At 50.8% G+C, this 69,972-nt stretch overlaps 3 protein-coding genes and 1 pseudogene across 10 annotated transcripts in view; all 4 read right to left on the bottom strand.

Annotated features, from left to right (window-relative positions):
• KATNB1 (katanin regulatory subunit B1) overlaps window positions 1–16,227 on the bottom strand; it is a 22,238-nt gene extending 6,011 nt beyond the window's left edge. The window contains exons 1-5 of one of the 3 annotated variants that reach the window (XM_032284040.1): window positions 16,124–16,227; window positions 14,644–14,950; window positions 9,553–9,683; window positions 6,909–7,026; window positions 246–346 (exon numbers count right to left, since the gene is read on the bottom strand). In XM_032284040.1, the coding sequence (XP_032139931.1) occupies window positions 246–346; window positions 6,909–7,026; window positions 9,553–9,683; window positions 14,644–14,683 (390 nt within the window). In that variant the 5' untranslated portion in view covers window positions 14,684–14,950; window positions 16,124–16,227. Of the gene's footprint in view, window positions 1–245; window positions 347–6,908; window positions 7,027–9,552; window positions 9,684–14,643; window positions 14,951–15,807; window positions 16,027–16,068 lie in introns of those variants that run through there. The other 2 variants (XM_032284038.1, XM_032284041.1) reach the window with 2 other exon arrangements.
• A 5,577-nt stretch (window positions 16,228–21,804) lies between these two features.
• DRC7 (dynein regulatory complex subunit 7) lies at window positions 21,805–58,302 on the bottom strand. Its single transcript, XM_032284015.1, has 19 exons — window positions 57,939–58,302; window positions 57,448–57,578; window positions 55,895–56,134; window positions 55,035–55,209; window positions 52,437–52,562; window positions 50,601–50,795; window positions 47,670–47,828; window positions 46,019–46,237; window positions 34,139–34,264; window positions 30,644–30,716; window positions 29,416–29,544; window positions 29,113–29,241; window positions 27,257–27,477; window positions 25,809–26,024; window positions 25,134–25,244; window positions 24,680–24,790; window positions 23,516–23,710; window positions 22,202–22,341; window positions 21,805–22,107 (listed from the first exon to the last, which is right to left on the bottom strand). Exons 3-19 carry the CDS (start codon window positions 56,095–56,097, stop codon window positions 22,014–22,016), a joined length of 2,622 nt encoding a protein of 873 aa, XP_032139906.1. The 5' UTR covers window positions 56,098–56,134; window positions 57,448–57,578; window positions 57,939–58,302; the 3' UTR covers window positions 21,805–22,013.
• On the bottom strand, window positions 39,527–40,772 carry LOC116555457 (annotated as a pseudogene).
• Window positions 58,303–64,758: 6,456 nt separating the features above from the next.
• The window catches only part of ADGRG3 (adhesion G protein-coupled receptor G3), a 23,933-nt gene continuing 18,719 nt past the window's right edge, over window positions 64,759–69,972 (bottom strand). For 5 of the 6 annotated variants that reach the window (XM_032284012.1, XM_032284008.1, XM_032284009.1 and 2 more), the window contains 4 exons: window positions 69,835–69,972; window positions 69,562–69,655; window positions 68,108–68,391; window positions 64,759–65,797 (listed from right to left, as the gene is read on the bottom strand). The exon at window positions 69,835–69,972 is cut by the window's right edge and continues 143 nt beyond it. In XM_032284012.1, coding sequence (XP_032139903.1) covers window positions 65,688–65,797; window positions 68,108–68,391; window positions 69,562–69,655; window positions 69,835–69,972 — 626 coding nt within the window. In that variant the 3' untranslated portion in view covers window positions 64,759–65,687. The remainder of the gene's footprint in view (window positions 65,798–68,107; window positions 68,392–69,561; window positions 69,656–69,834) is intronic. The other variant, XM_032284011.1, reaches the window with a different exon arrangement.

The following is a 69,972-nucleotide window of genomic DNA, read 5'->3' as shown; positions in this document are numbered from 1 at the left end:
AGAGGGCAGGGCCCAAGCTCCTCTAGGTCATTACTCTTCACGGTGACAAGGACAGAAACTGTTCACTAAAGCTGGCATTCTGAGCAGAAGCATCTGGCAGGTGCCTGCTGCCCACCTTACCTAGGACAGTGTGGATGGGGCTGCAGAGAGGGAAGAGGTCCCCTCAGTGGGCACCCAGCACTGAGGGCCGAACCCGTCCTGCCGCAGTCCCAGCAGGAGACGCAGGGCGTGGAGCGGCTTCTCACCTTGATGTTCGTGTCCTGGGAACCAGAGGCTACAAATTCGCCGTATGGGTGGAAATCCAGGCTGCAGATGTTGGCTTTGTGTCCCATGAGCGTGCGAAGAACTAAAAAGGAGGAAAGCAGAGACAGCGGCTGGGAGGCACGTGGGAAGGCTGACGGAGGGAGGGCTGCGGCGGGCGTGTGTGTGTGCTTTCACATTGAGGGCACAGAAAAGAGAACAATGACACATATTTTAAAAATGGGGAAACCATCAAGGGTCCCACCCCTTAACAACTAATTTTTTTTTCTTTTGAGATGGAGCCTTGCTCTGTCTCCAGGCTGGAGTGCAGTGGCACGATCTAAACTCGCTGCAATCTCTGCCCCCTGGGTTCAAGCAATTCTCCTGCCTCAGCCTCCCAAGTAGCTGGGATTACAAGCATGTGCCATTACACCTGGCTAATTTTTAAATATTTTTGGTAGAGATGGGATTTCACCATGTTGGCGGGGCTGGTATCCTGACCTCAAGTGATACACTTGCTTCGGCCTCTCAAAGTGCTGGGATTATAGGCATGAGCCACCACGCCCAGCTGACAACTAATTTTTCTACATTTCTCTTAATGGATGACACCCCGGGTCACCTCAAGTCTGCAGAAATCCTACCGCACTGCCCACAGGCTGTGCCCCAGTGGCAGCAGAGCCAGGGAACCACTGCACTCAGTTCAGGCCCCATAGATGTGGAGCTGATGGTGTGCGGGGTGCCCAACCCCACCCAAGACAGTGCAAGGAGAGAGACCAGGAGGGGTTCAGGCTGGGAAAGAAACTGCTTGGTTGGAAAGAGAAATCTAGGAAGGCTTCATGGAGGAGGTGGTATTTGAGTAGGTGTCAGTGGGTGGAGGATGAGGGATGCTCCATTAGGTAGATGGAGGTGATGGGTAAAGGCCCTAAGGAGGGCAATAGAGGGCATGGCTGGGGTGACCCCATCCAAGGGATTTTGAGGGTGGCTGTGAGGACACACTGAGGAGCTGTGAAAACTGAGAGGACACCAGGAGGACACGCGAGGACCAGAGTGGGGCCTGATCGCCTCCCGCTGCCCCAGGAACCGCATCTCCCATCCTTTCCTTGAAGGTTTAGCAGGCAGCTCCACGGCCAGGCGCGGCCCAGCCTGGAGGGAAACCTTGTGTGTTTCAGGGTGTCCTCCAGCACCACTCAAATTTGTCTCATGTGTCCTGCTTTTGGAAAAATGTATAATTCACTGTCTGAATGAAACCCATCATCCCATGAGTGCTGGGGCCAGGAAACGTGGGCGTCCGGCCATTCTTAGGTTTGAGCCAAGGTACAATAAATAGGGTGCCTTGTGAGCTGTCGGAGGTGGTGTTCAAGCTTCCATATACAGCACTTTGCTGCAGAGCTGAGATCCACGCACGGGTGAATGAAATGAACTCGACTGTATGATCTTCTCTACCCCAATGTCAGGATGTGGGCTCCGGCATCAGACTGGGATCAGCCGTGGCTCCTCCCTCACTGGCGGTGTGACCCTGGCAATCACTTACCCTCTCTGAGCCTCACGTGGGGTCACAGAATGGAGAAAACAAATGGACATAAAGCGCTTAGCACGGGCTCAGCATATGGTAAGTGCTCAATAAATGGCAGCCGTAATCAGTCCCATTCACACTTCTCTCCCTTCAGGAGGCCTGCCTTCTGCTCCTGGCTGTTCCACAAGCTGGGCCTTCTCTCCTCCTTCCCAGGCCTCAGTGCCCCTGTGCGGCTGGCCCTGTCTGGCACTGGAGCTGGGTCTGGGCACTTCCACATCCCTCTGGAGTCTGTGGAATGCATATCCAGTTTACCTGCATCAGAATCTCTGCAGCTGTCCCTCCTTGCTGTGTGTAGCTATCAGGTGCTGCTGGGGGCTAGGCATTGCCTCCTGGCCAAGGAGGCCACACTGGCTCCTGCTCCCAGCCGACTCAGCTTGGATCCCATGGCAAGGCTTCCAAAATCCTGCCCCACCCAGAGAGGATGTGGTGGGGTCCCGCCCTGTGTGGGCTGGCTGCATGGAGCGCCGGCCGCCCTCCTGTGGGATCCTGTGGGATGCCCTGGGCTGAGCCACCCTTGCCCTCTGGCTGCGCTGTGGAAAGCAGGCAGGACCACATTTTTCTGGCCTGACTCCTGCCCTTGCTCTTCTGTCCCACAAAGGCCTCTGATGCCCAGGTTCAGTCACAGGATCCAGGAACTGCAGAGTGGAGGGGCCTCCGGGGTCTGCCTGCCCGCTGCAGGAACCCCCAAGCCCTCCCAGCTGAGCAGCTGCTCAGCCCACATCTGAGTCCTCCAGTGATGGGTGGCCTTCCAAGGCCACCAATAAGATAGGCAGCACTCTTTCTTTCTTTTTAAATAGAGACAGGGGTCTCATTTTGTTGCCCAGGTTAGTCAAACTCCTGGCCTCAAGTGATCCTCCTGCCTCGGCCTCCCCAAGTACGGAGATTACAGGTGTGAACCACCATGTCGGTGGGACAGCTCTCTTTAGAACCTTTCTACACCTGTGGCCTCAGTTTGTCTGTCTGTCACTGTCGCCTACACTCTGGTGGGTGGGGGTGGAGGTGGGGGCCGGAGGTCTTAGCTTTATCTGCTGAAAGGCAAGTTTCTCCTCCATCCAACGGCAGAACAGAGAGCGCTGGGATGGGAGTCCCAGGCTCTGCTACCTGCAGCCACCACACTTTCCTAAGCTCGCTGCTCTCCCTGGGCCCCCATTTGCCCATCTGTCAACTTGGCTCCGTCAGAATCACCTGGAAGCTTATTAAAATCCAGATTCTGGGCCCACCCGAGTACTGAATCGGGTTTTCTGGAGGCTAGGTCTGGGCCGTGCGTGTGTAGTGAGCTCCCTGCGAAGCAGCCAGGCCGGGCCGTCCAGGGCTCAGAAATGTAGCAGTCTTCAGTTTTCATTTCTCAGCCACCTCCAGAAATTCCTCACATTTCCCTTATGAGCAAAACCTCTGTGGCTGAGAAAGCCTGGACGGCGGGCAGGGCGCCCTTGGCTTCTCTCTTCTGTCTCTTGCTCTTCAGTGACTACTGAATGGCTGGTGGCCACGTGCTGGGATTCAGGTCCAGGGAGCTGTCCGCCTCCTGCCCGAGCTTCCCACCTTCTCCATTAGAGCCTAGCCATGCTGGCCTCGCTCCTCCCTGGTCCTCTTGCATTCAGTGACGCCCAAGCACAGATGCCCCGGTGTGGCCAGGCAGCGCGATCACGCGTCGAGATGCCAAGCCTGCAGGCCTGTGTGTTATCAAGGAGGTCCCTGGGCTCTTTCTTAAACTGACCAGCACTGCGCAGGCAAGCATCACTGAAGAGGCCTGGGGCGCGTCTTTATTGAGTGCCACCCACACAGAAAGCCCCGTTCTTGAGCAAAGGGAACACACCGCTGTGCAGGCGAGGCCCATGGCTGCTGCCTGGCCGCCAACATAGAGCAGGAACCAAGGAGAGGCCCAGAAGAATCCTGAAGTCTCAGCCAGGCCAGAGGGGCTCTCTTCTGGAAAAAAACAGCCAAGGCAAAATCCATGTTGCCGCTTCCTCTCCAGGGCTTCAGGCCAGGCTCGTGCCTGGCACACAGGAAGATCCAACCAGGGCTATCAAAAAGCATCAGGCAGGCCGGGTTCGGTGGCTCACACCTGTAATCCCAGCACTTTGGGAGGCTGAGGCAGGCAGATCACCTGAGGTCAGGAGTTCACGACCAGCCTGGTCAACATGGTGAAACCCTGTCTCTATTGAGAATACAAAAATTAGCCGGGTGTGGTGGTGGGTGCCTGTAATCCCATCTACTCAGGAGGCTGAGGCAGGAGAATCGCTTGAACCTAGGAGATGGAGGTTGCAGTAAGCTGAGATCGTATCACTGCACTCCAGCCTGGGCGACAGAGTGAGACTCCATCTCAAAAAAGAAGAAAAAAAGCATCAGTTAAACAGGTCTTATCTGGACCTCAGTGCTGGCCTGTATGGTGTTATGAAAAAATGCTGAACGAGCTGTCAACATTTTAAAATTGGCTTACATTAATTTCCAGCCTCTCTTGAAAAATCGGTAGAGCTGGCACCACGTGCTAAGGCACAGGGGCAGTGGCGAGACTCTCGGCTCGGCCCAGACCTGAGGGCATGAGTTTCCAGACCACAGCTGCAAGAAACCAGCAAGGACCCAGCACAGGGTGGAAACAGACTCACCCCAAGGCTCATCACACCAGAACACTGGGACAAAGACCCCAAAAGCCTGCAGAGAGAGAGGAGAGGAAAGGAGAGAGAGAGAGGAAAGAAGAGAGAGAGAGAGAGGAAAGAAGAGAGAGAGAGAGGAAAGGAGAGAGAGAACGTGGAAAGACGCCAGTCCCCTGCGAAGGATCTGGGATCAGAACAGAACTGGCCCCTCTTAATAGCTACCCTGGAATCTAAAAGGCGGTAGAGCTGCACCTTCCAAATGCTGAGGGGGCTATTTTATTGCCAACATCAAACTCTATACTCCAACTCATAAAACAAACACAAAAGCAAACGCTGGGGGTAGCATAAAGTCACTTTCAGCCATAGAAGGTCTCTAAAACTATGCCTGCCCCACACCCTTTCTCAGTAAGCTTCGAAGGAATGTGCTCCATCAAAAAGAGGGGGAAAACCAAGAAAGGTGGCGGTGTAGGATCGGGAGCAGCAGACAAGAGAATTCCCCAGAGAGGAGACACGGATGACAGCTAGGCTGCAGGCCACTAGAACTGGAGGAGAGGCTCTGAAAAAAGGCGCCTGGATTATGGGATGGGTTTCAAAGAAACAGGAGGAGATTTACTCTTCTGGCAGAGAATTTGGGGATGAATGAGTAATATGGACATAGAAAACACATGGATAAAAAAAAAATTAACTCCAGAAAAACCAAGTTATTAAAAAATAGTGGTAAATGACCCTTATGCAGTCCTTATTTTTTTTTTTTTTTTTTTTTTTTTTTTGAGACGGAGTTTCGCTCTTGTTACCCAGGCTGGAGTGCAATGGCGCGATCTCGGCTCACCGCAACCTCCGCCTCCTGTGCTCAGGCAATTCTCCTCCCTCAACCTCCTGAGTAGCTAGGATTACAGGCACGTGCCACCATGCCCAGCTAATTTTTTGTAGTTTTAGTAGAGACGGGGTTTCACCATGTTGACCAGGATGGTCTCGATCTCTTGACCTCGTGATCCACCCGCCTCGGCCTCCCAAAGTGCTGGGATTACAGGCTTGAGCCACCGCGCCCGGCCGGAGTCCTTATGTTTTAAACACTGCCTATTGAAATGGTGTCTATTGAAATAGGGGGGTGGGAGGAAAAACACGAGCGATGGGGCCGGGGGTGGTGGCCATGAGAGAGCGTAGGAAGGGAATAACTAATGTGTTAACACTTTTTTTGTTTTGTTTTTTAGATAGGAGTTTCGCTCCTGTTGCCCAGGCTGGAGTGCAATGGCACGATCTTGGCTCCCTGCAACCTTCACCTCCCAGGTTTAAGCAATTCTCCTGCCTCAGCCTCTCCAGTAGCTGGGATTACAGGCATGCGCCACCACACCCGGTTAATTTTGTATTTACGGTATAGACAGGTTTCACCATCTTGGTCAGGCTGGTCTTGAATTCCTGATCTCAGGTAATCCACCCGCTTCGAACTCCCAAAGTGCTGGGATTACAGGCATGAGACACCGTGCCCAGCCCCAACATTTTTAAAAAAGAAAAACTGCAGTACGACCATGTGGTCTAGGAAGGCAGAGGCGATCGGCAGAGCACAGATGAATGCACAGAAAGCTGCGGCTCGGCCGGGCGCGGTGGCTCACGCCTGTAATCCCAGCACTTTGGGAGGCCGAGGCGGGTGGATCACGAGGTCAAGAGATCGAGACCATCCTGGTCAACATGGTGAAACCCCGTCTCTACTAAAAATACAAAAAATTAGCTGGGCATAGTGGCGCGTGCCTGCAATCCCAGCTACTCAGGAGGCTGAGGCAGGAGAATTGCCTGAACCCAGGAGGCGGAGGTTGCGGTGAGCCGAGATCGCGCCATTGCACTGCAGCCTGGGTAACAAGAAGAAAACCCCTCCCTCCAAAAAAAAAAAAAAAAAAAAAAAAAAAGAAAGCTGCGGCTCTTGGAGAACGGGAAGGAGTGGGGCAGAAGTCTCCTCTTTCCATTGTGATTCACTGCAGAACCACTGGTATTGGAGGTTTCACATTTTAGGCTATGCACAGCTTCCATACAGATGAAAACTAAATTAAAACAGGGCTCAAGCAAACAGATCTGGCCATCCCAAGCTGCCTCTGGTGGCATGATGGAGCCGAGGCAGAGTGGGGACCACCTTGAGTCAGGGTACAAGCTCCCTGGTTCGTCACAGCTGTCCCACACAGCCACCTCACTCAGTCAGGTGACCTGCAGGGCTCCTGGTGGCATCTGACATCCCTCGAGGTTCTAAATACGCACACATCCAGACACACACCCACCCACCCACCCACACGGTGGTTCATGCAGACATTTCTGGCAGGCCCTCAGCTGCTCCAGGCAGCAGTGCATGTCAATGCCAAACGAGTGGGGGTGGAGTGGTTTCCACACTGCCCGGTTAGTGCTCCAGGAGCAAAGCAGCCAACCTGGTCCAGGCAGGTTTCCTGGAGGCGGCGGCATGACCGCAGAGCCTGAAGACTAAGGGAGGCGCGCGTGCGCAGGAGGCAAGCTCGGGGGCCTACTTTTGGCAGCTTCCAGGTCCCAGACGCGGATGGAGCCCGACTGGGAGCCGGCCACGATGAGCTCCTCCGGGGTGTTGAGGCGGACGCTCTCCACTGGGGACGTGTGGCCCGTCAGGCTCTGTGGAGAGAGGGCAGCGGCTTCAGTGCACTGCTGACAGGCCCCCTGGAAGTGCCGCCCTGAATTCCAGGTCCACGGGAAAGGCTAAGGCGGGAGTTGGCGCCCCCTGGGGGCCACAGCCCAGCCCTCCTGCAGGCCCTGTCTAAGCAGCTGCTCCTCTCGGCCTGGGTTCCCAGGGCTAAAGGTGGCCAAACCGTCATCCCCCCACTACCTGCCTCTTCCCGATATGCTTCCGACATGGGTGTCACCTGCAGAAATGGCCCTGGGCCCCTTGGAGGGAAGCAACTGGCCAAGATAAACGGATGCTGTCCCTTCAGCCTTAAGTCAAGCAACCCCGCCCAGGCGCCGTTCCCATCTTCACTGCTGCCCTATGCAAGCCCCTCAGCAGACGAAGCCATGGCAGAACTGAGGGCTGGCTGGTCCCGGGCACCCATCTTGCCCCTCTGGAACCCCTGGCTCTCCCCGACTGCCCATCCCCGTGAAAAGGGGAGGGGTCAGGGGAAGGTGGAAGACTTTTCACAGTGGACCCTCTATCTTCTGGATGTTGAACAGAATTAAGTGTATCCCATACTCAAGAACAAACAAAAATAAATCCAAGAGGTCGGCCTGCAGGGGGAGAGCGTGCACAGAACACCCAAGGGGAGAGAAACTCCGGCAGGCTGGAGGCACTGCCAGGCCTGGGAGGCTGGTGTGTGAGAGTGAGGGCAGTGGCCAGGGCAAGATTGGCTGGGGCCTGACAGCTGCATCTGGTGTTCGAGGACACGCCTGCAGGCCAGGCCCCAGACGCTTGGCCCCGCTCCTTGGGGGGTGGCAGCATGTCCTATTTTGGTCAGTCATTGGTGATGCTTTTCCAGCCGGTGTATACTACTACTTTGGCATTTCTGGGGGCCAGGGCAGGGTAGGGGGAACACTTTTGAACCCTAAAAACAAAGTAAAACAAAACACTTCGAGTCATCTTTACTGACCCCTGGCACCCTTGCTGAGGCTGGGGTGGATCTCAGTTCTCCCCCTGGATCTCACAAAAACACTAAGGTGATTAAGTTTCTACTAAAAAATTCATCCCTTGCCTTTTTTTTTTTTTTGAGACGGAGTCTCACCCTGTTGCCCAGGCGAGAGCAGTGGCACAATCTCAGCTCACTGCTACCTCCACCTCCCGGGTTCTCCTGCCTCAGCCTCCTGAGTAGCTGGGATTACAGGCGCCCGCCACCACGCCTGGCTAATTTTTGTGTTTTTGAGACAGGGTTTCACCATGTTAGCCAGGCTGGTCTCAAACTCCTGACCTCAGGTGATCCGCCACCTCAGCCTCCCAAAATGCTGGGACTACAGGCGTGAACCACGGTGCCCAGCCTAGTTTTCTTTATCTTTATTTCATCAAGAGTCAAAACAATGATACTTCCCTGGTTGGAAAGGGATGGGCTGGTGGGACAGGGAGGAAAGGGCAGGTTCCGTTGCTGGTGAGAATGTAAAATGATTTCTGGAGGGCAATTTGGCAATCCGTTTTGAAAGCTTCAAAATAAACACACACCCTTGAATTTAATGCAATGATCACAGATCTGCTCAAAGATCTAGGTGGCTGAGGCTGTTCACCAGAGTGGTTCAGCAGAGCTCAGAACAAGCCGGAAACAACCTCCCTGTGATAACAGGGTGTGGCTAAGCTAATTACAGCTCATCCCTACAAAGGAACACCATGAAGCCACTCAAAATTATGTTGTAAAAGAATATTTGTTGACACAGGCAAATCCTTGCAGCATTGTTATTTTTAAAAACCAGGCTGCGAGAGAGTGGCAGTGCATTTTTACTCATGTGTGCTTGTATGTGTATTTGCATGTATACATGTGTACATCATGTACAAGTGTGCACACACGTGCGTGGACACGTATACGTATCTGTCTCAGCATCAAGAAGGACTCAAGCCAAAGCACCCACTGCGGTGGCCTTTGAGTAATAGAACTATATGTAATGAATGTTTGTTTTCTCCTGTATGCGCTCCTGTTTGGAAAATGGTTTCCAGCATTGAACAGAGCTGCGTAAATAGTGGGGGAGATGATATTTAAGAACTAGCTCCCTAACCAGATGAGCCAGGTCCCCTCAAATCCTCACTGGGGAATGAAGGCTGGGAAGGAATTAAAATAAACGCCCACATGTTGCTGCCAGGCAGGCAGATGGGCAGGTGGGGGGGCAGGGTTACAAGTCTTTTGGCTCAGCCACAGGCCCAGGGCTTATCTTAACCTTCTCACGAAGCCTGCCTGGAGTTCTTAAAAGTACCACAGGCAGGTGACTCCTCGCTCCTGAGGGCTGGCCACTGTCCCAGCCGTGCTGGGCTGCCCTAGGCCTCACTAAGCAGATGGCTGGGGGAAGCACTGATGGTGTCCCCACCACGCCCCCTCCACCCCTGGTCTGGGCCCCAGAGGATAGGAGGCCCTGGCCTCAGAGCCTGAGAAGCTGCTCACTCCTCAGCCTCCAACCCCTGGCCCGTCCCCTCCCCCCAGGCCCCTGTCCTGACCCCTGCTGGCTGCTGGGGCTCACCATGATGCAGTTGGGCTTGTTGATGGACCACAGGTTGACGCGGCAGTCATCCCCGCCCGTAGCCAGCAGTCGCCCGGAGGCCTTGCCCAGCACCAGTGAGGACACATTGCTGGCATGGGCGACGATCTCTTCTACACAGGGAAGGAGACGGAGAGGACATCAGGGGGTTACGATGGGGCCTTGCGGGGGGGAGGGGTGACCCTGCTTGGCTGCCTGCTCTGGAACCTGATGGCGAGTGGAAGGCTCTGCCTCCTTCAGCTCCCCCACTGGTGCCCACCATGAGCTGCAGGACCAGCAGACGGAGCAGGGCATGGGACTGAGATGGAAATCACCGCTTCTCAACTTTCATCATTCCCATCCTACCTTTAGACTTCATGACTTTTTCCTGGTTCGGTACATCACCTGGTAATATTGACTAGTTATACACAATTTTAAAAATTGACTTGCTATTTTTATTAGCTTGGTCTTAAGCAATATCCATGAAGTTACAAGTTTGATATGATACTCTATGATACAAAAAGAAAAACAATTTTGTTTTTTTGAGACAGTTTTGCCCTCGTTGCCCAGGCTGGAGTGCAATGGTGCGATCTTGGCTCACTGCAACCTCCGCCTCCTGGGTTCAAGCGATTCTCCTGCCTTGGCCTCCTGAGTAGCTGGAATTATCGGCATGCACCACCACACCCAGCTAATTTTGTATTTTTAGTAGAGACAGGGTTTCACCATGTTGGTCAGGCTGATTTCAAACACCTGACTTCAGGTGATTTGCCCACCTCAGCCTCCCAAAGTGTTGGAATTTGGGATTACAGGCGTGAGCCACCACGCCCGGCTTGAAAAACAATTATTTAAAAAAAAAAAATTGACCATGCAACACCTATGCACCTCTCGGCTGCTGACCGTGTGTCCACCCCGATTTGGGGAACACACTTTAAGAACAACTGAAGTCACCTCTAGACAAGCTGCCCCCAGGTGAGCCCACACAGGGCTTCGGCTCACAGATTCAGAAGCACGGATCAGGTTCTGGTCTGAGGGCTGTGATCTGCTATTGCATGGCCTTCCTTGGCTACTTAGTCCCTTGTCCTCTGAGGACCTGACTCCTCGCCTGGAAAGTGGGGATGAGCACGTGTCTGCTCACACCTGATGCTGAGGACTCCCTGAGAGCGTGCCTGTGTGCTGCTTAGTAGCAGGCGAGGGATCCGCGATGCTGGGCAGGCTCGGGGCTAGTCACCCTGAGAGTGGGCATGGGGGCCCCGGGCGAGCACTGGTAGGCTTCATGAGGAGGGGGCAGGAGGCAACAGACTGAGCAGACAGGGTAGGGGTGACAGCTGACCACACAGGAGAAGGCTGTGCAGACAGCCCAAGGCCTCTGGCCTGGTCAGTGGGGACAGCAGACATGAGCCTCTGAGGGCTCTGCAGAGAGCAAAGCACAGGCAGGGAAGCAAGACGCGGCCCAGGCCTCAGAGCCCATCCCTGCGCAAGCTCCTCCTGGAAAGAAGGAACTAAAAGGCAGTTCTCCCACACAGGCGGGGGGAAATCCCCAAGGTGCTGACGCCTCAAGGCACCCGGGAGGCCAGTGTGGGCGACTCCGAGGAAAAGGGTGTTGCAGCCACGGCGCTCCGCAGAGGCCCCTCCTGCATCCGGGCCCTGACTCCACCCTGCTTGGGTGTCTCTGCTTCAGGCTTCAGACCACAAGGAGGTCGGGAAATCGGGCCCAGGGAAGCTGCTTGCCAGGAACCCGGGCTCCGAGGGGCCACCAGGAATGCCCAGGGGACAAGTCACAAGCTCAATCTCACCGATGACACCCCTACTCCTGGCCTGGCCAGGGCAGAGCCAGCACAAGTAGCAGCACCAGCAAGGGTGAGGGTTCCCTGCAGGCCCAAACCTGAGCCAGGGCAATGGGGAGCTCGCTGTGGGGATCCCAGGGAGCCAGGCTCCACTCTAGTCCCATCTCAACCAGAGCCTTCTGTCCTCTGGATACTGTGGGGACAGCAACCTGGGGAATTCCAGCCACAGACATGTATCTGTTCACGAGTTTCCACTCAAACCAGAAAGAGGGCAAAGCACCTTCTCCCTGGCATTCTGTGCTCAAGCCTGACGTCCTCTCCATGGAGGCACTGCCCACTCCCCCGGCCCACCTGGGGGGCTCCATCTGTCCCTGGCCCTCACTCCTCTCAGGGAAAGTGTTTGGCTGGGCCCCGCCTCACTGGGCCTTAGGACCACTGCCCCTGGAGACACCCATTCATTCATAATATCAGTATTTCCTGGGTGCCTGCTCTAGGCCTCGCATGAAATATGACCCAGTGTGACCAGATGGTGGCAGGGGCATGGGAAAACCACAGACTTTGGGGTGAAAAGGATTCTAGAAGGGCCCATACCACTGCTCTCTAAGCAGCCTGACCAGGGACTGACTGGAGCCACGGAGGGAGGGGCAGAGGGGCAGGGACACAGCACAGGCACCTGCAAAGGAGGCAGGGGCACCACCCCGAGAGCTTCTCCTTGTATCCTGGCTGGAAGGACAGCGACCAACAGCCCAGGCCGAATACTTGACTTTCATACAAAAAATAAAAAGTAAAAATCCTCGGCTAGGCGCAGTGGCTCACACCTGTAATCCCAGCACTTTGGGAGGCCAAGGCAGGTGGATCACCTGAGGTCAGGAGTTCGAGACCAGCCTAGCCAACATGGAGAAACCCTGTCTCTATTAAAAATACAAAAATTAGCTGCATGCACACCTGCAATCCCAGCTGCTTGGGAGGCTGAGGCATGAGAATTGCTTGAACCCAGGAGACGAGGGTTGCAGTGAGCCGAGATAGCATTGCACTCCAGCCTGGGTGATAGAGCAAAACTCCGTCTTCAAAAAAAAAAAAAAAAAAAATCCTCAGTATCTACTGGCAGGCCAAGCTCTGGGGGTACAACCTGGGACCCACATCCAGCCAAAGCTGGGGAACACAGTGCAACATGGCCAGAGGGGCTGAGGACCCCCATCCTAAACGCAAGACGCAAAGTACTGGGTTTCCACGACCCTATGTGGGCCACGCACCTCTGATCCTCACCAGACCCTGGAGCCAGAAGGAGCCAGAGGTCATGTGGCCTTGGGCTCTTCAGAGTTTCCCATGGATACCACTGTGCACATGAAATTAGCAGCAGCAGCAGACGCCCAACGTGGCTGATCTCATTACCTCCTGCTCACACACTCTGATGACTTGGCCTTGCCTTTAAGATGAAGTCACAGCAGCCTCAGGAGGGCTGGGGGTCCTGTGGACACATGCCCTCGCAAAACTCACTAAGTCCATGCGGCCCCACGTTCCTCCCGCTGCTGTGCTGCTGCTCATGGCCCCTCCCCCCCTCCCCCAGTCCTTCTAATACACTGAGCCTCCTGCCTCAGGGCCCTAGCGCCTGCTGTTCATGCAGCCTGCAGCATTCCCACCCCCACCCCCACTCCCACCCCCAGTTAACTGATTTCAAAGCACAGGTACCAGCTTGCAACTAGAGGAGACACAGAGGGATCCAGTTATCTAATCCCTGCCTGTTGCTCTCCCCAGGCTCTGAGCTTCCACTGGACAGAGACCTTGGCTACTTTGTCCCCCACTGTCTCCCCAGTGCCTACCTCTGGGGAAAGGCCAGCTGTTGAAGGGATGAATACGTAATCCCAATAATCACAAAGCCACTCTGACCAAAGTATGCCTTCCTTGGGGAACCATAACTGGTTTTCCCAAAGTCCTAGAACTTTGGGGAACACGAAATGGCCGTAACCTCTCACTTTACAAGCAAGGAAACAGAGGCCCTGCAAAGAGATTTGCTCAGAGTCTTATGGTTAAATTCATGGTGAAACAGTGTGGAGTCTTGGCCAGGCGTGATGGCTCATGGCTGTCATCCCAGCACTTTGAGAGGCCAAGGTGGGTGGATCACCTGAGGTCAGGAGTTCAAGACCAGCCTGGCCAACGTGGTGAAACCCTGTCTCTACTAAAAATATAAAAATTAGCCGGGTATGGTGGCATGCACCTGTGATCCCAGCTACTCTAGAGACTGAGGCACGAGAATTGCTTGAACCCAGGAGGCGGAGGTTGCAGTGAGCTGAGATCACGCCACTGCACTCCAGCCTGGGCGACAGTGAGACTCTGTCTCCAAAAAAAAAAAAAAAAAAAGTGTAGTCTTGTCCCAGCTCCTGAAAACCAGCCCAGGACAGCTCACAGCAGAGAGTGACCAGGTGCAGCACACAAAAGCTATGCCAGCTAGTTACAACAGGTAGGGCAGGGCCCACTGAGGTGCCAATGTGTAGGGGAATTCTCCAAATGTGATCTGGGGATGCTTGGGATCCTCAAGATCCTTTCGGGGGGTCTAAGACAAAAGGATTTTCACAGTAACACTAAGATGGCATCTGCCTTTTGCACTCTCATTTGCTCATAAGCATATGGTGGAGTTTCCCAGAACACCACTAGAGGCCTATTTGATTATATATTCTTGTTAGAAAATGTCTTAATATTAATTTCTACCATGGTAAATACTGACAGATATAACTCCAACCAAAAAAAGCACTCTGGGGTCCTCAGTAATTTGGATGAGTATGAAGTCTTTAGATGAGAGTCTAGACCAACTTGTATAGGGCAATGGTGGGCGTGGGCAGTGCCCAGCCCTGTCTGCATCCCTCTGCCCACCCCTCTTCGCTCCCACTCCTTCCCCCATGCCAGGCTCAGGATGCATTCATCTGACTGGGAAAGTTTGACTTGTGAGATGTCTGAAAATGCTGAGAACATCATTCAGGATTCTTCACCCTACTGTCAGCCTAACTGGAAATCCTGTGCTAAGTGCTTTACAATGTCCATCCTGTCACCCGAATTTCACAGCAACCTTAGAATGCAGGCGTCATTATCTCATTGCACAGAGAAGAAACAGACTCAGAGAGGTTAAGTCACCTGCCCAATGTCACCCAGCTAAGAAGTGCCACCATCATGATTTACATCATGGTCTATCTTAGTCCAAAGTCTAGGAGTCTCCTCCTATACCAAGATCAGGAAACAAAGCTGTGGGTTCAGTCCTCCCAGCAACAAGCAGCTAACAGAATAAATGAGGCGATAAAGAAAAATGAAAACCACTCACGCAACTTCCAGGCTGTCTTGGTGACCACAGGGGTGGCCATCCTTCAGCTGGCTGGCACGTGAAGCCCCACCCCACAAAATCAATTGTGCTTTGCTGGTGGGGTGGGGGTGGATCCCCCCCCAGATCCACCAATCAAGTTGGCAGGGAGTTCCCACACATCCAGGCAGAGAAAATGCCTTGTCTCCTGGCCTTGGGCTGCCTCGTGGTTCCAAATCACCCACAGCAGCAACAGCAGCACCCTGTGCACATCTGTCACGATCCTGGATCATGGAATGTTAGGCTTGAGCCATCTCAGCTCAATACGGGGCTGCAATACAAACAGAGGTGATGTCTTGTTAGAAAATGCTTGCAAGAACTACAGCTCCCTGGATCACCAAGGCCACTCGATAAAGACTGACACCCATCGAAGCCACCAGAGCCAGAAACTGCACTGCAAATTGGGTCTGGGCCTCTGCAGAGGGAGCATCTCAGGTAGGGTGACTTGAAACCCAAGGAAAAATAAACTCCTCCCAGAGGCCAGGATAATGAGATGCAGCTCTGTTCCGGGATGCTGGCTGCCTAAAGTGCCGCAGCGGCAGTGGGGCGGGGAAGACCACGTGTTTGCAATTCACATAGATTTCCTAGGAGTCGTTGTTTTTGTCTGACGTGTGGGATGTTGCGGGGTGGAGTCAGAAGCTAAGCTTTTGGACCCAGGAAAAGCATCCCAGAGATGGCCACTGAAGTCCTCCCTGGAAAGAATCTTGAAGATGACCCTGATGGTCCAACGCCCCAGCTCCTGGCAAGGCAACCGCTCTTGCTCCCTACGATTCCCAAGGACAGAGCTTGGAACTAGGCCTCCAGTCTGGGCATGAGTGGCTATGACTCCTCAATTCTAAAAGGCCACCTCATGGAGCCTCCCACCTCCTTCCCACAGTCACTTTACCTCTTTCCCATGAGCCCGCTCCCTTCTGTCCCCTTTTTCCTGGGTCCCCGGGTCTACCTCTCTAGTCCTCCGTTCACACCCCCTTTTCTCCCTGCCCCGAGTCTCCCACTCATGCACATCCTGTCTCCTGAACTCCCTCACGTGGTCCCTGACTCGCCAGATCCTTGTTACTGCCCTTTCCCATATGTTCCCGGGGTCTCCCATTCATTCATTCTCCTGCTTCTCCTTTCCCTATTCATTACCCATCCTCCTGCAGACCCCCAGCTTTGCTTCCAGCCTCCCCGGTTGTGCTCCCTCCGGCCTCCATGCCGATCCATCTTGTCCGGAGGCTGGGGCAGGTCCCTCGGCCTCGGCTGATTCTCCCAACCCTCTGCTTGCGGAGTACGGGCTCTAGCCTTCCCACGGCCAGAGCCCTCTGCCCACAAGCCCAGCCAGCCCCGCCTGGCTCGGCCCAGCCCAGACCCCACGGTCCCCTCGCCTCCTCGTCCCCTTGCCCACTCTACCTGCATCTGCGGCTCCGGAGGCCAAGGCTCTGCTCCAGGCGCGACCCCCACTTACCTCCATCGCCTGCCCTGATTGGCCGCTGCTTGACAACCGACCCTCACAACAAAACCTCCGGCTCAGAGCCCCGCCCGCCTCGCCTCCCGCACCAATCAGCTGCCGCGGGCGCTCCGCCTCCTGCCAGGACTGACCAATGGAAGCAGGCGCTTCTGCCGCTTTCCCTAAGTACCCGCCCTCTTTTCCTAAATCGGACTAATCAAGAGGAAAGAGCATTCAAGAGCCGCCCCTTGGCCTCTAATGAACCAATGCAAGCTGCCATTTCCTTGGTCCCGCCTCCGTCTCAAGCTTTACCTTTCCTCCCGCTTTCCTTCCTCGAACCTAATTTGTGTTTGAAAATTTTTTGAGAGCCGTCCTCCAATGGCGGCTGCGCCAATGACTTGAGCAACCGTCCTAGATTGACCAATTAGCGTCCACATTATTGGAAAAAAAAAAAAAAATTCCCAAGTAGCCAATGGGAAGGGAACGTTAGGGACAGTGTGAAGCCGCGGACCTTCCATCTTGGAGTGGGGCAAAACCTAAGGAAGCCTTAGTCGGCATTTTGCCGAAGCTCCTCGTTCTTACCTTTGCCTGCATGAGGACTTTGCCCCTGTTCTTCGACCTGGACGCCGGCTTGAATCCCCAACGGGAGGTCTAGAAGGAAACAGCCTGATTTCGGGTCCGAGGCAGGCGCTGAGCCTGGAGTGCTGCCCCTGCAGCCGCCGCCGGCGAAGGGATGCGTGGGCAAGGGGCTGCTGCTCCAAGTGGCCGCAATCTGGGAATCCGAGAAAGGCCGGCTTTATTTGTGACATGTTGGGTTAGGTGGGCTCAAGGAAGTACTGTAACCCGCCTCGACTCAGGGCCCTTCGCATAGCCACTTAGAAAGGACTCGGCCCCGCAGCCGCCTCTTCCCTGTCGCCCAGAGGTTGGTCCAGGGACCTAGAGCCCCTCAAATCCCCCCATTCGGCCTCTAGCCTCTCACCGCAGGTCGGGGCTCCTTGGGCTTACGTAACACTCACCACACCCCGAAAGGATAGGAATTCCTGTTCCCCTTTACTGATGAGGAAACTGAGGCCTGGGTTAAGATGCTTGTAAAAAAAAAAAATCACACGGTCAGAAAGTCATGGCCCCAGAATTCGAACCCTTGTTCTGAAAGCCAAAGCGTTGGGGAGTCCCCACTCTGCTTCCCAGGTTCAAATGATTCTACGGCCTCAGCCTCCCGAGTAGCTGGAACTACAGGTGCCAGCCACCACGCCTGGCTAAGGCTAGTTTTCGTATTTTTAGTAGAGATGGGGTTTCTCCATGTTCGCCAGGCTGGTCTTGAATTCTTCACCTTAGGTGATCCACCCGCCTCAGCCTCCCAAAGTGCTGGGTATGCGTGAGCCACCATAAGGCACCTTTAAAAGATTAGACTGGTAGAATAACATCGGATCAAAACTATCCAGCCTGCAGTTCCCCTCAACTTTTGTATTATAAAAAAACTAAATCAAGAAAACTTGAAAAGACAATATCATGATACCTCGTAGATTCCAGCACTTGTTAACAGTTTGCATATTTGCTTTGTGTATGTTTTTCTGAATCATTTGAAAATTGTAGATACGACATTTCACCCCAACACCAAATACTGAGCATGTAGCTCTTAAAAACAACGCCCTTGGCCAGGCACGGTGGCTCATACCTGCAATCCCAGCGCTTTGGGAGGCTAAGGAGGGAGGATGACCTAAGGTCAGAAGTTGCAACCAGCCTAGCCAACATGGTGAAACCCCGCCTCTACTAAAAATAAAAAAAATTAGCTGGGCGTGGTAGCGCACGTGCCTGTAATCTCAGCTACTCAGGAGGCTGAGGCAGGAGAATCGCTTAAACCTGGGAAGCAGAGGTTGCAGTGCGCTGCGATAGGGCCACTGCATTCCAGCCTGGGTGACAGAGTGGGACTCCTTTCAAAAAATAAAAATTATGCCCTTTGGCCAGGCACGGTGGCTCACGCTTGTAATCGCAGCACTTTGGCAGGCAGAGGCGGGTGGATCACGAGGTCAGCCTGGCCAACACAGTGAAACCCCATCTCTACTAAAATTACAAAAATTAGCCACATGGCGCACGTGCCTGTAATCCTGTCTACTCAAGAGGCTGAGGTGGCGCACGTGCCGGTAATCCCAGCTACTCAAGAGGCTGAGGCAGGAGAATTGCTTGAACCTGGAGGCAGAGGTTGCAGTGAGCTGAGATTGTGCCACTGCACTCCAGCCTGGGCGACAGAGCTAGACTCCGTCTCAAAAAAAAATAAAATAAAATAAAAATGCCCTTATCCTACATAACCATTGTATCACCACTGCTAAGAAAACTTAGTAATTCTCTAACAACCCCGTCCACACTCATGTGGCTCCATGTAGGGCTGATAGCCCACAGGGTCGTGGGGTGTCCCTTATGCTGTGCTGTCAGGATCTGAGAAATAAAGAGACAGGAAACAGAAGTACAAGGAAAATGCAGCTGGGCTCAGGCGGCCACGCCACCTATGAGTGGAGTCAGGTGAGGCCCCGAATGTCCAGAAGTGTATTTATTGTGTATAGGTTAGGGGGCAGGGCAGTGAGTGAAGTCATCTTTAAGGATAGTGATAGGGTCATGAGCAATAAAACAAGGAGTCCACCCCCATTAGGTCACCTAGGCTAGGAGGTAGACAGTGTGCAGCAAGGGGCCCATTCCCATTAGGTCATCGAGGCAAGGGCCGTGTGCAGGAAGGGTCCACCCCCATTAGGTCACCGAGTCATGGAGGTGGGCTGTGCGCAGTGAAGAGGGTGCAGTGTGCAATACCTCTATCTATGGGCAAGCTACTAAGAAGAATTATAGGAGGATGCTTTAAGTCACATAGCAGTGACAGAGCTGTCAGGGTCTACGCCACCTGCTGGCAGCTTCCAATGAGTTCTACAGGGGAATGCTTTTCCAGCAGCACAGTAACAAGAGCTGATAAAGTTCACAGTCACCAAGGTGGATTGCCGGTCTGAGGGCAGCCTTCCACAAGAACTGGAGCAAGATCCTACAACTCCTTTATCAGGAGGAGTGGCTCTCGCCCCAAGCCTGCCATACAGTGGATATCTTTATGATACTGAATGCTGCCACCTGGGCCATGGGTTCTTGTCCTGGTATAACTATTTTCCCCTTAAATCATGCTCTGCACTGTGTCTGCTCTAGGCATTCCTCCGATTATAAACTGATATCGTTGTATATATATATATATATATATATGGAAATAACTGAGTGGTAAGATATTCTTTAGGCACTCATTCTATGAACTAATATATGATTATATAGAGAGGATTGTATAAAGGGAAATAACTCAGTAGTAACACTATAAACTAAGATATTCTCCAGGTCTTAATTGTGCCAGGATTCTGCTTAGCTCTCCTTCCTTGGTACCTATATGGGGGGTTACCCACAGCCCCAGTCATCCCAAAGCCTTTCATGACTTTTTTTTTCTAACTAGGAACCAGTCAGGATTTAGCACACTTGATTCTTTTAAGTTCTTTCTATTTCTGTCCCCAATCTTTTATTTTTATGATGTCGATCTTTTAAAGAGAGCAGGCCATTTACCTAGTAGATTATCTCACGTTAGGAATGTTCCTTTTAGTGTCATTTACCTGAATTTCCTGAAGTTCTTGTTAGATGGAAGTTTCTTGTTAAATGCATTTCTTCCCTTGAATTTCTTAAGTTAGGGCTAAAGGCTTGATTAGATTCATGGCAACAAACACTTAAAAACACTCCAGAGAACACGTTGTAAGTGTACGAGGTTAATGAATTTTTACAAACTGAATACACCCAGGTCAAAAAGCAGAACATGACCAAAAACCAGAATCCCCTCCCAGGGCCCCATAGTCACATCCATTTACTAATCCTCATACTCAAAGAGTGAGGGTTGTCCTGACTTCTAATATCACCAATTAATTTTGCTTATTTTTATTCTTTATGTAAATGGAATCATACAGTATGTACTTTTGTGTTTTGAATCTTTTGACATTATACTTAGACAGTTCAACCATATCATTGCATGTAGCTGTATAGTTGCAGTTCATTCATTTTCATTGCTCTATGATATGGTTTGGCTGTGTCCCCACCCAAATCTCATCTTGAATTGTAGCTTACATAATTCCCATGTGTTGTGGGAGGGACCTGGGGGGAGATAGTTGAATCATGGGAGCAGTCTCCCCCATACTGTTCTCGTGGTAGTGAATAAGTCTCACAAGATCTGATGATTTTATAAGGGTTTCCCCTTTTGCTTGATTCTCATTCTCTCTTGTCTGCCACCATGTAAGATGTGCCTTTCACCTTCCACCATGATTGTGAGGTCTCCCAAGCCATGTGGAACTGTGAGTCCATTAAACTTCTTTTTCTTTACAAATTATCCAGTCTTTGGGTATGTCAGCAGTGTGAAAATGGACTAATACGCTCTATAACATCAAGATTTTTGGCATTTGGGGCTAATTATTTGCTGCTGGGGGCTGTTCTGTGCATTGTAGTATGTTTAGCAGCTTCCCTGGCCTGTATGCGCTAGATGCCAGTAGCATTCTCCCTAAGCAGTCCTCCCTAAGCAGTTAAAGACAACCTGAAATATCTGAAGACCACCATTTATGTATCCATTCTGCTCTTGATGGGCATTTGGGTAGCTTCCAAGTATGATGCTATTATCAATAATGCTATAAACATTCTAGCACATGCCTTTTGGCAGACAGCTATCTATCTACATTTCTGATGAGTTGTTCATCATTCTCACTTGATGAATGATGAATTGGTGTAGAACCTAGGAATAGAATTGTTGGTCTATAGTTTTGCTTTGGTAGATAATGCCAAGCAGTTTTCCATAATAGTTGTACTGATTTATACTTTCACTAAGAAAGTTACTTGGGAGTTCCAGTTGCTTCTCATCATCACCAGTACTTTTTATTTTCTTCATAATGGGGCATTATTGTGACATTTCATTTCCCAGATGACGAATGAATTTGACAACCATTTCATGTGGTTTTTGGCTATATTTTAAGCTAACATTTAATGACTGCTTTCTATGTACCATTCCCAGCCTCTCTGCTTTATAATTTACGTCATTTGTGTGTGTGTGTGTGAGACAGGGTCTTGCTCTATTGCTCAGGCTAAAGTGCGATGGTGCAGTCATGGCTCACTGCAGTCTTGACCTCTTAGGTGAATGTGATCCTCCTGCCTCAGCCTCCTGAGTAGCTGGGACTACAGGCTCATGCCACCATGCTGGCTCTTTTTTTTTTAAGAGATGAGGTCTCACTATGTTGCCCAGGCTGGTCTCAAACTCCTGAGCTCAAGTGATCCTCTTGCCTCAGCCTCCCCTAAATGCTAGGATTACAGGTGTAAGCCACTTCAGCTGGCCATAAGTCTTATTTAATGCAATAATGCTACACAGTTTCACAGATGGGTAAGTAGTATCTGGTAAGAAGAGGAGCTGGGATTTAGCTCTCAAATTCTGGGGTATGCATCTTAGCTTTCCCCATCCCAGTTTGTGAGTGGGGCCACCCTAGTCACATTGAGATCTAACCAGTTGTTTGCAGACGGCTGTGGGACCATCTGCAGAGGTGCTGTGAAGACCTGACATTCCAACAGAGGACAGGAAGTAAATGACAGGCCAAGGGGAGGAAGTGGGTGGTCCCAGGCTATAGATAAGGGAAGAAGAAGGCTGCCACTGGAGCTTGTGAAGAGAGAGGCACAAATGGCAAATAAAGAGTGTGTTTATTTAGGGGAAAATTGTGAGAAGCAGGAACAAACAGGGCTGTGGGAGAGGGGGGCTGGCAGTGAGGCCAGGTGTCTGCATAAACAGGCATTGGCTGGGTAGAGGGAGCACAGGAGCCAGGCCCTAGGAAGAGGTTTCCTTTCTCTGGGAGCTTTGGCTGAAGCCCTAGGAGGGACATCAAGTGAACATTTTCAGGAGCTCCCCCAGGCGTGGGTCCTTGTGGAGCTTTTCCTCTAGAGCCAGGTATTTCAGTGGGGCCAGTTCCTTGTGTCTGAATTCAGAGGAGGATGGAGAGAGGATGAGGGGTTACGAAGCTGGTGGTCCAGCCTCCCAGTGGGTTCTTTCCGGCTGCCCCGCCTGCTCACCGATTGAGGCGCTGCTCCAGGATGCGGATGCGGAACATGGCCTGAGAGCAGTAACTCAGGTACTGGTCTTCATCCTCGGGCGTCAGCGTCACCTGGTTCTCCTGGTACCACTGCTGCTTCTTCTGCAGCTCCTGGGTCTCCTGTGGGCATAGGGAGGTCAGAGCAGGAGGGCTGATGAGGCTGAGCTTCACCCAGGCTGCAGGCTGCAATGCCGTGGGTCACCAGACAGCCCTATGATGGTTGGTCCCACTGTCTCCACCCACACAAGCCAGAGACACAGAGTCAGGGGCCACAAAATATCTTGAGTGGGAGCCAGTGGGGTCATGTTTATAGGGATGTTATGTCCATGAGGTCAGAGCAGGGGTCAAGACTGAGACAGCCATGTAGCTCTGGACAAGTGACTGGCATTTTCAGAACCTGCAATTTCTTGTCTACAAAATGAGAGTCACTGTACTCCCCCCTCCCCTGTAGAGCTCCTTGTGAAAATTAAGTGACATAATTTTAGTAGCGCATGGAACTACATGGTGTGTGCTTGACCAACAGAAATGGGTTAAGGATGAGGAGTTGTTATAACGTACCATCCCTCTGTCTATGCATCCATCCAACCAATCTATTCCTCTGCCCATCCCTCCACCCATCCCTGCCTATCCATTCATCCATCCATCTGTCCACTCATCCATTCAACCACCCATCTATCCACCCACCCATCCATCCATCCATCCATTCATTTACCCACCCATTCATCCATCTACCCACCACCCATTCATCCATCCAACCACCCACCCACTCATCTATCCACCCACCCACTCACTCATCTCCCCATCCATCCATCCATCCATCCATCCACTCACCCATTCATTCATTCATCTGTCCACCCACCTGTCCATACATATACCCATACATCTATCTACTCACCCATCCATTCATCCACCTACCCATCTACCCATCTACCTATCCATTTATCCACCCATCCATCTATCCACCTATCAATCCACCCATCCATTCATCTATCTACCTATCAATCCATCTACACATCCATCCACCAGTTCATCCAACTATCTATCCATCCATCTGTCTATCCATCCATCCATCCATCCATCCATCCATCCATCCATCCATCCCCCAATCCATTCGTCTATTTGATAAAGAAGTGTGAGGAGGAACAACTCAGCCATTTGGAAACCCCAAGCACTGACATATTCATCCCCCTCCTCAGGCCCTCACAAGCCTGTGAGGTGGTGGGCAGGCAGCCCTGGGCCAATTTTCTGGATGCAGATGCTGAGATCCCCTCCCCAACCAAGCCACTGGTGGCACCTTCTCAAAGCGGGCCTGGATGAGGTTGGCCTTGTTGATGAGCCGCTGCTTGAAGTCGCTGAGGCACTCATCCTTGAGGCGTACTGCCTGCCAGCGTGTTAGTTTCTCTCCTGGCGGGAGCTGGACCAGGAATGGGGCCAGGTAGTCCAGCTGGGTCTCCACCTGCCGCAGGTGCTCTTCATGCATCACGCGCTCCTGTAATGGTGAGGGGCAGTCAGCTGGATCAGCAGGGGCTGCAGAGAACTCTTCACCAGCTCTGTAACAGCAGCATGCTAGCACAAAACCAGACCTCACAGCCAGGTCCCCGTGCATGGCGCCTCCAAGATAGGTCTTAGAAGGGCCCACGTGCTGGTCTCTGGACCTGGTGACAGCCAACTCTTTTTCTCTTCCATAAATGTGTGTCTCTCTACCTGAGCCTTGGTTTCCTTCTCTGAGGATTCGACAGGATCATGTCTTTAAAGCACACAGCCTGATGCCTGATAATCCATAGTAGATGCTTATTCAGTCAATGGTAATGGTTATTAATGATGTTAGTTAAAAATTGCCAGTAACTCCCTTCACTTATCTTTTCCCCCCTGGGGCCTGTGTCCTACATCTGCAGACAGGGGACAGTGAAGTTGGAAACATGGGGGGACGACCCCTCCCCGGGATCTGAGAACAGTCATCTGATGCCCCGTTGTGCCTCACTAACCCCAAAGTATTTTTAGAAATCTCAACTTGGTTGGTGAAAGGGATTAAGAAATTGGTCCTGAAAACCAAGCGGGGACTTGCAACCTGAGGGTGTAACCTGAATGCCTCCTTGTGCCAGAGCAGGAGAGCTCAGGCCTGGAGCCAGGGGTAGCTCGCTGGGGCCACTGGCCCAGGGTGCAACCTCAGTGGGAGCCCTGAGTGGAGGTGGGCATATAATTTTAATTCTTTTCCCATACACCACAGGCCTTGGCTAGGCTACAGCCCCTGGGGATGGGGCGAGATCTGGCTCAAATCCCAAGTTTTCTTTAAGATGAACCATAGAAATGGTCAGCTCAGCAGCAAGGATGACCTCATGGTATCAATAACCTCATTCCCCACAGAGAGTTTTCAGCAGAATCCCTCATGGTCCCCCCCACCCTTGATGCCAGGGTGGTCTAGGAAAAGCTGGGGGCGGGACAAGGGATTGATACTGACCATGGCCTCCCGATATTCCTTGCTCTTCTCATTCCGCTTGGTGTCATAGATGGAGATGGTCAGTGTGTGCACCTCCTCCTCTTCCTCGCGAAGCTTCAGGATCTCCAGCACCTGAGATGGGAAGTATTGCAGGGTGTGATGAAGACACCCCCACCCCAGTAACCCCAGCTCTTTGGGAAACCAAGGGGGGCAGATCGCTTGAGTTCGGGAGTTTGAGACCAGCCTGGGCAAAACGGAAAAACCCTGTCTTAAAAAAAAAATACAAAAAATTAGCTGGGTATGTTGGTGTGCTCTGGTGGTCCCAGTTACCTGTGAGGATCAGGTGGGAGGACCATATGAGCTGGGGATGGAGAGCCATAATTGCATCTCTGCATTCCAGCCTAGGTGCCAGAGCGAGATACTATCTCAAAAACAGAGACACCGTCCACCTGCTCACTCTCCCATAGGACCCTACCTCCAGCTCCGACTCCCAGACCTGATGTCTGGACAGCTTCTCCTCCTTCTTCAGGTGCATCAAGGTCTCGTACTGGTAGAGCAGCTTCTTGGTGTGCTCCATGGGCTCCACCTGGGCCAACAACCACCACAGTGACACACAGAGGCTGCTATGATCGGGGCATAGAATCACCTGGGTTCTAATCTACCCCTGCCGCTTTCTAGCTCTGTGACCTTGAGCAAGTTGCTAAACCTCTCTGAGCCTCCATTTTCTCACTTACAAAAATACAGATAATAATAAAAGAGGAACTGAAGGCTCAGACAAGCTGGGGACTGTGCCAGGAGAGTGAGGGTTTGTTTGACTAGGAAGACTAGCCCCTCAGAGGTGGTGAGAATCTTCCCATACCACAGAAACTCCCTAGGATCTGAGGTTTGCCCTGACCAGGAGTGGGGAACGTGAAGAGTCGTCTTAGCCAGCTGGGTTCTCTTTTTTGGTGGAAAAGGGAAGATTTTCAGAGCAGCTGCAAAGAGAAAGTTTCCCCAAATGGGAACTTTTGGTTTCCCTAAGGGAGGAAGATGAATTTCCTGGCCGGGATTCACTAGTGCCCATCCTGGTTCTCCCAAGTTACTGGAATGAGACGGAGGGCTCCGGTTCCAGCTGCACCCAACCCCTGCCCGCCGTGGCCCCCAGGCCCACCTCGAAGGTGATGCACATGTCGGGCGTCATGATGATCTTGTTGCCCTTGCTGTCCACCTCGCTGCGCCTCAGGAACTCGCGCTTGGAGGCGGTGATGTGGTCCTCGCGGCAGTGGTAGCGCAGCTGGATGCGCTCCTCTGCGACCAGAAACACGCGCTCTGCCACGTCCTCCTCCGCGGGCTTTGCTGGGTTGCGGAGGAACTGCTCTGTGATTTTCTGGGAGGCCAGAACATGCAGGGTGAGGGTGTGAGAGGAGATTTCTGTGCATGCCCGCAGGCAGGAGCAACGGACGTTCAAGACACCGGAGTCTGGCGGAGTCTGGGGTCGTTTGGGGATTTGTGTGGGGATGGATTTTGTGGGTTCTTAGGGCCAGGCCACTCCAGTCCTGTGTGGTGCTGGGCCCCTCCTCAGCTCCTTCAAGACTCTGCTTGCCTACCTCAGGAGACGGGGAGCTCACCACCTCTCCAGGCAGCCTACTCCATCGCTAGACATTCCCCACTGCTAGAAAGAGCTTCTTGGCGTGCTGCCATTACACACAGTTGCCAATTTGTAATGGCATGGAGGGGAAAATGGACAATTTAATGTTAAGTGGATAATACAGGGACTCTAATCCCCGGGTCCTGATCTCGATTAAGTTAGAAAAAACTCTCAAAACCCAACCTATAAACCGTGGTAATATATGAGAGATGGCATTCTGAGATATTTTTGCTTTTCTCTACATTTTCCCATATTTTCCAAATGTGTAGTCATGAGTGTGTAGTTTTTACAACAATAAGAAAATAACACATCTTTGGCCCCGTGGTTGAGGGCACAGTCTTGCACTAGACAACCCCAGGATCGTGCATTTGGTGATATGGTTTGGCTCTGTGTCTCCGCCCAAATCTCACCTTGAATTGTAATAACCTCATATGTCGAGGGCAGAGGTAATTGAATCATGGGGGTGGTTCCCTCATGCTGTTCTCCTGATAGTGAGTTCTCCCAAGACCTGATGGTTTTGTAAGCAGCTTCCTCTTTGCTCAGCACTTGTTCTCACTCCTGCTGCCCAGTGAAAAGGTGCCTTCTGCCATGATTGTAAATTTCCTGAGGGTTCCCCAGCCATGCCCAGTCTCAGGTATTTCTTCATAGCAGCTAAATACATTTGGCAAAATGCTTGGTTCATCACTGAATAACTTATTTGTTAAAAATAAGAATTCTTATTTGCTAAGAATAAATTCTCAGCAGTGGGATTGCTGGAACCAAACTGTACACGTTTTGTGTGTGTGTGTGTGTGTGTGTGTGTGTGTGTGTGTGTGTGTGTGTGTGTTTTGAGACAGAGTCTCCCATGCTTGGTGCCCTTGGATATGTCTCAGGCCTTGATGCCACCCAAAGCCAGGGCTCTCACCATTCAGAGGTGACATCAGCTGCCAGAGAAGGAGAGAGACCTGTCCCCAGCCCCGGCAATCTCTTACCACAATGGGTCGGGGGTTTGACTCTGTGCTGCTCAGAGTGAGCTTCTTGACTCGGGGTCCGAAGTCGGCATGGCGGTAGGAGAGGAAGTCTGAGCGTCCTTGGTAGTACTCTGTCATTGTCCCGGGTGTCTCCTCCCGCTTTATCAGGCCATCCACACGGGCCGTTTCATAAAACTCAATGACACGGTCCATCTCGGGTTGCATGGACTTGTACGAGTGCACTGGGTGGGGAGTGGGAGATGGGAGGAGACAGCTTCCTGAGCACTAGGAACTATGTGGCTGCAGGCTTGATCACCCAACCCCAGGCCCAGGGAGAAGACAGCTCCGCATTATGGATGAGATTAGCTATGGAACCAGCCCCCTATTGCGGGGTGTTTAGGTTGTGTGCAACTTTTTCTGATTATCACCAACACCACGATGAACATCTGCATCGTGCATTTTTTGTTCTTGTCCTTTATTAGCTAAGAATAAATTCTCAGCAGAATTGCTGGGTCCAAAAGTGTACACATTTTTTTTTTTTTTTTTTGAGACAGAGTCTTACTCTGTCACCCAGGCTGGAGTGCAGTGGCATAATCTCAGCTCACTGCAATCTCCGCCTCCTGAGTTCAAGCAATTCTCCTGTCTCAGCCTCCCAAGTAGCTGGGACTACAGGCACCGCCACCACACCCGGCTAATTTTTGTATTTTTAGTAGAGATGGGGTTTCACCATATTGGTCAGGCTGGTATCAAATTCCTGACCTCAGGTGATCCAACCACCTTGGCCTCCCAAAGTGCTGGGATTACAGGTGTGAGCCACCATGCACAGTCAAAAGTGTACACGTTTTAAGGTCATTATCAATATTTTGCCCAAAGGCCCTCCAGAAAATTTCCAATTTGTTATACCATCAACAGTGAGAAAGAGCGACTGTTGCTCCCATACTTGTTCATACCCAGTATGACCATTTTTTTCATCTTTGCCAACAAGAGGGTTATAAGATGGTCCCTTATTGGTTAGGGACCTTATTAGTTTTATTTTTTTATCAACTACCAAATGAGGTTGATCCTTTTTTTTTTTTTTTTTTTTTTCTAGAGAGAGACAGGTTTTCACCATGTTGGCCAGGCTGGTTTTGAACTCCTGACCTCAGGTGATCTACCTGCCTTGGCCTCCCAAAGTGTTGGGATTACAGGCATGAGCCACCATGCCCAGCCGAGGTTGATCATTTTTAAAAGGTACATTAGCCCTATGCTTCTTTTGTAAATTTCTTGGTCAGGATTTTTTTTTTTTTTTTTTTTTTTTCTTGAGACAGGATCTCGCTGTGTCACCCAGGCTGGAGCACAGTGGCATAATCTCGGCTCTCTGTAGCCTTGACTTCCTGGGCTTAAAGTGATTCTCCTGCCTCAGTCTCCTGAGTAGCTGAGATCATAAGCAGTGCCATCATGCCTGGATAATTTTTGTATTTTTTTGGAGAGATGGGATTTCACCATATAGCCCAGGCTGGTCTTGAACCATTCTGCCCACATTGGCCTCCCAATGTGCTGGGATTACAGGTGTGAGCCCCTATGCCCGGCCCTGCCTCCTTTAAATGTGGCCTCCACCGTGTGACCTCACGGTGAGGTTCCTGCCTGATTCCAGCCACAGAAGCGGCATGCGGCCGTGGCTTGAGGCGCATTTGTCACGTTTCCTTGGATTTTGCTGAGCTTTCCCTGACCTCCCACACATTGGTTTGCTGAGGGAGGCAGGGCGCTTCCACTGCTTGCCGCCCAAGAACGCCTGTGTAAGATGTATGCTGGATCCTCCCACAGCATACCACCTGCCAAAGGGTGTGTCAGGCCCCAGCCCGGGCTCCTGGCCAGCCCAGGAAAGAGGACCCACCCACCTCGCAGAGCGTGGGGGTGGCCGGGCTTGAAGTAGTCTGTCTTCAGGCCTGTGGTCTTGTTTATGTGCTTCAGCTCCAGCATGTCCTCCCGGCTCTGGTACCACTCCTTTATCTCCAAGATATTGGTACCTGTGGGGCCGATGGGCGCTTGCTGCAGCCGGGCCAGCTCCCCTAGACTTAACCCCACCCCCCACCCCCGCCACTTATTCCAGGCACACGGAGGCCAGCAATGCCCACAGAGAGCGCAGAAGCTTCCCCCACCCTGGGCTGGCCTGGACCCATGGCCAGAGCAATCTCCCTTACACTCCAGGTCCTCATAGGTGGTGAGGCGGCTCACAAGGCCATTGCGGTTGAGGTACGGGGCCCACTTCTCCAGCTTTGCCCTCTTGTACGGAATCACCTTCTTCCCATTCGGGCAGCGGGTCTCGAATGCTGTGGACACAGAGTCGGTTGGGGTCTCTCCTTCCTACACTGGGGGAGGGGCCAGCCCTACCCAGCCACTCATCCACCCACTGCCCATTCGCTGTGTACTGACCTCCTCCAGCCCCAAGCCCAATCCAGGGAGGCCAAGGAGAATAGTCTCCAGGGGCGGCTGCATCCCTGGAGGCCTTCTCAGGCCAGGCAGAAGCACAGATCCACCCAAGAGTGGGATTTGAGCCCCATCGGAGGGTCTGCAGCGTAGCCAACCACACTGTCCCGCTGCTGGGCTGTGGTTGCGGGGGTCTCCGCCAGAAACACCATCATCCCCTCCTCCCCTGGTTGGACTGACTCCTTCAGAGCCTTCAAAACGTAGCCTAAGTGACCCCTAGCCTATTTCTGGTACCCCTTCCTGCCCACCCATCCCCAGGCCCTAGCCCCAGTGCTGGGCTGGGTGTGCCTCCTCTGGGTTCCCATGACACCCTCTCTGGCGGTTCCCACTCTGATGAAATGGCCCATGCCCTTCCCATAGGTCTGGGTGCTCCTAAGTGGGCACCGGCAGATATTAACATGGAGCATGACAGTCCCTGCTCTCTTGCCTTCTCTACCTACCCCTCTTCGGTCCTGAGACCCCCTGCACCATCTGGGCACTGCCCATGGCCTCCTCTGGGTAGAAGAGTGTGAGAAGAGAACAGGCTGGGTTCCCAGGCCTTGCTGCCCACATGCCATCATCCCACACAGGCTCACTGAGCCCCACTGCCCTGTGTGCCAGACTGGTGTCAGCCCTCGGGGTCACAGAGCTGACTGTGTGTGGCAGGAAGGGAGGAGGGAGGCAGGGTGCAGCTGAAGGTGGGAAGGGAAGAAATATAGGGTAGGGCATTCCTGCTGTGTCCCCCGCCTTGATGCTGCACCACCCCTGCTGTTGCACACACTCCTGCCTCACTGCTGTCTCCCCCTCGCTGCTGCACAGCCCCCCCTGCTGCACACCCCCCCCCTCCGCTGCTGCACACCCCCCTGCGTCACTGCCGTCTCTCCCTCGCTGCTGCTGCAGACCTCTCTGGAGGCCCAGGAACTGGGTCTGGAGAGGATAAGTGAACACACAAATAGCAAATACCTTCCGGGGAGATCTCAATCTGCTCCACCCACGAGTGGGGCATGTCGAAGCTCTTATCCTCATCCTCCTTGTCCTGATGGGAGAGAAGGGGGTGGGGAGGTGGTGCTGGTCAGGGCCTTGAAGCAGAAGTTATGGTCAAAGCTCTCTCTCTGCCCACAGAGCCAAGCCAAGGTGATCCATTGGCCTCCCCAGGGGAATTAGAGGTCATGAGCACCACCCGTGACGTGGAAGAGGGGGACTCGGCTCTGGGCAGGGAGCCGTTCCTGTACCTGCCTGCCGGGTCTGCCCTGCCCTAGCTGCAGGCCCTTCGTTATTAGAGAGGTGTTTCTGGAGTCAGGGCACCCAAGCCCCACCCTCTCTCCAAGACCAGCTAAGGCCCGAGCAAGTCCTTTAACAGCTTTAAGCCTCAGTTTCCTTAACTGTAAACTGGACCTTTTAGGAGGATTAAATGATATAGTGTCTGTAAAGGCCTTGGGACTCTGCCTGGCTGACATCATCATCATCATCGTCATCATCATTATTATTATTTTGAGATGGAGTCTTGCTCTGTTGCCCAGACTGGAGTGCAGTGGTGTGATCTTGGCTCACTGAAACCTCTGCCTCCCCGGTTCAAGTGATTCTCCTGCCTCAGCCTCCTGAGTAGCTGGGACTACAGGTGTGCACCACCATGCCCGGCTAATTTTTGTATTGTTAGTGGAGACAGGATTTCACCATATTGGCCAGGCTGGTCTCGAACTCTTGACCTCGTGATCCACCCACCTCGGCCTCCCAAAGTGTTGGAATTACAGTTGTGAGCCACCATGCCTGACTTATTATTATTATTATTTGAGATGGAGACGTTCTGTTACCCAGGCTGGAGTGCAGTGGCTTGATCTCAGCTCACTGCAACTTCCTTCTCCCAGGTTCAAGCGATTCTCCTGCCTCAGCCTCCTGTGTAACTGGGATTACAGGCATGCACCACCACACCCAGCTAATTTTTGTATTTTTAGTAGAGATGGGGTCTCACCATGTTGCCCAGGCTGGTCTCGAACTCCTGACCTCAAAAGATACACTGACTTCGGCCTCCCAAGTGTTGTGATTACAGGCGTGAGCTGCCGTGCCTGACGTATTACTATTTCCTCTCTGATACTTAATTTCCCCATTTGTGAAATAAGGCCTGATCTAGACAAATGGTGCTCAAACTAGATAATCACAGAAACTTGGACAAGACTCTCTCGACTTAAAACTTTTCTCCCACAAATATTGCTCATACCTCTGACACCTGCTTATCTCATTGTGACGTTTTGCAGGGGACAAAAATGGGTGAGCAGTCAGCAGTTAGCATTGTCAAAAATCTCTAAGGTGGCCAGGTGAGTGGGCTGTCACCGGGGTTCTGGTTTTTCCTGGGGGTCCATGACTGGTCTCTGACTCTTCGGACTGCCCTCTGTCCATCTTTGCTGCAACGGGGGCTATTGGGCAGGGAAGGACCAGGACTCTGTGACTGGAACTGTTTGATCATCAGCTATGTGTGCGCTAAGGCTGGGCTCCCAAGGCCCTGGCTGGTCCACACCCCCACGGCCAGCAGGGGGCGCCTATGCCCGGATTTACTGCACAGGAGATTTCCCCCGTCTCTGGAGATGAGGGCGCTGGGAACATTTAACACCCTTTAGCAGCCCCAGGAGGTAGAACAGAGTCACTGTTGAGAACCCAGACTGTGGAGCCAGACTGTGTAGGTTCAAATCCCAGCTCTGTCACTTACCAGCTGTGTTGCTTTGGGTAAGTGACGTAACTCCTCGGGTGTAAGTCTCCCCATTGGTCAAATGGGATAATACTAATCATGGGTGGCAATACCAGTGCCCACCTCACCAGGTGGCTGTGGGGATTTAAACGAGTTACTTGAGGTTAAGTAGACACAATGGAGCCCAATACTTAGTAAGGACCATATGAGTGCTACCTTTTGCTACAGGTGAATGTTGTCCCCCTAAAATTCATAGATTGAAGTCCTAAACCCTGAAAGTGACTGTTTTATTTATTTTTCTTATTTTTTCTTTTGTTGTTGTTGTTGTCTTGATCACTTGCTGTCTGAATGACTGTATTTAAAGACAGAGTCTTTAGAGAGGTGACTACGGTAAAATGAGTTCATTAGAGTGGGCCCTAATCCAATATGACTGGTGTTGGCTGGGCATGGTGGCTCATGCCTGTAATATCAACACTTTGGGAGGCCAAGGCAAGGGGATCTCTTGAGTTCGAGATCAGCCTGGGTAACATAGCAAGACTGTGTCTCCATGAAAAACAAAGATTAGCCAAGAGTGGCAGTGTGTGTCTGTAGTTCCAGCTACTCAAGAGGCTGAAGTGGGAGGATCACTTGAGCCCAGGAGTTCAAGGTTTGCAGTGACCTGTGATTGTGCCACTGCACTCTAGCCTGGGAAATGGAGGAGACCCTGTCTCAAAAAATATATATATATATATATATATATATATATAGAGATAAATATATAACTGGTATCCTTGTAAGAATAGACTAGGACACAGATTTGTACAGAGGGAAGACAATATGAAGACAGGGAGAAGTGAGTCGTCTATAAGCCAAAGACAGAGGGCTCAGAAGGAACCAACCCTACCAAAACCTTCATCTTGGACTTCCAGCCTCCAGAACTATAAGAAAATTCATTTCTGTTGTGTAAGCATCCCCCCATCTGTGGTGCTTTGTGATGACAGACTAATGCACCTATTAGAATTACTATGAATACAATTATGACCCTTTTGCCTCCATTTCACATAAAGGATGAAACTGAGTTCAGAGAAGGGAGGCTGGTTATGTGGGGAAGAATTTCAGAGGAACTGACAGAACAGACAAGAAAGGCCTGGCAGTGTGTGGGGCTCATGCTGGCTACCTGGGATGGAAGTGAGCATGACCAGCTCTGAGGCTTCCAGGGGGTTGCAGAGATGGTCTTATGACCCTGCTCCAAGGGGATACTTTCTTTTTCTAAATTTATTCTTATTTATTTTGGGGGGGATGGGGTTGCCCAGGCTGGAATGCAGTGGCATGATCATGGCTCACTGCAGCCTTGACCTCCCAGGCTCAAGCGATCCTCCTGCCTCAGCCTCCCAAGTAGCTGGGACTACAGGTGCATGCCATCACAGCAAGCTAATTAAAAAAAATATTTTTTGTAGCAACAGGTCCTACTATGTTGCCCAGGCTGGCAAGGGGCATGCTTTCCAAAGGAGCAGGGCAGCTCCTGAACAAGGTGGACCACGTCAGGGGCAGAAGACCTGACTTCAACTCCTATCCCTTCACTAATCCACTGGGAGGTCCTGGGCAGGTTACTGGCCTTCCGGGCCTCAACGTGTCCATCTGTAAAATGAGGGCATTGCTCCAGCCTTCCTGCTTTGAGGAACTGATCATTGGTCTACCTCGGCGGTCCCCCACCCTGCACACATGCTGCTGGGGTTGCTTGTCAGGCTCCCCGAAGCCTTCACACACATTCCCTGTGTTCTCGAGCTGCTGGGACTCACGAGATTTTCCACGTCATCCTCATCGTTGATCCCACTGTAATCTTCAGTCAAGGACAGCACAGGCTTATCTGTCCCCAGGAGCATGTACTCCCACCTCACAGGGTCACCCAGGTCAAAGATCAAGTCCTGTTGGGGATGAAAGCAGACAGCTGAGCACACCCACAGCCACCACATCTCCACCTGCTCCACGGAAGCCAGGAAACGGTGATGCCAGGGCAGAGAAGGGACCTGGGTCCATAGCTTGGAAGAGCAGAATGTCAGTCCCAGGCGGCTCTGACAGTTCATGCCCACCCCCTCCTCATCCCAACAGGGAAACTGAGGCCCCGAGGGGGAGCACAACTCGCTGCCCATCATTCAGCCTCCCTGGAAGGAAATCTCATGTTGACCTCTGTGAAACACTAGGAGGATCTCGGGCCTGGGCTAGACTTGAATGTGCAGGTCTCTCTGCATTGGCTGGGCAGTGCTTAGAGACAATGAAAGAAGCCAGCAAGATTTGACGGCAGAAGGATCTAGCAGCTTCCAGGAAGTGGAAGTGTTTTTAAAAAGTCACCTCCTACCAAAACAGATATAGACCAATGGAACAGAACAGAGGCCTGGGAGGCAACCCCACACATCTACAACCATCCAATCTTTGACAAACCTGACAAAAACAAGCAATGGGGAAAGAATTCCCTGTTTAATAAATGGTGTTAGGAAAACTGGCTAGCCATGTGCAGAAAGCAGAAACTGGACCCCTTCCTGACACCTTACACTAAAATTAACTCCAGATGGATTAAAGACTTAAACATAAGACCTAACACCATAAAAACCCTAGAAGAAAATCTAGGCAAAACCATTCAGGACATAGGCATAGGCAAGGACTTCATGATCAAAACACCAAAAGCACTGGCAACAAAAGCCAAAATAGACAAATGGGACCTAATCAAACTCCACAGCTTCTGCACAGCAAAAGAAACAGTCATTAGAGTGAATCGGCAACCAACAGGGTGGGAAAAAATTTTTGCAGTCTAGCCATCTGACAAAGGGCTGATATCCAAAATCTACAAAGAACTAAAACAGATTTATAAGAAAAAAACAAACAAACCCATTTAAAAGTGGGTGAAGGATATGAACAGACACTTTACAAAAGAAGACATACATGAGGCCAACAAACATATGAAAAAATGCTCATCATCACTGGTCATCAGAGAAATGCAAATCAAAACAACATTGAGATACCATCTCACGCCAGTTAGAATGGCGATCATTAAAAAATCTGGAGACAACAGATGCTGGAGAGGATGTGGAGAAATAGGAACACTTTTACACTGTTGGTGGGAGTGTAAATTTGTTCAACCATTGTGGAAGACAGTGTGGCGATTCCTCAAGGACCTAGAAATAGAAATTCCATTTGACCCAGCAATCCCATTACTGGGTATATATCCAAAGGATTATAAATCATTCTACTATAAGGACACGTGCACATGAATGTTCATTGCAGCACTGTTTACAATAGCAAAGACCTGGAACCAACCCAAATGCCCATCGATGATAGACTGGACAGGGAAAATGTGGCACATATACACCATGGAATATTATGCAGCCATCAAAAACGATGAGTTCGTGTCCTTTGTAGGGACATGGATGAACCTGGAAAGCATCATTCTCAGCAAACTGACAGAAGAGCAGAAGATCAAACACCGCATGTTCTCACTCATAGGTGGGTGTTGAACAATGAGAACACATGGACACAGGGAGGAGAGCATCACACACTGGGGTCTGTAGAGGGGAAATAGGGGAGGGACAGCGGGGGGTGGGGAGTTGGGGAGAGATAGCATGGGGAGAAATGCCATATATAGGTGAAGGGGAGGAAGGCAGCAAATCACACTGCTATGTGTGTACCTATGCAACAATCTTGCATGTTCTTCACATGTACCCCAAAACCTAAAATGCAATAAAAAAAAATGAGGTCATGAGGGTGGGCCCTAATCCAATATGACCGAAATCCTTGTAAGAGGAAATCTGGACACAGAAACACACAGTGGGTAAACCACGTGAAGACACTGGCAGGAGACCGCAATCTACAAGCTGAGGAGAGGGGCCTCTGAAGAAACCCATCCTGCCAACACTTGATCGCAGACTTCCAGCTTCCAGAACTGTGGGAAATAAATTTCTGTTGTTTAAGCCAATTAAAAAAAAAAAAGCCACCTCCTGTTTATTTTACCCATGCCAGGAACAAGGGAACTAGCAGGCGCACGTGGAGGTTTACATAAGAAGCAGGTGGATGGCTGGGCATGGTGGCTCGTGCCTGTAGTCCCAGCACTTTGGAAGGCGGAGACAGAAGGATCACTTAAACCCAAGAGTTCAAGACCAGCCTGGGTAGCAAAGGGAGATTCCATCTCTACAATTTTTTTTTTTTTTTTTTTTGAGACAGAGTCTTACTCTGTTGCCCAGGCTGGAGTGCAGTGGCATGATCTCGACTCACTGCAAATTCTGCCTCCCAGGTTCAAATGATTTTCCTGCCTCAGCCTCCCGAGTAGTTGGGATTACAGGCACATGACACCATGCCTGGCTCATTTTTGTAGTTTTAGTAGAGACAGGGTTTCACCATGTTGGCCAGGCTGATCTTGAAGTCCTGACCTCAAGTGATACGCCTGCCTTGGCCTCCCAAGGTTTTGGGATTACAGGCATGAGGCGCTGTGCCTGGCCAGTTTTTTTTTGTTGTTGTTAATTAGCCAGTGCATGGTGGCATGCACCTGTAGTCTTTGCTACTCTGATGGCTGAGGCAGGAGAATCACTTGATCCCAGGAAGCTGCGGCTGCAGTGTGCCATGAATACACTACTGCACTCCAGCCTGGGAGACAGAGTAAGACCCTGTCTCTCCAAAACAAAACAAAACAAAAAACACAGTAGATGGGTGGGAATTTCTCCTCCATAGAGTGTATCTACCACCTTCTTTTCTTTCTTTCTTTTTTGTTTTTTTGAGACAGGGTCTCCCTCTGTTGCCCAGGCTAGATTACAGTGGCATATCTCGGCTCACTGCAACCTCCACCTCCCAGGTCCACGCAATTCTCCTGCCTCAGCCTCCTGAGTAGCCTACAAATGTACGCCACCACAACCCAGCAAATTTTTGCATTTTTAGTAGAGACGGGGTTTCAACATATCGATCAGGCTGGTCTCGAACTTCTGAACCTCTTTTCACCCAGCCTGCCTTAAGGCCTTGTTCCCCTCAATAAAAGTGGTTCATCTATGAGATAATTCCTGGAAGGTGGGGAGCACCTCACATTATAATCAACCTTCCTAGAGCACAGTGCACCCCCCCCAACTCTAAATCATGTCCAGAGGAAATCAAAGGCTGTAGAACAGCAGCCTGGAGGGGTGGGGGTGTTAATTTTAAGCTGTCCTGAAGCCAACACTAAGCCTAGTACTCACTGTTGTGTGTGGGTCCTGAGAGGCCTCCGAGGATTTCTCTGCCCTAGCTGGTGGGTGGAGGGGAGAGAAGGGAGGGCCACAACAGAGGAGAGTTGGGGAGAGAACTGCTGGTAGATTTCATAGCGACTGTGGACAGTCAATGCTTAGTGGACTTCATGGAGAGGAACCCAACTGTATAGATATTTGCCTTCTTTTTTCTTTTTCTTTTTTTTTTTTTTTGATACGACGTCTCGCTGTGTTGCCCAGGCTGGAATGCACTAGCACAATCTCGGCTCACTGCAACCTCCACCTCCCGGGTTCGAGCAATTCTCATGCCTCAGCCTCCCAAGTAGCTGGAATTACAGGTGCCCACCACCACGCCCAGATAACTTTTGTATTTTCAGTAGAGATGGGGTTTCCCCATGTTGGCCAGGCTGCCCTTGAACTCCTGGCCTCAAGTGATCCACCCACCACGGCCTCCCAAAGGTGCTGGGATTACAGGCGTGAGCCATGACGTCCGGTCAACCTTCTTTCACTCTTGGCCTAAATTCCATGACTTTTGTAAGCCAGTGTAAGCAGTAGTTAGATATTATGCTTTGCAGTTTTAACTATGTTCTACTTCTTTAGAAAAAGCGAAATTGAATGAACAGCGACCACACCCACGTGCCCAGGCAGTCTCTCTGTGGGTGCCTTGCCACCCTCCTCCAACGCCTTGCTCTTTTAAGGCTCTTTGAAGGAACAAAGCGCCTGCTCCAATGTTCATGTGGCGGTAAAGGTGACAGCCCAAGTCACGATCTCTTCTTTGCGCCCTCACTTGGTGCAGTGCTGCCCCTCTGGCCTCACTTCCACCTTCACCTCGGAGGCTGATGGACAGGATGAGGACATTCAGGCATCCTCTGAAGGACTGTTATCCTTCAGAGGACACTGACCACCATGGTGCTTATCAGCCCAGGCCCTGGGGGAGGGCAGTGTCGGCTCTGCCCCATCTGTGTGGTGTGGGAGAAGCTATGTCACTTCACTTGGCCTCAGTTTCCTTACCTGTAAAATGGGAGCAACAAGAGTTAACATTTACTGAAAAGCTAGAGACTACATCCCACAACCCTGGAAGCAGCGCCTAAGGGTGGTGAGGTGACCAGAGGTGTCTCCTTTGCTGAAGGCAGAAGTTTCTCTATTTCAGAGCTCCTGACTTCTTCACAGAGACAGAGCAACCTGCAAAGCAATCACGCATAAACTATTTTCTTTTTTTTTTTTTTTTTTTTGAGACGGAGTTTCACTCTTTTTGCCCAGGCTGGAATGCAATGGCGTGATCTCAGCTCACCGCAACCTCCAACTCCCAGGTTCAAGTGATTCTCCTGCCTCAGCCTCCCAAGTAGCTGGGATTACAGGAACCCACAACGATGCCCAGCTAATTTTCTTTTCTTTTTTTTTTTTTTTAGTAGAGATGGGGTTTCCTCCATGTTGGTCAGGCTGGTCTCGAACTCCCGACCTCAGGTGATCCACCCGCCTTGGCCTCCCAAAGAGCTGGGATTACAGGTGTGAGCCACTGCAACCAGCCTTATGCACTAACTCTTCCTGTTTCCCGCAGGGGCCACCAGTCATCCCTCTGAGACTTATTTACTTATTTATTCATTCCCCAAGATGAAATGACCATTAAAAAAATGTGTTGCCAGGCACAGTGGTTCAGGCCTGTAATCTCAGCACTTTGGGAGGCCAAGGTGAAGGGATCACTTGAGGTCAGAAGTCTGAGACCAGCCTGGACAAAATGGTGAAACCCAGTCTCTACTAAAAATACAAAAAAATTAGCCAGACGTGATGGTGCATGCCTGTAGTTTCAGCTACTCGGGAGGCTGAGGTGAGAAGATCACTTGCAGTGAGCCAAGATGGTGCCACTACACTCCAGCCTGGGTGACAGAGTGAGACTCTGTCTCAAAAATAAAATAAAAGTGTGGAACACTATATAGAAATCAACATTGTCTCCCACAATTTGGTGCATCCAGGACTATAGAAATGTCACTGTCCCTGCCCTACATCTTCCAATGAACATTCTCAGGTCACAATAATAAGTCTTCCCAAAAGGATTCTTTGGGAAAAACAAGCTATTTCCTCGGCTCATATTTTCCACTTTTTGTAGCATGCACCAGCAATTGATACAAGTAGTATACACGGGGAAGGAAGAAGGGGGTCCACCAGCAAGCCCACGGCTGCTGACAGCCATAGATCAGAGACAAGCACAGAGGAACAGGGCGACAGACTGGCAAAAAGTCCTGTGACAGCTTGAGAATAACTCTTCATAGTCTTCATTTCCCAACAGAAATCTCACTGTCCAGTGTCTGTGTGTGTGTGTGTGTGTGTGTGTGTGTGTGTGTGTGTGTGTGTGAGAGAGAGAGAGAGAGAGAGGCAGACAGACAGGGTCTCTCTCTGTTGCCCAGGCTAGAGTGCAGTGGCACCATCATGGCTCACTGTAGCCTTGACCCCACAGACTCAAGCAATCTTCCCACCTCAGCCTCCCTAGTAGCTGGGACTACAGGTGCATGCCATCATGCCTGGCTAATTTTTTGAAACTTTTTTATAGAGACAAGGTCTCACTTTGTTGCCCAGGCTGGTCTCAAACTCCTGAACTCAAGCAATCCTCTCACCTCATCCTCCCAAAGTACCAGAATTACAGGCGTAAGCCACTGTGCCCCACCAGAGTGCATAGGTATTGATGAGGTAAGCCAGTGAGTTACAGAGACACAAAGAAATGTTGTTGCCTAGGAGGAGAGGAACAAGACACACAAGAAACCCTAGGATGCCCGTTTCCCAACAGATGGTTACTATGGAGCCACAAAGTTCACAGCACTTGGACTCTCTGTGAATGAACTGTAGTATAAATCTCAGTAATCATGCAGAAGGCATGTGCAATGGGAGTAGCGGCAGAATCAGTGATTCTCTCTCGAGTTACCTCCTTGATAACTCGGTCAAAGGAAGATGAGATAGCTTTCAATACATTTCCAGGTCCTAAGTACTGTAAAACTTGACCATGAACTCCCAAGCAGTTGTGGAGTTAAGCCTGTGAACAACCTGCGCCTCCCATCAATACCGGCAATGGACTGAGTATAACTAAAGGGACCAGGAAGCTGAAATACTTGCTGCCCCAAAGTATGTTGACCTATTGTTGCAGGAAAAGCCTCATACCCCACAAGAGCAACTGGGACAGGATGGCGAGATGGGAGCTCGGGAGCACCAGACTGGCTGCATCTGCCATGCAAATGGGCAGACGGACCAAGCCACCAAGCACCTGAGTGAGCCATTCCTCAGGGTTACCTTAAAAAGGTCCCAGGGTCGCCAGGTGCCATGGCTCATGCCTGTAATCCCAACAACTTGGGAGGCCAAGGTGAGTGGATCATGAGGTCAGGAGTTCAAGACAAGCCTGGCTAAGATGGTGAAATCCCATCTCTACTAAAAATATAAAAATTAGCAGGGTGTGGTGGCACGTGTCTGTAATCCAAGCTACTTGGGAGGCTGAGGCACAGAATTGCCTGAACCCGGGAGGCGGAGGTTGCAGTGAGCCGAGATTGTACCACTGCACTCCAGCATGGATGACAGAGTGAGACTTCATCTCAAAAAAAAAAAAAAAGGGCCCAGGTCTACCTTTGGGAAACTGACCTTGTCAGAAACAGAGTGCCTTCAAGACCGCAAAAGAGTACTGATAGAGACATGCCCAAGACTGGGTTATTTGCAAAGAAAAAGAAGTTTAGTGGACTTACAGTTCCACAAGGAGGATAACCAATGCTAATACAAATCAAGGTCCAGTGGCTAGATTAATATCACACAAAATCGATATCAAATGAAAAATATTACTAGGGATAAAGATGATCATTTCATACTGATAAAGAGGTCAATTCATCATGAAGACATAACAATCTCAAACATTTACTCATCTACTAGCAGGGCTTCAAAATACATGAAGCAAATGCTGATGGAACTGAAAGAAGAAATAGAGAAATCCAAAATTGTAGCCCAAGATTTCAATAATATTGTCAGTAATTGAAAGAAATGTAGGCAGAAAATCAGCAAAGGTATATAAGATTTCAACAACACTATCAATCAACTTGAGATTATTGACGTTTATAGAACATTCCACCCAACAGCAAAATACACATTCTTATCAAGTACACACGGAAAATTCACCATATTAAGAATCTGTTGAATTTCCAAGACAGATCTTCCTATGGTCCATAAAACAAACTATAGCAAGTGCAAAATAATAGAAGTCACACCAAGTTATATTCTCTAATCACTACAAAATTAGAAATCAACAGTAGAAATATCTCCAGAGAGTTTCCGAATATCTGTAAACACATCTTCAAATGGCCCATGAACTAGGGAGAAATTAAAAGGGGAATTGGAGAGCATATTGAATGGAAAGAAAATGAACACATGATACAGTAAAATGTCTGGGATGCCGCTAAAGCAGGACTTCCGAGAGAAAGAAGGCTTATATTAGAAAAGAACAGTCTTAGATGAATTATGTCAGCTTCCACCTTAAGAAACTAGAATAGAGTAAATGAAGCTCAAAGTTAGCATAAGGTGTAAAATAATGAAGATCAGAGTGGACATCAATGAGATAGAAAGCAAAAACAATGGAGAAAAACTATATAAGCCCAAACTGGTTTATTGACAATGAGGTAGGAGGTAGGACTCAACTCAGAAGGTGGGACTTGACTTCCATGTGGGGGCTCAGACAGTGGACCAAATTGAGGACTAGCTAAAACAGGGCCAGGGCAACATCCACAAATTATACCTTTCTATGGCAACGACCAAGTGAACCAGAGGTTGCTATCCTATTTCTAGAAATTTCTGTATAATCTCCCCCTTAATTTGCATATGATTGAAGTGGATATACATATGACTGTAGAACTGCCTCTGAGCTGCTACTCTTGTAACTGCCTTTGCACAATTAAGACTGCGACACTGAAAGAGACCTAACTTAATCGACTCCATCTTGCTTCTAACCTCCAAGATGTCTTTGTTCATTCCTAGGCTGAACTGACTTTGGGAGAAACTTAGTTTATTATAGTTTAAAACAAAGATTAACAGCTGTTTCCCAAAGCAGACCTCCTTGCCTGGAGACTAGATTGTCTTTGTAGGACTAATATTAGCCACAGGATTAGAAATTACGGTTTAGAGCCGGGCACGGTGGCTCACACCTGTAATCCCAGCACTTTGGGAGGCCGAGGCGGGTGGATCACAAGGTCAAGAGATCGAGACCATCCTGGTCAACATGGTGAAACCCCGTCTCTACTAAAACTACAAAAAAATTAGCTGGGCATGGTGGCGCGTGTCTGTAGTCCCAGGTACTCAGGAGGCTGAGGCAGGAGAATTGCCTGAACTCAGGAAGCAGAGGTTGCGGTGAGCCGAGATCGTGCCATTGCACTCCAGCCTGGGTAACAAGAGCGAAACTCCGTCTCAAAAAAAAAAAAAAAAAAAAAAAAAAGATTAGAAATTACGGTTTAGGAGTCATGCAGCTGGAGGCTACAAGATTCTGGCTCTCCCTAAGCTGCTCCTAAGATCAGTGCTTGAGATATTTTGCAGACCCTGCACTTGATGGATCAGCTGGCAGCACCAGATGGATACACTGGCACATCTGTTCTTGTGACCCCACCCAGGAACTGACTTGGTGCAAGAAGACAGCTTTGACTTTCTATGATTTCATCTCTGACCACCCCTGGTTCACTGGCCTCCCACAACCTACCAAGTTTTCCTTAAAAACTCTCCTGCCTGAATGCACAAATGCTCGGGGAAACTAATTTGAGTAATAATAAAACTCCAGTCTCCCACAGAGCTGGCTCTGTGTGAAGTACTCTTTCTCTATTGCAATTCTGCAGTTTAATGAATCAGGCATAGTGCACATGCCTGTAGTCCCAGCTGCTCCGGAGGCTGAGGTGGAAGAATCGCTTGAGCCCAGAGGTTGAGGTTTCAGTGAGCCAAGACTGCATCATTGCACTCCAGCCTGGCCAACAAAGGAAGACTAAAAATACAAAAGTTAGCCAGGTGTGGTGGTGTGTGCCTGTAATCCCAGCTACTCAGGAGGCTGAGGCAGGAGAATCACTTGAACTTGGGAGGCAGAGGTTGCAGTGAGCTGAGATCACGCCACTGCACTCCAGCCAACGCCGTCTCTACTAAAAATACAAAAAATTAGCTGGGCATGGTGGCGCACATCTGTAGTCCCTCAGGAGGCTGAGGCAGGAGAACTGCTTGAACCCAGGAGGCAGAGGTTGCGGTGAACCAAGATGGTGCCATTGCAGTCCAACCTGGGTAACAAGAGTGAAACTCCGTCCAAAAAAAAAAAAAAAAAAAAGAAGACCTTGTCTCAAAAAAAAATAAAAATAAAAAATCTTCTTTTGGGGTGATGAAAAAATTCTGGAATTAAATAGTGATGATAGTTGCTCAGTCTTGTAAATATACTAAAAGCCACTAACTTGTGTACTTTAAAATTGTGGATTTATATTATGTCAATTATACTTCAATTTTAAAAAGGAGGGAAACCCAATCAGTCTAATTTAGCCGTTAATAGAAGAAAAAATTATGATCACTTAATAGATGGAAAAAAGCATTTGATATAAAGGAATTTTGTTTGATTTTTTAAAAAACCTGCTAGCAAACTAAGAAAGAAATCCCTTAGTTAAATAAAGGGTAGCTAGCTATAAAAACCTTACAGTCAATATAAGCCTCATATAAATAGTGAAACGTTATGATACTAAGGCTTTACTTGTGAATCAGGACTGAGATAAGGATGCCCAGAAACTTCAATTTGACATTATACTGGATATTCTAACCAGAGAAATAAAACAAGAAAAAGGAAAAAGTTTAGGGATTAAAAATGAAGAAACAAAACTGCCATCATTCAGCAACAGGACTGATTGTGTATGCAGAAAATCCCGAAGTCTTTACAGATTAATTTTTAAAATGAATAAGCAGGTTTAAAACTTACTGGATATGTGAACAGTTTGCAAAAAGCAGTTGCTTTTTTGTTTTTTTGAGACAGAGTGTTACTCTGTCACCTAGGCTGGAGTGCAGTGGCGTGATACCTGATCACTACAACCTCCGCCTTCCAAGCAATTCTCCTGTCTCAGCCTCTCAAGTATCTGGGATTACAGGTGCCCACCACCACACCTGGTTATTTTTTGTATTTTTATTAGAGATGGGGTTGCATAATGTTGGTCAGGCTGGTCTTGAACTCCTGACTTCAAGTGATCCACCCACCTCATCCTCCCAAAGTGCTAGAATTACAGGTGTGAACCACTGCATCCAGGCAAAAATCAATTTTTTTTAAAAATAATTGCATTTTAAAATAAAACCACAATGCAATATCATTACATGTCCACTACAATAGCTAAAATGGAAAGGAAAGTATCCAGTATTGCCAAGGATGTGGATGGAGCTCTGAGAATTTTTTTACACTCATAAATTGCTGGTGGGAGTGTAAACTGATGCAATCACTTGAGAAATTGGCCAAGCCCTCGTGGCCTAGTGGGCAGTATCTACTAAAACTGAGCATGTGCCCATCATGTGACCCAGCCATTCCACTCCTCAGTAGTTACCCAACAGAAATGTGTATATGTGTTCTTTGAAATACACGTATACAAATGTTCATAGTGGCACCATTCAAAATAGTCCCAAACTGGAAACAATCTCAATGTGCAACTGTAGAACGGATAAATAAGTCCTGGCGTATTCAAATAATGGAAAAGCAATAAAACATGAAAACGCACAAACCACACAACCATAATGAATTTCAGAAACATAACAATGAGTGAAGGAATCCAGGCATAAGAGTATATGCTGTGTGATTCAATTGATGTAAACTCCAAAAACAGATGAAACTAATGGATGTTGTTAGAAGTCAGGATAGTGTTTAACTCTGGGGACAATGGCAGGATTGGTGGCCAAGAGGGGACATGAGGTGGCTTCTGCTAGTCCTTGCTGTGCAGGTGTGTTCAGTATGTGATAATTCAATGATATGGCCTCCTTTGTACCCTCTTGTAGGTGAGTGTGTGTACCAGTGCCCCATGCATAAGTCAAAAATACATTGGGAGAAGATAGTAATTATACAAACGGACTTTCTGGGGTTTGGGCAATGTTCTATTTCTTGATCTGCGTGCAGGAAACCAAGGTGTGTTCAATTTGTGGAATTTCATTGAGCTGTATGTATGCTTAGGATGAGTGCACTTTTTTGCATGTAGGTTACCCTTCAATGTAGAGTTTAAAAAAATGCATTCAAACAATCCACATTTTAGAAGGATACACAAATCAGGAGAGACAATAAGAATATCAGAATGGTTATTCATGGGCAAGGGAGTGGGCCATGGAGACTCAGCTATGGAGAAGGTCCAAAGCCCTCGTGGCCTGGTGTCCAGCTCTCCCCCAGGTCTGGCTGCCATCACTTGCCTCTATTCCTGCCACCTGCACTGTGCCTGCCACATTCACCAGTTCCCCCTCCCCAGGTACCTTGCAGCAGTTCCAGCAATCCTGCATGTTGATCCAGTAGTTCCTGTGGTTCCAGAGGCTTTCAATGCCCAGGAAGTGTTCATCCTGGGTGCTGTAGCTGCGTGCTGTGAATGGGTCGATGAAGAAGTTCTCAGGCACCTCGCGCTTCCCTGACAACACGAGGACCCAGGAGTGCACCCGCAGGCCGTGCAGGGCATCCGGGTTTGCTTTTTCCGCTTCCTGCCCAGGAAAGGTGGGTGACTATGAGTCAGATGACTGGAAGAGGGACATCAGGGGCCCAGACATCTCCCTGGGGCTGGGGAACCAGCAGGAGATCTGAGTTCTGATGCAGACTGCACCATCAGCCGGAGTGTGACCACCCACCTCGCCTCCCATCACCCCACCGCTGAGCCCATTTGTAAAATCAATACAATGAAAGAGTCTGACTGGATCTGTGGTTTACAAATTGGACTCTTCAGGGCACTGGGCATCTGGGGTTTACTGGATTTATATGTTGTGACTCTGGGTGAGGTCTCATTCACAGAAAGAAAATGGGAGACCAAGTGGCTTCCTTATCTGCCTCCCTCTGAGAGAACTGTGATTGTCTTCTTGTTCATCATTGTGTATAAATAGGTCTGGACCAGAAGAGAAGCTCAAGGAATATTCTATGGAAGGAAAGGAAAGAAGGGAGGGGGGAAAGATGATTAGAAGAATAGGAGTGTGGATGTTGGAAGAAGAGATGGGAGGATGCATGGGAAATTGGATACCAGGATGAATGAGAGGAGTGACGGCAAGATGGATGGATAGGAGGATGGATGGGAGGATGGGTGGGAGGATGGATGGGTGGGAGGATGGATGGATGGGAGGATAGACAGATGGGAGGGTGGGTGGGAGGAGAGATCAGAGGATGGATGGGAGGTGGATGGGTGGAGGATGGGTGGATAGGAGGATGGGTGGATGGGAGGATGGGTGGATGGGACGATGGGCGGATGGGAGGATGGGTGGGAGGATGGATGGATGGGAGGTGGATGGATGGAGGATGGGTGGATAGGAGGATAGGTGGATGGGAGGATGGGTGGGAGGATGGATGGATGGGAGGATGGGCAGATGGGAGGATGGGTGGGAGGATGGACGGATGGGAGGTTGGATGGATGGAGGATGGGCGGATGGGAGGATGGGTGGGAGGATGGACGGATAGGAGGATGAATGGATGGGAGGACAGGTAGAAGAATGGATAGATGGGAGGAGGGATGGATGGGAGGAGGGGTGGACGGGAGGATGGGTGGAAGGATGGATGGATGGAAGGATAGACAGATGGGAGGATGGATGGATGAGAGGATGGGAAGATGGATAGGAGGATGACTAGATGGGAGGATGTATGCAAGTATGTCCCCAGTAAGAGTCTACAGCAAAGAGGACACCAGTGCTGCCCTACATAGAATGGGCTGCCCCAGGCAGTACTGTGTCCTGATGTTCAGAGTCTATCATGAGAAGCTGGCTGACCACCAGTGGGAGATTCCTGCAGGGCTGGGTAGAGGTTGGGGGTGGTTGTGAGGCGGACCTAGTTGGGGGATCCATACACACATCCCTTCCATGACCTGTGCCTCTTTTCCCATCCCTGGTAGTCCCTTCTCAATAGCTGAGCCCAGGGGGTTGAGGGCTGAGGACCCACCATGCGGCGCTCCTCCTCCTCCTTCAGCCGCTTCTCCTCCTGGGCTCTGATCTCCTGCTGCCTTTTCATCTCTTGCTCCTGTTCAAACCTGCTGCACAGGTCCCTGGGGGGTCTGATGGTATACTTCTTAGGTAGCACCTTTTCCTCCCTCTTGATGGTCTGTCACCCCCAAAAAAGAGGAAGGGTCAGTGGCCCTGCATCCGCCCATCACACGAGCCGCTCCAAGAGGTAAGACCCGCCCAGCCAGTCCCTTGGACCGGGGAATGGCAGCTACTCCTGTAGCCTGCGGCCTTTCTGGCCCTAAATGCAGAGGGAGCCCCAGCTCCAGCTCCGTGACCTTGGGAGGCCCTTTCACCTCTCTGAATCTTGGGTTCATGGTGTGAGAATAATGGGAACTTTCTCCCCAGCCTCTTTCTGAAAAGTAAAGACAGAAAAAATGCCCAAGGGAGGTACCTGTGGGGCAGGAGCTCAGGAGGTGTGACTTTCTCCTCTTCCTTCCTCACCACCCACTCTAGCCATGACTTGGGTGTGATCCAAAAGTGGGGAGAATTGTCAGGAGTTGGAGGTTTCAGATCTTGTCATTGGAGGACCTCATATGTTGACTTAAAGTAAGAGTTTGCTGGGCCAGGAAGGAGAAGAAACTGTGTGTGTATGTGTGTACACCTGCACGTGTACAAATGTGTGCTAGATGGCAAGAAGTATTCCCAGGAAACAGCACTGCAGAGGCTGCAGAAGTGGGCCTGTGACCATCATGAAGGAGAAATAGTGAATCTCCAGGGTTTAACGTTCACCTGACCCAGGCTTCAGTCCCTGAGTCTCCATTTTCCCACTGTGTGACTTTGGCCACATTACATTACCTTTCAATTTCATCAACATACTCACCTATAAAAGTGGCAATACCTACCACACTGGGCCATCATGGGGAGCAACGAGCACAATGGACATGAAAGTGGATTTTAAACCCGAAAGTTCTCTGCATCTTTTTGTTACTGATATAATGTTGATCATTAAGCATTTGGCTGAGCTGAGAGAGCTGAGGTGCCCATGTGGGAGCTTGGAGGCTTTTGTTTTTTTGCAGACAGAGTATTGCTCTGTCGCCCAGGCTGGAGTGTGATGGTGTGATCTCAGCTCACTGCAACCTCCACCTCCCAGATTCAAGCAATTCTCCTGCCTCAGCCTCCCAAGTAGTTGGGATTACAGGCATGCACCACCATGCCCAGCTAATTTTTGTATTTTTAGTACAGATGGGGTTTTGCCATGTTGGCCAGGCTGGTCTCAAACTCCTGGGCTCAAGTGGTTCACCTGCCTCAGCCTCCCAAAGCCCTGGGATTACAGATGTGAGCCACCGTGCCAGCCCGAGGCTTTTGAAGCTAAAACCCATGATGGAGCTTGTGCTCTACCTTCTCTTGGGGAGGTGGGCCTGAGAGAGCAAGGCTCTCCTTGTACCTCCCCTGCTGTCTCACCTTCTCCCACCAGAGCACCCACCCTAGGGTCCCCAGGTGCTCACCCAGGTGTAATGCAGGTGCACAGTGATCCTGCTGGGTGCCTCAGACCCCTGGCTTCCTATCCCTGAGCTGCAGATACCCAAGGGAGCCTGACTCTGATCCCAGAGTCCTGGAATTAGTCCACCTCATGAAGAGCATTTTGTCTGTAGTATGACTATTTTCTAAATGTAAAGAGATGCTTTTGTGATTCTGATGATTAAAATTCATTTCGGACTGTTTCTTGTGTCTATAGCAGCTTCTGGTCCTATGGAGTTTTTAATGAGCAGATCTAAAAACACAGCCACCAGCTACCGAAAGGTTGGTGCGGTTTTGGGGTTTTTTTGTTGTTGTTTTTTGTTGTTTTTGCTGTTAAAAAGGGGCCTTGAGGGCCAGGCACCGTGGCTCATGCCTATAATCCCAGCACTTTGGAAGCTGAGGTGGGAGGATTGCTTGAGTCCAGAAGTTTGAGACCAGCCTGGAAAACATAGTGAGAACCTCGTCTCTACAACAAACAAACTTGGTTGGACGTGGTGGCACATGCCTGTAGTCCCAGCTACCTGGGAGGCTGAGGCGGGAGGACTGGTTGAGTCCAGGAGGTCGAGGTTGCAGTGGGCTAAGATCATGCCACAGCTTGGGTGACAGAGCAGGAGAGACCCTGTGCCCCCCAAAAAAAGCAGAGTTGGGGGAGCTTTTTACCTTGGGAGTGTGGGACTGAGAACCAAATGTCTGTCCACTTGTCTGGTTTTTTTTCTTTCTTTTTTTTTTTTTTGAGACAGAGTCTTGCTCTGTTGCCCAGGCTGGAGTGCAGTGGCATGATATCAGCTCACTGCAGCCTTTGCCTCCTGGGTTCAAGCAATTCTCCTGCCTCAGTCTCCTGAGTAACTGGGACTACAGGCACACGCCACCATGCCCAGCTAATTGTTTTGTATTTTTGATAGAGACAGGGGTTTTGCCATCTTGGCCAGACTGGTCTTCAACTCCCGACCTCAAGTGATTCGCCCGCCTCAGACTCCCAAAGTGCTAAGATTACAGGCATAAGCCACCATGCGCAGCCTATTTTCTTAAATAAAAATGGCTGGCTGGATTTTTATCAAATGCATATGGTAAATTTGGAATTGTTTGACTTAAGATATAAGCTATGTGGCATTTGTGAAATTTACCAAGCGGGGAGGACAGTAGCTGAAACTGAGTTACAACAGACAGACAAGAACAGCCAGCTTAGAAACAGGGCTGGATGTGTCAAGACACCGAGGACAGATACATCGTCGGTGGTTTGAAATACAAACTCCAGGGCAGTGGAAGGGCTGGTGGTCAGGGATCTGTGTCCACATGGCCAGGGCCAGGAATGAGGCGGCAGGGAGGGACGTCTCTAAGGATGGTATGACAGCACCGGGAACGTGCATTGTGCATACTTTGGGAAACCCGGGCAGCTCAAGCCCGGCCATACCTCCTTGGGCTTCACGGTGAGTGGACACACCTCCCGCGTCAGGTCCATGTGGCACAGGTCCTGCGAGCCGTAGCCGTTGACACAGTAGGCGTCATAGCCGGAGCCGATGAGCATGGAGCAGAGCAGCGTGCTGAAGTCAAAGCAGTTCCCCTTCTGGTACTTGAGCACGGTGGTCGAGGAGTACAGGTGTGAGGGCTGGTCACAGCGGGACAGTCAGCACAGCCGGGACCCCGATGCCCCAGCCTGTCCTCCCCACCGGTCACAGCCCACCACCTGTCAGGGCGGGGGGGCAGGGCCAATCCGCAGGCTGGGTCTGCTTCGGGCCCCTAACCCTTGTGGGGTCAGGGAGACTGCTAAGAAAGGAATGACAACAACCAGATGCCATGCAATTCACCTGGGCCTATTATTTGAAGGGGCTATAGACTTCCTGATAGGGAAAACCTGGACTGCAGAAGTATCTGGTCTAATGAGCTCTGATTGGTGCATTTACTGGTTTTCTCCAATGTTCCCCTTTCCTCCTCTCCCCTCTTTCTTTCCCCCTTTATCAATTCTCCACTGTTGACCTCGTCCTTTCTTCCTCCCTCCCTCTGTTCTGAAGGAGAAGCTGACAGAGTTGGTCAGAAGCCCAAAGATGAGGTTAGGGCCATGGGCAACCGGGCCCTGCCCTCTCTCTCTTTCCTGCACCACTTGAAGTCATGGCAGGGAAGCTCTGAATGCAAGGGAGAAAAGAGGTGGGAACCAGAAGTCCAGACTTGCTGTGTGTCCTCAGGCAAGTGGCTGTCTCTCTCTGGGCCTGTTTCCCCGTAGGGGCCTTGAGAGGCTGTGGCCTGAGCCTGGCTGAAGTTCCTTTTCCCAGACCATGCCTGGCTTCCCACTGAAGGGAATAATGTACGCAGTGGTCCATTTCCAAGACAAAGTGCCTTGAATTGGCTTAGGTTAGCAAACTACAAAACAAAACATAATATCCTAGCCCCCTGCTTGGATAGCCAACATCTGCTTGCTGGCCTCCTCCTTCCTCCCCATTCCCTACTGCGTTAGTTGCTCTCACCCAAACCAAAAAAGTTTAGTCTAAGATAAAAGTTTACTAGTCTGCAAAATAGCTCGCTTTGTCTGTTCTTATCAGCCTGCCCAGCTACATAGATCATAAGTCAAATACTTATAGAGCCCCTGAGCGACTAGGATTGCAATGCATTGTGGGATGCAACAAAATGCAGCAAGACAACCCTAAAGAAAACACCTAAAGCCCCTACCCAACAACCAATAGGCGATGTCTGGGAAGTTGTGACCCCACAGTACTCAGCCTATGAGGGACCGGGGGAGGGACTTGGGCACTAGGGGATAAATTGTTTAAAACTGTGCTGGGTGTGCCTGCACATCAGACACCTGATCTTGTGAGACCATCATTAAAAGTCTCACTTTCACTGTTCTCCAGGTCTTTAAGTCCATTCCTTTTTTTTTTTTCTTTCTTTGAGACAAAGTCTTACTCTGTCCCCTAGACTGGAGTGTAGTAGCGTGATCTCAGCTCACTGCAACCTCCGCCTCCTGGGTTTAAGTGGTTCTCCTGCCTCAGCCTCCCAAGTAGCAGGGACCCGCCACCACGCCCAGCTAATTTTTGTATTTTTAGTAAAGATGGGGTTTCACCATGTTGGCAAGGCTGGTCTCAAACTCCTGACCTCGTGATATGCCCACCTCAGCCTCCTGAAGTGCTGGGATTACAGGCATGAGCCACGGCGCCCGGCCTTTAAGTCCATTCTTTGGGTTTGGACGGATGAGTTTGTTTCTCCCACCATCTTAGGTCTGGTGGGCTCAAGCATCCAGCCTGTGAGTGGCACTTACCGGCTTGAGGGGGTCAGGCAGGGGCACCATGGTGAGGAAGTCAGAGACAAACTGGGCACAGCTGTCCCAGTTGTAGAGCTCAGGGTAGGGCATCAGTGTGGGCCGGAGGGTTGTGCTTACGAACTTCTGCAAGGAGAGAGATGGTGCCAGTGAGGTCAAGGCAATAGGAACCTGTGAGATCCAATGCCTGGTTGGGACTTTCCCTGAATCCACAGGGGGACCCTTGAAGCTCCAGCCAATGCAGGAAACCAGGCCGGCATACCCTGGGGTGGCAGAGCAGCCCTTCGTCGGGAAGATGATGCCCAGATCTGGTGCATGGCAGCCATCAATGGCGCAGTGGCAATGCCTGGGAGGCCCCCATCATGACACCGGCACCCGGTGATGGCACAAGCATATTCTGAATCCAGACTTTGATGGGCTTTGAAGTTTTGTTGCCTTCAACCCATAGTGCACCATGGAGACAGCTGAGGCCCAGAGAGGGCTTGAGAGCTGCCTGAGGTGACTGAGCAAGTCAGGGCTGAATGAGGAGATGAGGTCTGTTTCCTGGGGTTCCTGGGAGCACTATGCTCTCCTCCTAGGAGTGATGCTCTCCCTGGGGCCTATAGAGGTTCTGACCTGGGGCCAGCTGATGGCCAAGTACAGTCTGCAGCCCCAGAGGTCAGCCTATCCAAGGAAGGGCAGAGAAATAAGACAAAGTGGACCAGGACAGGCATAAGAACCTAAGTTCTGGGATCCTCCTTCCAGCCCTGTGACCCAGGTCATGTCTCGGAGGCTCTCTGGGCCTCCGTTTCTCCATCTGTAGATGGAATGGCATGGAATTCATTCAGGGGGCTTGAAACGGCTGCCCATGACTGAGGGACCCTCAGACCTGCTTTATTTGGCCCACGTGGCGATGGTTAGCATTTATATCAGCTGCCAGCATTTAAAAGCCAGAAACTAAAAACCCTAGAAGAAAACCTAGGCAAAACCATTCAGGACGGAGGCATAGGTAAGGACTTCATGACTAAAACACCAAAAGCATTGGCAACAAAAGACAAAATAGACAAATGGGACTTAATTAAACTCCAGAGCTTCTGTACAGCAAAAGAAACAGTCATTAGAGTGAACCAGCACCAAACAGAATGGGAAAAAATTTTTGCAATCTACCATCTGACAAAGGACTAATATCCAGAATCTATAAAGAACTAAAACAGATTTACAAGAAACAAACAAACAAACCCATTCAAAAGTGGGCGAAGGATATGAACAGACACTTTTCAAAAGAAGACATATATGAGGCCAACAAACATATGAAAAAATGCTCATCGTCACTGGTCATCAGAGAAATGCAAATCAAAACCACATTGAGATACCACCTCACACCAGTTAGAATGGCGATCATTAAAAACTCTGGAGACAACAGATGCTGGAGAGGATATGGAGAAATAGGAACACTTTTACACTGTTGGTGGGAGCGTAAATTTGTTCAACCATTGTGGAAGACAGTGTGGCGATTCCTCAAGGATCTAGAAATAGAAATTCCATTTAACCCAGCAATCCCATTACTGGGTATATATCCAAAGGATTATAAATCGTTCTATTATAAAGACACATGCACACGTGTGTTCACTGCAGCACGGTTTACAATAGCAAAGACCTGGAACCAACCCAAATGCCCATCGATGATAGACTGGACAAGGAAAATGTGGTACATATACACCATGGAATACTATGCAGTGATAAAAAATGATGAGTTCATGTCCTTTGTAGGGACATGGATGAACCTGGAAACCATCATTCTCAGCAAACTGACAGAAGAGCAGAAGATCAAACACCGCATGTTCTCACTTATAGGCAGGTGTTGAACAATGAGAACACATGGACACAGGGAGGGGAGCATCACACATTGGGGTCTGTTGGGGGTACCAAGGGAGGGACAGTGGGGGTGGGGAGGTCAGGGAGCAATAACATGGGGAGAAATGCCAGATGTAGGTGACGGGGGGATGGAGGCAGCAAACCACATTGCCATGTGTGTACCTATGCAACAATCCTGCATGATCTACACATGTACCCCAGAACCTAAAGTGCAATAAAAAATAAAATAAAATAATAAAAGCCAGAGACTCCCACACAAATCCCAAGTCTCCTCTCATCTTGACCGAGTCCCACGTAGCTGGGACTTAGGTGCCACCACACCTGGCTAATTTTTGTATTTTTTTGTAGAGAGAGGGGATCTCGCTATGTTGCCAGGCTGATCTCGAACTCCTGGCCTCAAGTGATCCTCCCAACTCTTCCTTCTAAAGTGCTGGGAGTACAGATGTGAGCTATGGTGCCTCGCCAGCATCTCCAGGCCTGCATTTTCCCTGCAGCAATCAGAACCTGCCTCTTTGGGTGGGGCATGGGGTCTCCAGGCCACCACCGCCCTCCAGGGTCATCTGCACTGAGCCAGCTGGGGCCTGCTGGTGTTTGAGTTTATGTCGCCCCCAACTAGAAATTCTCTGGCCCACAGGAGGTCTGTGATTTGGCTCAGTGACCTTGGAGATCCTGCCCCACTTCCCTGTGCCCTCTTGCTCTTCAACCCCCAGGCCCCCAGCCCTGCCCTCCACGTGCCAGCCTTACGGGCACTTCACACTCATTCAGAGGGTGTAGGAAGAGGGGCACGCGGTCCGGGCACAGGTGGCTGTACTGGCGGGAGAAGTTGTCTGCCAGCTGCAGGAGCTGTTCCTCCTTGGGCGTGTTGGTTTTGTAGGAAACTGGCAACATGGAGATGTCAATGATGTCCTTGGTAAAGGCCCTGTGGTACAACAGGGATGGCATTAGGGAAGCCATGCCTGGCACGCAGGAGCCCTGGGTCCACTGAGTTGCCACTGGTTCTACCCCTTTCTTGTTTAATCCTCACAGCTACTGAGGAGCAGGTATCATGAACATCTACACTTTTATTTATGTATGTTTAAGAGACAGGGTCTTGCTCTGTTGCCCCAGCTGGAGTGCGATGGCACAATCATGGCTCCCTGTGAACTCCTGGCTCATGTGATCCTCACACGTGAGTTTCCCATGTGGCTGAGACTATAGGCACCACCGCACCTGGCTAATTTTTGTATTTTTTATAGAGATAGGGGATCTCCCTATGTTGCCCAGCTGGTCTCAAACTCCTGGCCTCAAGTGATCCTCCCACATCTTCCTTCTAAAGCGCTGGGACTATAGACATGAGCCACAGCACACGGCTAGCATCTGCACTTTTAGATGGATAAAGGCACTGAGGCACGGAAAGGCTGAGTGACTTGCCCAAGGTCACACAGCTACTGGGGGGAGTGTGGACACCTGGCCCAGGCCATTTGAAAGCAGAAAGCCTTCACTGTTAACTGCCTCACTCTAGCCCCTGGTCTCCCCCATCAGACCAGGCGCCACCACACTGCCTGGGTCCTCCTGTGCCCATCCCCAGTCTGCCCTTTTCAGGGCCCCTACCCTGCCACACTCACGGAAGCTCCGCTGAGACGGGGATCCGGATCTCCGACAGCTTCTTCTCCAGGTCTCTGAGCGTCTCCTGCGTCAAGGTGGTTTCCTCCTTCCGCACCTCGACTGGCCTCATCATTTTCTCGGTCCTCGCCCATTCAGCCCGCTCGGCCGCCTCCTCCCGCTCGGCCGCCTCCTCCTCCTCCACCTTCTCCCTCAGGACCTCCATTCTGGAGCGTCTCTGGCTGTCTAGAGATGGAGTGTCTCTGTGGGGAAGGGTAAGTATACTCCATGGCCGACTGTCGGACCAGGCAGAAGCCACCAACACCACGGGACATCCCCAGGAGGCCTGGGAGACGGTTTGGGGCAGGTTTAGAGCACACAGGATGGGAGTGATTCCCTCTTTGACTTCCTTTCAAACATGGAGAAAGTCTCTGGTGCTATCCCGTCTATAACACGATCTAATCCTGGCAAATATTCCTTTACAACAAAGACAACACAGACCTCAGGCTGGGAGCCATCATCAAGTCAGGGCAGGGCATTTGACAATTTGCTTTTAGTACATTTGACAGTTATCTTTTTTTATTTTTTATTTTTTTGAGGCAGGGTTTCACTTTGTCATTCAGGCTTGGGGTGCAGTGGTGCAATCATGGCTCACTGCAGCTTCAAACTCCCAGGCTCAAGCAATCCTCCCACCTCAGCCTCCCTAGTAGCAGAGACCACAGGCACGCACCACCACACCTGGGTTTTTTTGTTTGTTTGTTTTTTTGGTAGAGACAGGGTCTGGCTATGTTGCCCAGGCTCAAACTCCTGGCCTTAAGTAATCTTCCTGCTTTGGTCTCCCAAAGTGCTGGGATTACAGGCCTGAGCCATTGTGTCAGCCGACAGTTATCTATGACAAGCACTGCCAATGCTGTGGGGAGTACTATAGTAGTGGTCAGTTTCCTATTCAAACAAATGGATTGGCTGGGCACGGTGGCTCACGCCTGTAATCCCAGCACTTTGGGAGACTGACAAGGATGAATCACTTGAGGTCAGGAGTTCGAGACCAGCCTGGCCAACGTGGTGAAACCTTGTCTCTACTAAAAATACAAAAATTAGCCAGGGGTGGTGGCAGGCACCTGTAATCCCAGCTACTCAGGAGGCAGACGCAGGAGAATCACTTGAACCTGGGAGGTGGAGGTTGCAGTGAGCCAAGATCATGCCACTGCCCTTCAGCCTGGGTGACAGAGTGAGACTCTTGTCTCAAATAAAAAATGAATAAATAGGTTGAAAGAAAATCCTAATATTAAGGTGATATGAACTATGACCCACCCAAAAATGAAGATGGCAGGTGAATGATATCTCACCCAACCAAACTGGAAACCGAGGCACAGAGTGCAAGGTACCTGCCACCAGGGCACATAAACAGGGAGTGGGGGGTGGGGGTGACAGAGCCTGCTGTCTTTTGGCCAAAGCCTGTGTCGGCCCAGAGGACAGGCTTCATTCTGTGATCCACGTAGAGATGCCACATGTGTTCACCATATGTCCTGCGGCCACAGAGCAGAGCCTCGCTGAGAGGGGACCGCTAGTCACCTACCCAAAGATCCAGTCTCCTCTCCTGTACAGCAGTGCCCCAGTTGCGTGGGGGGCAGCAGTGTGCCTGGTTTGAATTGCTCAGCCTCCCAGATTCTCTTGCAGCTAGGTGTGGCCCTGTGATGTGACCTGGTTCTGGCCAATGAGATGTGGGCAGAAGTTACTGGGGAGCCCTCTGGCCTTCTCCTCTTCCCACTTGGAACATGGAGATAAAGTGGGAAGTGGGGCGGCCAAGGTGAGACCATGAGGTGACCACACATGAGGGCCAAAGGTGCCTGCTAAAGATGGCAGGGCAGAGAGATGGGGGAGATGGGGGTCCCCAGAAGTGCCACAGAGGCCTGGAGTGCCACCTCTAGCCTTTCCTTTTATGAGAAACCTCAGCCTCTACAGGGATCCCTGTTCCACGCCACCCAATGCCACCCCAGCTGATCCACTATCTGCAGCCTCCCAGCTGGGATCTTTCCATATCTCCCCTGGAAAATCTGTTTTCCTTACAGCAAACGGGTCCAGAGAGGAGGAAAACAGATGGAACCCACAGGGCGAAGGGGGCGAGTACTGAGGAGAAAAAAGCAGAGTTCCCCCGGCTTTGTCATCACTCCCCACCCTGGGGTGAAGCCAGGAACAAGAGGGCAGAAGGGACCAATAAAGGCTGGCCCCAACTCCCCACTCCACACCCACCCGAGCCACCTCGGCCTCTTGGGGAGGTGAGTCACAGGCCAGCAGCCAGGACCGAGCCTGGCTGGGAACTCTGGCTTTGCCAATAGCTCCTGTTGGACTCTTGGGTCACTCTCTGCTCCTTTCTGTGCCTCAGTTTCTCTTTCTGCAATAGGAAGGGAGGGCAGATACTTTCTGTCCAGTTCTGACATTCTGTGCCCTGGGACTCAGAAGTGCACGAATGCTTCTCTGGTTGGAGCCACCCAAGGCCCAGGTGGGCCAACACCATTCAGGATCCCAGATGCCCAGGGGAGAGCCTCTAGCCGAGCAGCACTTCCCAGTCAGATCCATCTGTCAGCCTCTTGGGCCCAGAGGGAATGAGCCCAAGGAGGGCAGTAACCACCATTACAGGCACCTACAGTTGGCTGAACGCCTACTGTGTGCCCGGCCCTGTGCTGAGGGTTACAAGGAGATCATCTCACTTTTCCTCCACTGACTCTATGAGGCAGACACTTAGGACACCCACATTGCAGATGAGAAGACTAGGGCCCAGAGAGGGTAAGTGCACTGCCTAAGGTCACAGCTAGTAAGTGGTAGGGCTGGGATTTGAACCCCTGTATTTCCAGTTGTGAACCCTGTGTGTCTCAGGCTGGAAGAGATGTGAGATAGGGAAGGGCTAGAAGGGATGGTTGGGGTGGGGGAGTGGGGGGCAAGGGATAAGTAGGATCGAAGAGAAGGTCAAGGTGTCAGTCCCAGACCACCAGCAGAGGCAGAGCTGGGGAGAAGAACCCACAGCACGTTATTCCCTACACAGGCGGCCTCTTCAGCTACAGCCCAGTGTGGGGAAGGCAGTTTTGTCTGAAGGATTTGGCCCCAACCCACAGACCCTTCCCTGCACCCCTTCTCCACCAGCAACTTCCCCTTCCCCAACATATACACACACCCCAACAACTTCCCCCAGAAAGATCAGGGCAGGAAGTCCCCGGGCAGGAACTCCCCAGGCAGAAGGGGGCCACCAGCCTCCCCCCTCCCTGACAGGGTCCAGCCACCCCGAGTCCCTTGCTCCCTCCTCACCCCTCCAAGGACAGCCTGTGCTAGCTGTTAGCTGTCTCCATGGTAACAGCCTGGGAAGCTGAGGGCCGGTTCTCGGAGAGGAGGCTTCTGGGAAATGTAGTCTTCCAAGGTTGTGTGGTCCCTCTGCCAGTGGTGCGCTGGTATAGTGGGGCATCAACTCGTTAGCTGTTAAACTTTCTGAAATTTTTGTGAAACACAGCCATTATTAAAAATTAAAGGGACAGCCAGGCACAGTGGCTCATGCCTGTAATCCCAGCACTTTGGGAGGCTGAGGCGGGTGGATCACAAGGTCAGGAATTCAAGACTAGCCTGGCCAATATGGTGAATCCCCGTCTCTACTAAAAATACAAAAATTAGCCGGGCGTGGTGGCATGCACCTGTAGTCCCAGCTATTCAGAGGCTGAGGCAGGAGAATTGCTTGAACCCAGGAGGCGGAGTTTGCAGTGAGCCAAGATCATGCCATTGCACTCCAACCTGGGTGACAGAGTGAGACTCTGTCTCAAAAAAAAAAAAAAAAAAATTAAAGAAGCTGGGCACAGTGGCTCACACTTGAAATCCCAGCAGTTTGGGAATCCAAGGCAGGAGAATCCTTTGAGCCTATGAGTTCAAAACCAGCCTGGGCAATATAGTGAGACCCTCCCTAGAAAAAAAAAAAAAAACCAAGTGGCCGTAGAGTTATTTACAACACAAAAATTAGCAAATGCCACAGACCAGGGCTTTTTTCCCCAGCCAGCCAGTTGTTAAACATTTACGAACACGCCACAGCCCCTGCCCACAGCATGCCGAATATGGCCTTGATCGAAACAGACAGAAACCAGTGTAGGGCCAGAAGTGGCTGCCAGCTGCAGTGGACAGAGCCAGGCTGCCTTGACTGAGTCCTGGGTTCTAGTCCAGGCTGGGGATCTGATTTAGTACATTACCTCGAAGTATGGGGAAAGCCTATCCATTAGGCTAGCGGCTCATGAAAATGTGTAATTTCTTTTAAATTCGAAGAAGAAAATGAGAATAATAATGACTATATAACTATGAATCTGCCCTGAATTATATTTGTGTTTATACCAATACGGTACAATATATTGTACCAAAATATTGTTTGTACCGATATTTAGGACCAATACGGTCCTAAAATATAATTTTTACTGTTTTATTTTTTGAGGGAGGGGTGCATGGGCCCTTTTTAGTCAGGGGATAGGGCTGCCAGGCTGGAATCCAGACTGTCACCATCCTGACGAGCGTGCACAGTTAGTGTTACTGCTAGAAGCTTAGGAATTGCCTCAGTTCTCGTGAATGATTTTCCCCCTCCCAGTTGGAATATCATGCAGCCATAAAAATAAGATGTAAAAGATCAATTGCACTGGGGAGAGCTCAGGAGATGCTGTGTGCATTTCAGTCTTGGTGCTAAGCAACCCATGATTACCTTGGTGGGGAACTGGCTGGGATGATGGCAGGAAGGGAAGAGGGAGAAGAAAGGAAAACAGGTAATGTGTTATGCTGACGGGATGCAGCATAGGCTTCATTTTCCTTTTTCAATCCTAGGCAACATTTAATTCCTTTTACATAGTTATTCATTCCTTTTTCTCTCTATACCCGCACATTTCCCACCTCTATAAGGCAACCATTCTAATATGTATTTTTTATTCCAAAATGAATATTGTTTTGCATGCTGGTATTTTTAATATGTTTAATATGATATTGAACTAATATATCCCTCTGGCTCTTATGTTTGCATGAAGGCCTGTGTTTTTAAGATCTCTCCATGTTACCGTGTGGATTCACACTCACTACCTCTTTGTCCTTCCAGTGACGGGCACTGAGTGTCCAAGTGTTCTAGAGGGAGCCTTGAACGTCCCCAAGCATTAATAAAGTTGTTTAGGTTGTTGCTGGAAAAACTGAAAGATCAAAGAAATGCTAAACGTGCCCCAGCCCTGAACCAAATTCCTTAAACCCTCATATAAACTTTATAACTCCACCACCTCATTATGGACAGACACATCTCCCTTCTTGCTGTCCGTCATTTCCCTAACCAATGCTTTGGCTGGATACAGATCAACCCTGTGCTTTGTGCTTATTTCTTTGGAATTCCAACCTGCCCTATCTCGTGATGGTTTGGGGCCGTCTTGAGCGAACTCCCCAGCAAATGCTGGGTGGGCTAGACAGACCACTCAGATTTGCTACCAATTCTCTTCCACCACAGACAATGTTACACAGGTCCAGAAGGGTTTAGATCTGGAGGAATGTTTCTTTAAGATAAACACCAGGGACAAGGTTGCAGACTCAGTAGATGCACGTGTTTTTTTCCAGGCAGCTGAAGCAGTCTAGACTCTCCCTGGCTCCCATATTGTCCCTGCCCATTGGTACCATCTAGTTTTCTAATGCTTGTCAATTTAATAAGGATACAATGAGATCTCATTGTCATTTCAGTCAGCAGCTCCCTGATGACCAATGATTTTAAATGTGTCTTCACGAACTAATGTGTTAGTTTTAGGTATTTCCTCCTCTGAAAATGATGATGCCACCCTTGTCGTGTATTAATTCCCCCAAGTGTCCATGGGTCTGCCTCTGAGCACTCCGTTCTGTTCCACTGATCTCCTTTCTTATCCCTGAACAGACACCACGTTGCATTTACCACGCTGGCCTTGTAATATCTTTATGTCTAGAGGTCAAGTCTTCCTTCTATGCCCTTTTTTTTTTTTTTTTTTTTTTTTTTTTGATACAGGGTCTAGCTCTGTCACCCAGGCTAGAGTGCAGTGGTACAATCTTGACTCTCACTGCAACCCCCGCCTCTGGTGTGCCCTCTTTCATGAAGATTGACTTAGCTCTTTGAGGTCTACATACCTCCATGTCAATCTTAGAAGTTTTTGGAGAATCAAAAAAAGATAAAATCAATCAGAATATTTAATGTTTCTTTTCTTTTATTTTATTGTGAAGACAGGGTCTCGCTATGTTGCCCAGGCTGTTCTGAAACTCCTGGGCTCAAGCAATCCTCCTGCTTCAGCCTCCCAAAGTGCTGGGATTAGAAGTGTGAGCCACCATGCCCGCCCCAGAATCTTTATTGTCATTGCATTAAATTTATTAATTAATGAAGGATTGATACCTTTTAATGTTAAGTTGTCTCGCTGACAGCATGGGGCAAAGAAGTCTTGTTTCCTGTGTATTTATGATGTAATGAAAAAATACAAGGAAGGAAGACATTCGGGCAGAACCGAGAACCAGGCAGGGGCCATGGCAGAAGGGACCCTCTCCGTGCCCAGGACCTCATGAGACTATGGCTAAGGCAAAGCTCTGGCTTAGTCACATTCACTCTGGGCCAGGCAGGCCAGGCAGTGGGCATTCCTTGCAGGCACTGTCTCATTTATTCATTTCCTTCATCACCTTGTGGGGCAGCTACTGACATTTCTGTTTTACAGGCTCAGTAGGTGAAGAATTTACCCAAGACAAGTTGCAAAGGCAGAATCTGAAACTGGTGAACTGAGGCCAGGGTCTGCGCTCCCACCTGTGATGATGGCCCATCACCTAGGTTGCTACTGTCGCTGTGCAATGGCGGAGGAACTCCATCCATCCGCTCTGGGCTTTGGGGTGTATTCTCACCGTAGACCCCTTGGCCTTATGGGTGCTCAGCCTGGCACTTGGAGTGCTTCTGCAGGAACCCCGGCAAAAGGTGATAAGGGCCTCCAGTCCCTTGCCCCCTGACTAGCCCCAGGGTGGAGAGCCAGCCAGAAAAGCAGTACATCCCCAGTGCTAGCCACACCTCCTTATCTGCCCTCTCCATCTGAGCCAGGAAGCTCAGCCATCAGGGCTTGCGGTCTTGTTGGTCCCACATCCCACGGAGAAGTTTGGGAAACTCTGCAACCCGGGATTTCCCTTGAGACTGGAGGTTGGGACCACATGATAATTCTCCTTTTTCCTTCTTGTTCTTCCTCCTTTTCCTCCTCTCCTCCTCTCCCCTCCTCCTCTCCCCTCCTCCTCTCCCCTCCTCCTCTTCCCCTTCCTCCTCCCTCCTCTTCCTCCTCTCCTTCCTCCTTCTCCTCCTCCTCCCCCCCTTCTCCTTCCCTCCTTCTCCTCTTCCTCTTTCTCCTCTTTCTTCTCCTCCTCCTTTTCCTCCTCCTCCTCCTCCTCCTTTTTTTGGAAACATGGTCTCAATTTGTCACCCAGGAGTTCAGTTGAATCGTCACAGCCCACTGCAGTCTTGAACTATTGGGCTCCAGTGGTCTTCCTGCTTCCTCCTCCAAGTAGCTACCATGCCTAGATACTTTTTTACAATTATTTTTTGGAGATGGGGGGTCTCGCTGTGTTGCCCAAGTTGATCTTGAGCCCCTGGGCTCAAGCAATCCTGTTGCCTCAGCCTCCCGAAGTGCTAGGACTACAGGTGTGAGCCACCAAGCATAGTCAAGGACCAGGTGATAATCCTTAAACTCAGGGACTGCTCTGGGAGGAGGAATTGGCAACCCAGGGAGGCCTGGCCCCGGCTTCAGCCCAGCCCATGGAGTGACCTTAGCTGGGCAGGTGGTGGGGCCTGTCGGGGCCTCCGCTTCCTCATGCCATTACCCTTGGCTGGTCTTTCTTTAAATCAAGGGGGGGCTCGGGGAGCTGACTAACTCCTGCTGAGTTCAGTGCTGGGCACTTTATTTCTGTCACTTCATTTAATGCTGTCAGGATGAGGTGAGGACTTTATAATTCCCATTTTATAGATGGGGAAACTAAGGCTCAGAGAGGTGATGTGACATGCCCAGGATCACACAGCTCTTAAGTAGCCGAGCCAGGAGTTAAGCCCATACCCATCAGATGGTGGAGCAGCCATTTCTCAGGTTACTCACCCTGAGACTTTGAGATAAGGGAGTCAAGACCTTCCGCGTGGGAAACAGATGTCTGCGAAGATAAGCCCCAAAACACACCAAGTTTGTCTACCAGAACTGCTTCTGTGGCTCAACTGATGCAATGTCGACACCCTAGATTTCCCTTCCAGGGACACAGCGACTTGCATAAAGCGAGGGCCGCCTTCCTGCCTTTCAGCTGCTTGCGGGCTGGGAGGGAAGCGAAGTGCGTCCACGTGCGGTCAGCATTAGCACTGGCACCTGGACAGGGAGGTGGGCTGCAGCCTGCAGCTTCAGGGGCTATTGGGGGAGGCCTAATAGTGGCAATAACTTCTCACCAGCAGACAGGGCTTGATGGTCCGCAGAGCTCCCTGGAGGGGCTTGGGGGCCGGGTAGGGAGGATGGTTGGTGAGTTGTGGTTAGAGTGAGGGATGGACTTGTGCAGTGCGGCTCCAGGGAGGCGGATGATGTCAACACGCACCACTCCCCATGTGTAGGGGGTCGCTGGAGCTGGGGTGGGGCCGCCATCTCTGCACCTCTCTGCCCCCATTCTCCCTTAGTGTCGGCCTGTCTCTTAAGTCTCTCTCTCCATCTCTGTATCTCTACCCCCATTTCTGCTATCTCTGCCTCTTTTTGCTTCCTACTGAGAAACCTGCATGTGATTGTGACATGGAGGCCCAGCTGCCAGAAGCGCCCTACCCAACTTAGGTCTGGCCTGAGACACCCCCTTAGCTCAGGGCTCTGCCAGGCTGGTGCCAAACTCATACATCCACTCATTCAGCCAACAAGTATTTATTCAGGGTTTCCACAAGCCAAGCACTGTGCTTGGCCTGGGCTGGAACAGTGAGTGAGGCTGCCCAGGTCCTTGTTCTCTGGGAGCTCAGGTTCTAGCGGCAATGCCCAGCCCCTGCTCAGGGAGCCCTCAACCCCACCCTCATCCCTAGCCCCACAGGCTGAATGAATGGGAGCACCCCCAGGTATGCTAAGCCCTAGATCGGTTTGCCTTCTACCTCTATGATGACAGCAGGTCAGAGGTTGGGCCACCCACGTGGCAGAGTGGGGAGTGGAGGGTTTGCCCGAGGTAGCTCGCCCACTCAGTGTTCTCAGAAACGCAGTGTCCCTGGACACCTGCAGGGCTGCCAGCACCCTGAACATGCTGGGGTCTCTTCAAGAAGGGTGGGCTCTGATGGGCAGAGACCAGGGGCAGACTGGGTAGGGGGATCAACTCCTACCCACCAAAACTAACCCCCAGTACCTGAGGGCACGCTGGCCTCCTGAATGCCCCTCAAGGTTACAGGCATGCAGAGGCAGAGTTGTGGGAGGCCAGTGACAAGGAGGAGGAGGGGAGAGGCTGGGGGCTCCTTCCAGGGCTACACAAGCCACAGACTCTCTTCCCTTGCTGGGACCAGAAGGTAGGTGAGGGCTTTGCAATGAGGGCAGGGCATGGAGGTGACTGTCACTCTTTGCTGGCAGGGGGTCTCAGGACTACAGGAACTCTAGACCCCTGCAAACATGCTTACATGGACTCTCATGTGGACCTGTAGTTGGATCTGGATGGGACATCTGAAGCCACGTGGTCCAACCTGGTCCTCTCCTTCCCCAGCCACATTATACAGAGAAAGGAACTGGCCCAGAGGGAGGCGTGGGGCTGCCCGAGGTCACACAGCAAGTCAGAGCTGAGTCCAGATTGCAGGGCCGTGCCTTCCTATTCTTGAGACGCGGAGTGGGCTTGGTCTAGTCGTGCAGTAGAGGAGGAGACTGTGGTGCTCTGACTTGGGAGGTAGAGGACGGTGAACCAGCAGCAGATGAAGACACCTGTCAGGGAGGAGAGGCCTTGGTGAGCCTGGGGAGGGGTGGGCAGGGAGTGGGACAACCTGGGCTGGTGGCTGCTGAGAGGGAGGAGACTCACCGTAACTACTCAAGAACTACTGGAAAAGTCAGGCAAAAATGCAACCATTACACAATCACTTCAAAAATGAAATGAAAAAGAACCAAATAGAAATCTTGGAAATGAAAAACAGAGACCTTCAAAGAACATATCTACCTATACCTATTACAGAAAAGAAAGAGCAAAATTGAGGAATTTTCAGACATACAAAACAACCATCATTCCTTCTGTAATATAAAGGATTATTAAAGGAGGCACTCCAGCAAGAGGAAAAGGGAAAGTGTGGGGCACAAGAAATTATCGTTAAGTACAGAACATGACTTAGAAAAACTCTGTGTTTCAAGGAAATCTATAACCAAAACTCTATATACAAGAAAAATATTGAGAAGAGTTCAATGGGCAATTCAAGGTACCAAGGGCTCTGTTGTATTGGGGGGAAGGGAGAAAGGCAGAACTCAGACCCAGTGGAAATGAACTCAGTAGAGTGAAGCGTGCAGGCTTACATATTAAGGAAAGAATAGCGATGTCATCTATAGTTTCAAGGTGACTTTCTTCCCAACCATCAGCCCCTGGGATTCTCCAGGCATGGACTCATGATTCTCCAGCTGCAGACAGCTTCAGATGGCCATATGGTCATAATTTCTATGATTATTAATATAGTTCCTAGGTGTTGAAGACCTAGTGGTTCCCACATATGCGTTGCCATTGTTCATCATGCAATCTGTCAGGCCAGGTGTGATGGCTCATATCTGTAATCCCAGCACTTTTGGAGGTTGAGGCTAGTGGATCACCTGAGGTCAGGAGTTTGAGACCAGCCTGACCAATATGGCGAAACCCTGTTTCTACTGAAAATACAAAAATTAGCTGGGTGTAGTGGCATATGCCTGTAGTCCCAGCTACTAGGGAGGCTGAGACAGGAGACTTGCTTGAACCCAGGAGGTGAAGGTTACAGTGAGCCAAGATCATGCCACTGCACTGTAGCCTGGGTGACTGAGCAAGGCTCCATCTCAAATAAATAAACAAATACATCTGGTGAGATAAGTATGGGATTTTCCCAGTTTTGAGATGAATGAGGATGGGAGGAGCTGAGTGACTTGCTGGTGATGGATGGGGCTAGGATTTGGACCCAGGGTTGCCTAGTCCCAGTCACTAAGCCGCAGTCTCATGGGGCACTGGGAGCCAGCCCTGCTCTTGGGGGCTTGTACCCGCTGCATCTAGGAGGCCTGGGTTTCTAGTGACTCCTCTGGACGGGGTGAGTCTCGTCACTCCCATCTTGGCTGTTTCTCTCGCCCTCGGGCTGTGATGCCTCTCTGAGCTGTAGATGTAAGAAGCAAAGAGAACACATACAAACTACAACCCATGCACTGCTCTTACTCCTTTGCTGGGATCTCAGAGGAAGGGCCCTGTGGGGGCCGGTAACAAACATAGCAAGCATTTCCTTCCTTCCATAGATCCCTGGAGATCCCGTCGATGTCAGGCGGACATCAGATCCCATGACTCTGCCCTTCTGGTCACAGCTAATTGGACCAGAGATGGACAATAGACACCTGACTTGCCAGGTCATGTAGGGTTATGGCAGCCATGTTGGATAACCATTTGGGGTCATAGTAAAGGGTGAGTGGAGAGAGAATGAAGGAGTTTCCACGGACACTAGGTGAGAGACTCCATAGCTCCAGAAAAAAGATGGAGAACGTATCTGCTTTGGTTTGGATAGCTTTTTCTGATCCTGGTAGCAGCTCCCATGAGGGCAGCTGATATGTCTGGGATGTTCATTCCCTCCGAGTCTCATGTTGAATTGCGATTCCCGACATTGGAGGTGGGGCCTGGTGGGAGGTGCCTGGATCATGGGGGCGGGTCCTCATGAATGGCTTAGCACCGTCCCCTCGGTGATGGGTGAGCGGTGATGGGTGAGCGCTTGCTGGGAGTTCATGCAAGATCTCATCGTTTAAAACAGCACGGTGCCTCCCCACTCCCTTGCTCCCACTCTCGCCATGGCTCCCCTTTATCTTTTGCCATGATTGGAAGCTTCCTGAGGCCTCACCATGACACAAATGGACTAATACAGCAGCCACACTTTGCTGCCCTGGATCCTTGCTCTGAATATTTGAAATCAACATCCTTGCCTTGCGCTAGCCTGAGCAGAGTCCTGTGTCTTGCAAACCACCCTCTCCCCCACCTGCCAACACCTCCTGAGACAGACAACACAGCCCACCACCTCCCTGGCGCAGGAGCCTCACCTTGCAAGGAGTTGAAGAGTGCGAAGATGTAGACAGTGGAGAGGCCCAGGGGGGTGAGGATGACCAACCCCCACGTCACACCCACCAGGCTCGAGAGGCCCAGCAAGGTGAGCACCTTCTTCCGGTTCTGCCCCCGCTCCTTGACCGCTGTAACACTCGACAGGGTGAAGATCTTCCAGGTCACCAGGGCCAGGACCACCATGCCAAAGAGGAAGGTGATGAGGAAGTAGCCGTGGACGGTGATATAGAGGGCATACGTGGCCGTCCCATCACGGAACCAGCATCTGGAGGACAGGGGCAGTAGTAGTGGGACTGGGAGAGGTGCCTCTGGCCAGCAAGCCCAGGAAGTCGTCTGGCTGAGCTTTTCCATCTGTGAAGGTGCCTCTCCCATTTCCACCCATCAATCCCCATTCTCCCACTGCAGAGGGGCCATTATCAGGCTCCTGTCTGGTGTCTCTTTAATGCCAACGTGACCTCAAAGGCCTGTTTTGTTGGCACCATATGATGTACAAAAACTGAATTAGTGGCTGCCTTTAAAATCAGAAGATTTGATATAAACACCCAGATTTTCTGCTTCTTCTAGAAAACCATACAACTGGCAGCTCTGTGGATGCCCTCCTGAAGGACAGTAACTGGCCGCCCATTAGATGGGTCTGTGACTGCCAGTCCACTGCAGTCCCCACCTGGCCCAATGCCTGCACGTATGTGACCTCTCTGGCTCCTGGGACCCCTGCTTTTGAGGCCCTGGGGACAGGTCCAAGGCCTCGCCGGCTCCTCCTAGCACAGAGCCATAGGCCCAGTGGTAGGTGCCCCATGGACCCCAAGGTGGCAGTCTAGAAACTCAATTCCGCTCCATTGCCCCCTGCACTGCAGGGCAAAGTGCCTTAGAGAGCATGTTGATCCATTCCCCCATGCTGCAGATGAGGAGATTGAGGCTCTGGGAGAGACCCGGCCTGCCAAGGTCACATGCACAGCAGGCAGGGCAGAGCCCGGACTAGACCTAGGCTGCTGGGAATCACTGGGCAGGTGGTGGTCTGAACAAGGGCAGCTGGCTGGGCTGCAGTGGGGGCTGAAATCCAACACACCCTCCCCTCTCCATGCTGTGCACCCAGCATGCGGACGGGGTGACCTTCTTCACTTTGCCTTAAGCTGCCATATGGGCTGGTGTTGGCCAGGCTCGAGTAAGGCACCCTACCTCCTGGTCCAGTTCTCCCTCTCCTTTCTCAGGCTCCCTCTCTCATTTCACTTCCTCTCTCTCTGTCTCTCTCTCTCTCTCTCTCTCTCGGCTTCAGTCTACTCCTCTGTGCCATGAGCTGGCTGGATCTGAGGATTCTTCTGGTCTTGACATATGTGGTCTCTTTTCCTAGAAATCCCTCCTCTCCCCACCTCCCTCCAGCCCCAGTATGTGAAGCTGGGGAACTGGCATCACCCCGGCTCCCACAGCTGCCACTCACAGCTCCAGAGAGGTGCGGTTCTCCCTGTCTCGGATGGTGTAGAGGCCGTAGCTGTTGGCACTCCCAGTGCCGATGACCATCAGGGCAGGCAGGCCTGGGCACAAGGGGAAGTGGCATGGCATCACGGGGGCTCGCTGGCACGTCCTCCTCCACATCCCCTCCAGATGCCCATCCCTCCAGCTCTGGGAACCCCTCCTCTCTCTCTCCCCAGGGCTATTTCCCTCCGCACCCTTGGGGCCAGCCATCTATTCTGTCTGTCCAGGCAGCACCTACCCCAGCCCACCAGGCTCAGCTTCAGGAAGTAGTGCCCGAAGTAGGTGTTGAAGACCCTGACGGCGAGCAGGTAGAGGTGGAAGGCTTCCAGGCCCATCCAGGTGAAGACACAGAGCAGGAAGTAGTGGTAGACGGCCC

This window comes from Sapajus apella, unplaced genomic scaffold, assembly GCF_009761245.1.
Source record: "Sapajus apella isolate SASKATOON/1434 unplaced genomic scaffold, GSC_monkey_1.0 scaffold15, whole genome shotgun sequence".
In the NCBI taxonomy this organism is placed as follows: Eukaryota; Metazoa; Chordata; class Mammalia; order Primates; family Cebidae; genus Sapajus; species Sapajus apella.
Note: the sequence above shows the minus strand (reverse complement) of the source record. Positions and strands in the feature narration are given on the sequence as shown.

Coding starts and splice junctions, on each gene's coding strand:
- DRC7 (XM_032284015.1), bottom strand. CDS start 56,097: ATGGAGGTCCTGAGGGAGAAGGTGGAGGAGGAGGAGGCGGCCGAGCGG. Junction 30,717..34,138: donor AGGATGACGTGGAAAATCTC/GTGAGTCCCAGC, acceptor CTCTCCCATCAG/GACAAGGAGGATGAGGATAA. Junction 22,342..23,515: donor TCCAGGCCCGCTTTGAGAAG/GTGCCACCAGTG, acceptor CTATGCCCACAG/GAGACCCAGGAGCTGCAGAA.